The 71423-nt window shown below is 36.4% G+C and overlaps 3 protein-coding genes, 2 long non-coding RNA genes and 4 pseudogenes across 11 annotated transcripts in view; 3 read left to right on the top strand and 6 right to left on the bottom strand.

Moving 5' to 3' along the window:
- The first annotated feature begins 253 nt into the window (after nt 1-253).
- On the top strand, nt 254-3232 carry LOC149006430 (E3 ubiquitin-protein ligase AIRP2-like; annotated as a pseudogene). Its single transcript, XR_016174966.1, has 5 exons — nt 254-582; nt 1248-1407; nt 1557-1623; nt 1787-2021; nt 2117-3232. The product of XR_016174966.1 is annotated as an E3 ubiquitin-protein ligase AIRP2-like (transcript).
- Nucleotides 3233-6770: 3538 nt separating this feature from the next.
- LOC149006431 (Leucine-rich repeat protein kinase family protein) lies at nt 6771-13888 on the bottom strand. Of its 2 annotated transcripts, XM_089164770.1 has the most exons (15): nt 13804-13888; nt 13004-13541; nt 12051-12562; nt 11295-11427; nt 10754-10825; nt 10499-10567; nt 10328-10399; nt 10085-10153; nt 9321-9499; nt 8968-9227; nt 7924-8050; nt 7760-7825; nt 7488-7674; nt 7282-7414; nt 6771-7094 (listed from the first exon to the last, which is right to left on the bottom strand). In XM_089164770.1, the coding sequence occupies exons 1-15, from the start codon at nt 13871-13873 to the stop codon at nt 6771-6773; spliced, it is 2811 nt and encodes a 936-aa protein (XP_089020896.1). In that variant the 5' UTR covers nt 13874-13888. The 2 variants fall into 2 exon arrangements, with proteins under 2 accessions (XP_089020896.1, XP_089020895.1); XM_089164769.1 differs by having other exon boundaries at nt 8968-9499.
- Nucleotides 13889-15925: 2037 nt separating this feature from the next.
- LOC149006432 (ethylene-responsive transcription factor 4-like) lies at nt 15926-17201 on the bottom strand (annotated as a pseudogene).
- An 8304-nt stretch (nt 17202-25505) lies between these two features.
- Nucleotides 25506-29830, bottom strand: LOC149006433 (uncharacterized). Its single transcript, XR_016175309.1, has 3 exons — nt 29402-29830; nt 29281-29321; nt 25506-27435 (listed from the first exon to the last, which is right to left on the bottom strand). It is a non-coding gene; the product is annotated as an uncharacterized LOC149006433 (long non-coding RNA).
- A 10876-nt stretch (nt 29831-40706) lies between these two features.
- Nucleotides 40707-45386, top strand: LOC149006434 (E3 ubiquitin-protein ligase AIRP2-like). 2 transcript variants are annotated; one of them, XR_016175146.1, is made up of 6 exons: nt 40707-41321; nt 41911-42073; nt 42255-42321; nt 42429-42645; nt 42756-43060; nt 43908-45386. XR_016175146.1 is itself a non-coding variant. In XM_089166364.1 (5 exons), the coding sequence occupies exons 1-5, from the start codon at nt 41233-41235 to the stop codon at nt 42964-42966; spliced, it is 747 nt and encodes a 248-aa protein (XP_089022490.1). In that variant the 5' UTR covers nt 40707-41232; the 3' UTR covers nt 42967-45386. The 2 variants fall into 2 exon arrangements, 1 of the variants encoding a protein (XP_089022490.1); XM_089166364.1 differs by having other exon boundaries at nt 42756-45386.
- Nucleotides 45387-47254: 1868 nt separating this feature from the next.
- LOC149006435 (GDSL esterase/lipase At3g48460-like) lies at nt 47255-49378 on the bottom strand (annotated as a pseudogene).
- Nucleotides 49379-52640: 3262 nt separating this feature from the next.
- On the bottom strand, nt 52641-54753 carry LOC149006436 (GDSL esterase/lipase At3g48460 pseudogene; annotated as a pseudogene).
- A 1793-nt stretch (nt 54754-56546) lies between these two features.
- On the bottom strand, nt 56547-58687 carry LOC149006437 (GDSL esterase/lipase At3g48460-like). 2 transcript variants are annotated; one of them, XM_089166041.1, is made up of 2 exons: nt 58016-58687; nt 56547-57285 (listed from the first exon to the last, which is right to left on the bottom strand). In XM_089166041.1, the coding sequence occupies exons 1-2, from the start codon at nt 58667-58669 to the stop codon at nt 56779-56781; spliced, it is 1161 nt and encodes a 386-aa protein (XP_089022167.1). In that variant the 5' UTR covers nt 58670-58687; the 3' UTR covers nt 56547-56778. The 2 variants fall into 2 exon arrangements, with proteins under 2 accessions (XP_089022167.1, XP_089022166.1); XM_089166040.1 differs by having other exon boundaries at nt 56548-57288.
- Nucleotides 58688-68432: 9745 nt separating this feature from the next.
- Nucleotides 68433-71423, top strand: part of LOC149006438 (uncharacterized) — a 62780-nt gene continuing 59789 nt past the window's right edge. For 2 of the 3 annotated variants that reach the window (XR_016175042.1, XR_016175041.1), the window contains exons 1-2: nt 68433-68643; nt 69241-69306. This is a non-coding gene — a long non-coding RNA (uncharacterized LOC149006438). Of the gene's footprint in view, nt 68644-69240; nt 69307-70461; nt 70666-71423 lie in introns of those variants that run through there. The other variant, XR_016175043.1, reaches the window with a different exon arrangement.

Here is a 71423-nt window from a genome sequence, read left to right on the forward strand (position 1 = left end):
AAATGGAATACAGTATCATATACAGAATTTAAAGCTCAGAGATTCATGATTACTGTTCCTCAGAGAATTATCTAGTGCCTAATGAGTAGCAAGGGAGGAGCGATGAGAATTATATATTAATGGAACAAAAAAATCAAGGGAAGAACTCAAGAAAGGAAGGAATGGGATCCCTTTCTTTTTTTTTTTTTTTTTTTTTTTAAAATCCCTTTCTTTTCTAAAGTGCAGAAAAGTTTCAGTCCTAAATAAACTCCTCTCTCTCTCTCTCACTTCCAAATTTCCAATCTCCTTGTAAAAAAGGTCTCCTCAACCTGTTCTCACCTTCCCCAACCAAATTTCTCTCAGAAACAGAAAGCTCCCCAAAAAGCCATCTTTTTTCGCCCGCCATTTTCAGTTAAAATGTCTTTGCTTTTGATTCTTCTTCTTTTTCTTCTTGTTCTTCTACTAATACTATCTCTAGTCTCTAACTTGCTAAAAAACACAAGATAAAAATGCAGGAGGAAATGTGGCAGAAGCAGCCCAGTAGGTCTTCTTACAAAGAATCCATCAAAGCTTAGAAGCTGATATAGAACATGCCAATAGCCTGTAAGTACTTTTTACACTTTTCCCTTTTCTTCTTTTGGCTTCTGCCACCATTCTGTCGTTAAATATTTTGAAAAGTTTAGTATTTTCTATTGAGCCGTGAAAAGTGTGCGTTTATTATGTTGTGTGTATGTCGATTATGGTGGTTTTGAACGAAATGAAATTGGTGTTGGACTTGCATTTGGGTTTCTCATGTTTGGTTTGCAGAAGATTTCCTTCCCTCGGATGACGGTTGGAAGTGATTTTAGACAGGAAAGTCTTGCGAGGCTGTTATTAAGCATTTCGTCTTTGTCTCGTCGTTTCGTTTGAATTGCTCTATGAAGTTACACACAGGAAACCCTTCTCCAATAAAAACGTGAAAAGAGAATTGTCCGCCTGAAACTCTCTTCTCTTCCAAATCTAACAGAACCGTTAACCCAATATTGCTTCTTCAGAGAAAACCCAATTTTACTTCCCTAGGCTCTACTTCCCATCTTTCCTCTCCTCTTTAATTGGAATTTTCATCTGGGTTGTCAGGTTAGCAAAGCTAAACACCTCTCTAGCTCAACCCTTTTTTTTGGGTTGGAAGGAGGAGTTTTCATCTTATTGTACCTGGTCTACATATTGAGTTGGATTTTGGTTTAGTTGCTGAATAACTTATATTGTGGTTCTGGTTTTTGCATTTGTAGAGCTGTGGGTCTCCCTTGGGATTGTAGTGGGGAATATCTTCAGATGAGGTTTACTTATAGCCCATTTGCACCCTTCTTTGTCTTCCTAATTGAATGTATGGATTGCAGTTTTACAACCCTGCCAAGCTATTTAGGCCTTCTCCACATAATCATTTACAAGGTCAGTTGGTATCCACCTTGTCTTTTTGTGGTCTCAATTTTATTTGAAAGAATCAAGAGGGATTGCAAGTAATAATATGAGCTTCAATTATTTTGGATATTCTTTCCCTTTCAAGTGATGAAACAAAGTTGTCCTTTTAAAATGTATAGGTATATTTAGATGGAATCAAGAGCACATCTTCCCAGGAAAGTAAAGCCACTATCAAGGATTTCTATGGTCTGTATTGTTGCTTCTAGTTCCTTCCCCCCACCCCCCCACCCCATGGAAAACTCCAAAACGAAATTATCTATCCCAAGTTTCTCTGTTTCACATCCTTCATGCGATTCTCTATTTTCCTTCTCTAAAAGGGAAACAGTTTTTTCTTCAAACGATCTTGTAGCTGTCATGTACCCTGCTCTTCCACAACTTGAAGGTGAATTACCTGATCTGGCGGAAAAGAATGAGAAAGGTGAATGTCCTCAAAATTCAGGAAGGAAGAGTGTGGAAGAGTGTTGGAAGGTTTCCAACAAGGATCCAGAACAGGAGGGATGAATGTGGAACTTGTACGGAAGCTTGCAACAAGGTGGTCTGCCCAACTTTGGTCACTCCATGTGCATCAGCTGCTTTCTTGACTGGTAACTACTGAACCCATATTCAGTTACCCTCTTATGATATTTCTCATCAAGTAGTTCACACCATATCTATATATATACAATGCTAAAATTAACATGAACCTGCGATCTCAGTCCTGCACTTTTTGCCGAGGCAGCTTAAAAAGAGTTAACTCAAATGATATGTGGGTTCTTACTAGCAACAGTGATGTGGTAGACGCTGTGTTGCAAAAGAGAGCCTGAAATGTTTCTATCTCTGTGTTGACAACCTGCCACTTGTAATGCCTGAGTCCCTTTTCTTTGTAAGTTTGTATATGATTAAATGATCTGACCTATGAAAGGAGGATGACATATGGGTATATAAATCCAACCACCACTTGTACATATAATCGGGTGTGGAGATACATGAATTGTCTTCCATAGTCGTGCTGAAAGGAATAACAGAATGTGAGAACAGAGACTATCAGAGTTCTGTTCTGCTAGTTGTGTATAATTAACTGATGGCTAGGATACCTATTTCCTAAATCTGGAACTAGTTGATGCTTTACTCGCTACAGCATATCGAAGAACTACCTCAGGTGCCTCTTAAGGATGGGTGGCATCTTTACCCGCTGCAGTACATTGCATGCTACTCATTCACTGTACTTGTTTACTTTGCATTCATTCTTAGCTTTTGGGAACCTGAATTGCACTGATGATCCTAATAAGCTACACTTCTACTTGTATGAAAAGATTCTACAAACTATGATATCCCTATATGTTGTATGTTGATAAACTTTCATAATAAGATAGTTAATGGAAGCACCTAATATGTTCATCTACTTGATTTCTACTGTCATGAATTTGCTTCTTTATGCCTGCATTCCAAATGCCAAATACAATTGTTGTTCAGCATGCTGTCAGCAGCATAATATTGGATATACGCGAAATGATAAAGTGACAAACATCAGCCTGATGGTATGGAAACAATTGTTGACATGATATCAAGTAATGGTCTTTAGAGATGTGATTTTCTATTGATTGTTGAGATGGTATAAAAAACCTTTTGTTTTTCCCGGATGAATAAGATGATCTAAAACTTTTGTTTTGTTCATTGAGGAGGATCTGATTCGGTCCATTCGTAGTTTTTTCTTGAACCCGTCCCAACTCTCGTCCATCAATCAAACCTTCATTTGCCTCATTCCCAAAAAGACTGGAGCTTCCTCCCTTTTTGATTTTCGCCCCATCTTCCTTTGTAATCTCCTTTAAAAATTCATTTCCAAAATCCTCGCTAACCGGATCAAGCCGATCATGTCCTCGCTGGTTAGTGAAAAACAATCCGCTTTCATCTCTGGCTGTAGTATCTTGGATAACATTCTCCTCTGTGGGGAGATAGTTAGAGGCTTTGATCGTGCCCCCCACTCCCCTGCGGCCCTTCTTAAAGTTGACCTTTATAAAGCCTTTGATTCTATCCATTGGGACTTCATCAGGGAGGTCCTTCCAGCCATGGGTCCCCCCCCCCTTTTGTCCACTGGATTGAAATCTGCATCTCCACTCCTCTTTTCTCTATCATCACCAATGGCTCCCTTGTGGCCTTGCCAGCTACTTTCCCTCCAAGGTGGGGATTCGCCAAGGGTGCCCTCTCTCCCCCTACCTCTTCTCTCTGGCTCTGAAGTCCTCTCCCCTCTCCTCCAAGCCAAAACTGATCAGCTTCTTATTTCCCCCATCCTTAAATGCAAAGCCCTTAAGCTTACCCATCTTGCCTTTGCTGATGATCTCATGATTTCCTCCAAGACTAACCACTCTTCTTTCTCCTCTATCCTTGCCTCCCTCTCAACTTTTGAGTCCCTCTCTGGTCTTAGAGTCAACCTTGAGAAATCCACTATCTTTCTCACGGGAGTCTCTGAACCCATTCGCTCCTCTCTCCTTCATCTCTTTGGCTTCAAGCCTGGCTCCTTCCCTGTTTCCTATCTAGCTAGGGCACCCCCTCATCCATGGTAGGTTCACTCGCAACCACTGTTCTCCGATGCTAAACCACATCAGGAAAAAGCTCCAACTCTGGAAAGGAAAACTTCTCTCCTATGCCGGTAGATTAGTGCTTATTCGATCAGTCGTCCAATCCTCCTATCTCTATTGGTGTGGAATTTTCTCCCTCTCTAAATCTTCCATCCGATCCATGGAATCTCTCTTCTGTACCTTCCTCTATAAAAACCAAGAATCCTCCCGATTCCTCCATCCTATCAGCTGGTCCGACATCTGCCACATCCAGGATGTTAATATTGTCTGCCTCTTGAAACTCATTTGGAAAATTGCTTCTAAGCAACACTCCATTTGGGTATCTTGGGTCTACTCTTACCTTCTCAAATCGGACTCCTTTTGGATAACCTCCACCCCCTCCAACCCATCCTGGATCTGAAGAAAACTCCTTCTTCTCTGTCCTAGTTTGCTACCTTTGCCCAGATATCTTCTGGATCCTCCACTTCATTCTGGCTTAACCTGTGGCATCCGATGGGCATCTTATACTTTCTTCTTGGTCCCTGCTCGGTCTATGAAACCCACATTCCTCGAGACGCCCTTTTGTCCTCTTTCAACACCAATGGTTTTTGGTCCCCCGCTCCCCACCCAAACCTCATGCATTTCTGGGATTCCCTCCCTTCCCTTTCGCCCTCTACTTCAAATATCACCATATGGCTTCCTTCCCCCACCAAATCCTTCACCACCTCTTCTGCTTGGAACCTCATCCGTTCCCCCTCCCCTCATGTCCCTTGGCCCCTTTAGTTTGGTTCAAAGGCCATATCCCTCGCCATTCCCTTACCATTTGGAGAGCTCTTAATTTGGCTCTCCCCACCCACTCCTTCCTCATTAGCCGTCACATCTTCGTTAACCCTACTTGCATCTTCTGTGGGATTGATTTAGAGAATTTAAACCAACTTTTCTTTTCTTGCCCTTACCACCGTTCCCTTTAGTCCTTAGCCCTTTCTTCCATTTGGCCTTGGTCGAGGCGTCCTCGAGGGTTTGCTAATGATTGGAAATGGATCTTGAGAATATGTTCGGGTTCCTCTATATGCGACCAACTAGGTAAGCTTGTCTTTGGAGCTATCATCCACCACTTATGGTGGGAGCGCAACCTTAGGAGATGGACCTCCAAATCTCGCCCCTAGGCTTGATTTGGAAGGCCATCTACTTTGATGTTTCTTCCAGGCTCTCGTCTCTCCCCCATCCCCCTATGGCTGATTCCCCAAGGACTAGGCTTATTGTTAGATCATGGGGAATCTCCTCTTCTATCCGATCCTCTTCTTGATTGGTCCCCCCCCCCCCCCCTCATTCATCCCCCTTTGTATCTTCTCTTGTTTCGTTGGTTTTTCTCTTGTTGTTTAATATATTATTAATTCACCCAAAAAAAATGATCTAAAACTTGGTTTATGGAACTGGTCAAATGGTTACTGCACAGGCAGGGAAGAATGGTATTGGGTGCATTTGTAACAATGACAGACCACCTTAACTCTGTTAATATAGGTGTGTTTTTGTGACTTAAGTCAAACCTGGCATAATGTTTTCACTATAATGTTTGAATTTATGAAGATCTAGTAAATTTAGGCTGCTTCTGAAAGACTCTCTTTTCAAGCAAAAGAAAGTAATGGATTTGGCATATATATGTAGTATAGAAGCATGGTCTTCTGAACTGTCTTATGTTGACTCTAGGCCTTATCTAGTTTATGGTTGTTATCTTGGGCCAAAAGGAAAAAGGAAATTTCTACTTGGCCTAGATTGACTTTTTGAAAGCAGCGACAGAGAAGGTTAGTCCTCGAGGACTGAAATGTGATGCCCATGAGTTGGGTATTGTAGGTCCCCAGTATTTCTTCCTTGTGTGGTCAGGTTTTGCTTTTAGTTGTTTAATAATTATTTATAGTTTTCTTTCTTTCTTTAAAAAAAATAATAATTTGGTGGGTAGGAGTCAAAAGCAGGAGCCATCCTGTGTTCAGCAAAATTTCTGATGACCAGAAGAATGGATTTGTACTAAGATACAGTAAACCTCATTCTATCTAGGACTTGAGTGAGAAGTTACTGTGCAAATAAGATAGAATAGTGTGGCTTAGTTAGACTTAAGTAACGTGAGGGAAAAAGTAGCCGCCACCCTGCGGGCAAGTGATTGATTTTCTAATTCCATTCTCTGTTTTACAAAATCCTCCCTGCCTAGACCAGCGCTACACGCAATCCTTCCGCCATTTTTTATGGAAAATTTTCGTGGTGGCGCCTCCCTGAGTTACCCCTAAAAAATAATGCAGTCCTTGAGTTATTCAATTTATCAGTCAGACCCCCTTTTGGGATAAAATATATCAATGACACCCTGCCGTTAATAAAGCACAGTTAAGTGCGATCTTCTTCTCAACATTTAATCTGATGTTGAATCTCTGAATGAGATTATAATTGTAAGTTATAACAGATTCTATTCCTTTCATTTCGTTAAGTTTTATCAAATCAGCTTTCTTGGAAGAATTCAATGATGGTTTTTCATTTTGCACACCATCAAACTGTTTTGTGTAAGTTGGTATCTGTTGTTAAGGCTAAGAAACAGTGTTTCTATTACCTTTTACAGCATTATTCTAATTGTCAATGAAAACCTATGGTTTATATGAGATCAATGTCTGTGCCTCTTTCAACGTTAGACAAATTTCTCACATCACTGTATCCCTTTAGTCAATCCATAAACAACCCCCCTCCCCTCAACAAACAGAAAGCTACAATAATGCTGAATTTGGTATGAAATACATATCAAGGTATTCAACTATACAGTTATCTTGCAGATGGGACAATGCAACCACCTGAGAAGTCATAGCTATCAGTTTCTAGAGAGTCTGAGGGTAAACTTATTTGTGGAGATTGCCTTGTCCGAGAGCGTGAGCATCTTGTGTAATTTCTCTCTCTTCCTTTTTCAATTTTAATTGCATCTTGAATAGCCAAAACAATATCCTGCATCCTTGGCCTGCAACTTCCATGTGGCTCGACGCTGAGGATTGCAACTTCAGCTATTCTCCAAAGTGACTCTATTTTAATGTTGCTTGCCAAGGAAGGATCTAGGATACTCATCACATCCCCTTTACGAATCAATGACCTTGCCTGCAAAACAATGAATTTCAGTTGATTGTTTTTAATGATTTCAATCCCTTGCCAAGGGTGAACATTGTTTTTTATTTGGATGAATGTTGTTGGACTACATTTGTATCTCCTACTAAATATGCTGTTCTAGTAAAAATTTCAAAGAATCAGTGCCTGTGAGTTCCTCAAAGATTGGGAAGAAACGTACCCAGTGAATGATATGCCATTCAGCACCGTACTCTTCTACTGAGATAGGTTTTCTTCCTGAGACCAGTTCCAAAAGAACAACCCCAAAACTGTAAACATCACTCTTTTCAGTCAACTGTTGATTAGCATAGTACCTGCCAGAGGAATTACATGTTAAGCCAGATGATAATGACAATTTCTTATATAGCAAATGTTAGTTATGCTTACTCAGGATCAAGGTAGCCAACTGTGCCACACGCAACACTTGACACATGGGTGAGATTATCATCAGCTTGCCTTGAAAGCCCAAAATCTGACACCTTTGCTCTCATATTGAGGTCAAGAAGAATATTGCTTGTCTTGACATCACGGTGGATGATGCTTGGATTGCACCCAGTATGCAAGTATTCAAGGCCTAATTATAATTACACCATAAAATGCTGGACTGTCATAAATATCAAAACTAATTGTTGTATAAATGGTGAGGTATCGTAAGAAACCTTTAGCCGCATCTTCTGCAATAGAAAGACGTGAGAGCCAGTCCAAGCACTTCTGGTCAACAGAATCTGATCAGAAGATTATGTTATGGATTTTGATAGAATTTTGTATACAGTTGTGATAGCAAAAACAAGAGTTGTAGCTATTATAGTTTAGAAGGTCATACCATGTATATAGTCCTGTAGAGATCCATTGTGCATGTACTCATAAACTAGAATGCGTTGCTTGGCTTCCTCGCAGTATCCAACCAAAGGAACCAGGTTTTTATGATGAATTCTTGACAAGAGAGCAACCTAAAATTTTATTTCGACATTTGAATCAACAATGAGTTCCTTAACCTGTTAGTTGGACGGTAACTCAAAGTTTATAGAAATAATAATATCTATTCATCTATTAAAGTATTTCCATGTTGCATACAGACAATGACTCTTTGATTCTCTGTCCTTGTGCTCTATAATTTTGATAGCACTTGCCAAATTGCAGACTTATTACTATAGTAGAAGCATAGCTTCAAAATTAGATAATACAGTAATTTGTGGCACCTGCCATACAGCATATTATTATCAAATCTGACCAAAGTTTTAGCCATCTGAGGTACTGCACTTCATTTCTAGCAGGGTTGACTGCTTATGTTGAAATTATAATCACATAATTTACAAATCAATCAGCAGATTTCAAATTTTCTACGTTGTGTCACAAAAAGGATAAGTCACAAACTTCTTTTTTAGGAAGATTATATTATTATATGGTCTAAACAATATTTGTTACAGCACTAATCAATACTTGTCCAATTCAAAAGGACCACTTGGTTGACCATGTTAAAGAAAGCTTGCAGGGTTAACTGAATGTATTTCAATTGTTGTCACTTACTATCTATGGTGGAGACTGATTTTGCACTGTCCTGGGTTCTTCAGGTATGCTAGCCATATTATGGTTGTCTGCTTATATATCACTACTTAATTTTCAAACAGAGCTTGACCATGGGGTTTAAGATTTCCTACAGATTACCACTCTTAGAAGATGAACTGATGCTCAGTTTGTGAAGAAATTCCAATCATCTATGTGCAGGTTCAATGGGTTATTATTCAAATAACATGTTTTTGCAATGTGAGGGTATAAGCGTAGGATGGGTATTGTTCATTTTTGACATCCCTAGATTCCAAGAACAGTGCCATCTTCAAAAAAAGAAAAAAGCCTAATATGGGCCTACCTCATTGATAAATTGTTGGTCTCCATGGCTGGATGCATCAGCCAATATCTTGACTGCCACTTCTTTTCCATCTTTCATCTTTCCATAATAGACAGGTCCAAAGCTTCCTTTCCCAATTTTTCTGGAAAAGTTGTGAGTAGCTTCTTCCAGATCGGAAAGTGTGATGTAGCATGCCACATCTGGACCTTCAACCATCAATGACCCACCATGTACAAGAGAATAGGAAGTCGAAGGCTTGGATATTGTGCGTAAAGAATTACCTAAAATACACACAAAAAATGAAGGAGAAGAAGATGCAATTGCGGAGCACAACCTTAAAAGAAAGAAGTCAGGAAAGTGGTGAAGGTACTTACATTTATCATTACTTTTCTCCTGAGCTGGCATTTTCCAAAGATTACATAACAGTAGTAAGCTCCCTAAAATGAAAACTACAAGTACCACAAATACTCCAACCAAAATTCCAAGTATCAGCTTAAAATTCTTCTTGTGCTTTCCTTTTCCCCCTTGAATGAGTTCAGGATTCCCATCATATCTGCAGGTAGAAGTCCGTCCCGTATTTAAATATTGATAGACAACTATGATAACAGAAAGAATAGTGTTTGAGAAGTTCTTGTTTATACTATGATAGTTCCTCCATCTGATACTGATCTTTTTGTGTCTTGTGGGGTCCTAGTTTTGAAATTATATTTCATATTTATTGTTCAAGGATAACATTCTCCTTTTGTCTGCTAAATGTTGACAGATATTTTTCAGAATAGAAGCTTCATATGTTGGTTGGCATATCTGGAGTGATATTTGATTCAGTTTTTGTAAATATTTAAGAATTTTGCTTCCATTTCTTATTTTGTAAGATATTGAAGAGATATTCTATAAATTGGATAACTAGATGACCGGATAAATATTATTATTTGTTTTACATGCCAAAAAATTGGATTAATTTAGTATTATCCTTGTAAAATCAATTGCATGTGCCATTATAAACTATTTTCTTCGGAGTTACTACTTTAAAATCTGATCTTTTACAAATTGACTTGCTGCATGGTAAAGTAACTTCTGGTATATAACACTGGGAGGCTGAAACCAAATGTCCTTCTAAACCTGATGTATGCATACTTACTTGAATATTAAATTTCCAGTGAACAGTGCTGGAGGTATTTCCCCACTCAAAGAGTTATTCTGGACATATCTGCCACATAAGTATTTGATGGTTAGTGACTGTCTGGTATGAGGTGGACTATGAAAACTGTTGGATGGCTAGAAGAATATAAAACAAAGTTATTGAAAGCCAGACAAAGCAAAATTACTCCTTAACCTTGGTAGTTTTACTATGATGAAAATATTTTTCTGGTTTACCACATACAGTTCTCGTAAGCTTGGCATATCTCCAAGGTAAGAAGGTATTGAACCAGTCAGCCTGTTGTTCTCTAGATGCCTGCATGTTTACCAAGTAGAAGAGGGATGAAATAATGTCTAACAGGACCAACAGCAATGTTGCACTTCTGAAATGTCAAAAAGAAATTGGAAAACTTACACAATTGTCAGATTTAGAAGATTACTTATGTCAGGGATTGATCCAGTTAGGGAGTTGCCGTCCAGCCACCTAAGAATCAAAATAGAAGTCAGAGAACTAAAACTGGATATGAAGTCAGTTGATTCAGAATTAAGAAGGATAAAAAAGGGGGTGGGGGGAAGGGTAGGAGAGAGAGAGAGAGAGAGAGAGAGAGAGAGAGAGAGAGAGAGAGAAGGGGTGACCAAGAAAGATTCATGTAGGGAAAACTTCACTTACAACTCTGTTAAACCCTCCAAATGGTTAAGCTTATCTGGGATCTTACCCTTCAAATATTTCTTAGATAGTGCACTGTCAAATGTCAATTGAATCCAACAAGTTAGAAATCAACGACCAAAAACACTTTCCTCTTTCATATACAATGCAATGTCTCAATTAGAGGAAAATTTGACAATATGATGCAAATAAATAAAATGACAAATGCATTAAGTAAATCTGTAACTGTGCAAGCATGATGCCATGATTACAAAACATCCAATTGTGGCCACAGCCTAGCAATTTAATCTTCTGTTATGAGTTTCATAGAGGTAAGGAGAGAAGGAACCTCCATTTATTGGGTTCCATTTAGTAGATCTCGGGCATGAACAACCAAGGGCTGATTCTGTCTGCTTGTCTGCTAATCAAACTTTCAAAAGATGAGCCTATTGTCCGTAATTTGATTGTGTTCTACACTTGAACCTTGGGTTTCTACATGCAGTTATGAGGATGAACGACATTGATAAGAGTTTTCATAACTCAAATACAAGGTTAGGAGGTATACAGTTTTGTAATTCTTGGCGGAGTGCTGGAGCTGCAGGTTATCCATTTCCATTGAGTTGGAAGACAGGGATCACCTTCTTCATGAATCCATTCACTTCCAGGGGACAGAGAGCGGAAAGCATACAGAATCATCGCTTCAAAATTGACAACAATATCACTCATCAGCTTACAGAGAGAGTTCTGATTTCCTGGAGAAGCAACAAAAGAAATATTTTCCATAACAGTAAATGGGGAGCCTCCACTTCCTCCCCAATCTAATGGATCAAACTGTCCCTGTGAAAACAGATGGAGGTAAAGGGATCAATCTTGGGGATGGCCATCTGAAAAGAGATGGGGGTGAAATGATCAATGAGGATTCCTTTGGAGGCAGTGAAGCGTAAGAGATGGTGCTTGAATGTTTGGGTCACCCTTTCTGATATCAGTGAACAAATGGCAAATGGAGGTTCCAATATATTTGAGCTGGCATGGTTCCTCCAAATGGGTTGTTGTCATCAAACATGGTTTGAACTATGTATAGGGTTTTGCAAGTGATGTTTGAAGAGAATTTTGATTAATATCCTTGCAGGGTAGATATGCCTACAATTCTTGTCAAAAGGCTTAAAACAAGGCAAGAATGATAGGACATCAGAAGGTAGCAAGGCCAGTTGGTTTTTGGCCCTAGGATTGGGAAGGCTTTGTGGTGCACCCAGATCAAACCCCATTTAAAGCAATGTTGAATAACATTAGGGTTAATGTCAAGGAAATCAAATTGGCTTACCATCATTACCATCTGTCTTAGGGATAATCTGTACGTACTTGCTGATCTCAATCGCATTTAGAAGTGGTCCACGGATAGAATCCCTGGTCTTTACGAATGAGAATGATAGTACAAAATCCAGAGATACATTCATGTAACTGGGCTCATATAGAGTGTAGCTGCCATTGGCATTTTCAGCAATATTTACTATCACATTGTTGTAGCCAGGTACCTGAGGTTGTTGCATTGTGAACTTGCGAGTCTCATTTGTACCCAAATCTTCAATCTCAGCAAAGTATGCATAAGCTCGAGCATTAGCTGGGAAACCGTCCAGGTTTAACCTGTAGCTGAGCCTGCCTTGCATGCCAACAACTGCAGTTTGCATTACTCTAACAGGTGGGTATTCCCGTGATCCTGTATTTATGTTCTTGGAGGTGCTGATACTTTCTGTTCCAGGAGCTATTCCAACAAGAAAGTTTGGCCTTTTGTGTAGATCTGATTCCCATATCCGGTCATATGGGTCATCTGGGTACCTGTTAGAAAAGAAAACAATCTTGGTACCACTACCCTGGTAACTGTAAATCAAATAATGAAATATATATCTATCTTTTTTCTCTTATGAAATGCAATAACAAGGATGAACTGGATCCTCTGTTTATGTAGCTCATTGTTGGATGTCTCCTGTGAACCAGTGGTCTCTAGAATAACGGTTTTGGGGGATTGTTTTAGATTTCTGTGAGAAAATTGGAGCATAGCATGGTGTCACAGCTTTGAACTCGGATAAAAAAGCAGATCTGTATTCCCTGTTATGAAATGTGAAATTTGATCTTGTGATGATGAATAACATGATATCCTTGTTGTCTACAGCGTCCTTCAATAATGGTGCCATGAAATTCTTTTGCAGAGTCTTGTTTGCATAATGCATATAAGTTGTTCTCTAATTCATAGATAATTTTTTTGAATGCAGCACATACCTAATTGGGTCGCTACTCAGAGCACCAAAATTTACTCTGGCTGCAACTGCTAGGTAGAAACTATCCTCATAATCTGTGGCATACAGTGAAAGGTTCAAGGGGCGCAATTCAAGAGTAGATATGAAAGGAGACCCTGTTGAAGCACAGCACAGACATACAGCAATGGAAGTGGATGTTGCCCTGATGATCATTTCCTCAACATATACTCTTGAAGCATCTAATACTGTTATCGTGGACCACATAGTAGCATCCAAATAGAGCTGAAATTTAGGATATGGATCTCCAGATACAGAGTTTCCATACTGAAAAGTTGCTCGGACAAGATATCGCCTTCTCTCTGTGGTTCTCAAAGCGTAGCAGTACTTGTTTCCGTCGGCAGGAAAGTCTCTCCTCCTTTGATACTGTGGACTGTCTCCATTAGAATTCTTGATGTCAACTGCCTTACCATTAGTAATGAATCCAGAATCTGAAACCCATGCTAGTCCTGTACTTGGGTCAGTGTAATTACTTGTGCCTCCACAGTCTATGCTGACAAACTCTGCAAATAAGTTCATATACAAAGCTTAGATTCTCACAAATTCGGGAGCCTCTGTATCAGTTTCAGAAGGAAGATTTCCCATTCATGTTTTCATAAAAAGTGATAGCTGGTTGTGTTAATCATTCTGGAAAACAAAGTTTTTAATTAAACAAAAAATTTGATTCCTTTCTTCTCTAGGACACACTAAAATCAAGAAGTGTAATCCTCCAATTTGTGTGTATACCTGTTTGGTAATGTTTTGAGTTTCAGTGAGAGAACATACCTTTTACTTGGCAAATAACAGAAGGTATTAGGTGTAGGAATAAAATCAAAAAATGTAATGAGACAGCCATTGGAGATGAGAAATGGAAACCAGCCCTCTGATATTTTGTTAGTGTCTATCATCTAGACAGAATTTACAGGAATTTGTTGTGGTTCTAAAACGCTAGCCATCTTTTCTGCACTAGTCCCTTCACTTTCTGTGATGAATGAGTTGGGTGATTTGTAGTAATTGTATATCTTTTCATCTTGGATTATGCTGTCACAGGAAAAGTTTTTTTCAAGTATCTTTTTTCAAACTTACCTTTGCCAGGACTTGGAATGAGAATATATGTGAGACATGCCCCTTCACCAACAAGGGGCCAAGGCTAGTAAACTTGGAAAAGTTAGATTCGAATAAATTTGATTTGTTTTTTTATTGCTGGACACTTGGGAAAGAAAGCAAGAAATATGTAACAAGAAGAGGACCGCACTGGCATAAATTTGCAACAGTTGCAGAGCATCCATCCCTGGAGAAGGGGGAGGGAATTCATTAAGCTAATTTCACTTTATCTCCCTTTGCTTTTGATTATTATAAGGGATTCCTTGTCTGCTTTACGGCCTTTATCTTTATCTTCTTTTTTTAGTATTTATTTTCACACTCCAGATATTGAATACTAATGGTTTATGCTTTCAATACCATTAATTTGCTCTTGATCTGCTTAAGATAGTTCACTTGAATCAAAAAAAATTATGGGCTAATTTCTGATCGTTCAATCAATGTGATGGGGAGTAGAGATGATTCTTTTTGGTATTGGTGCTTGCAGGTGTGAACTTGTTATCATCACTATCATTGTTGTCATAATAATCTGCTTTCTCCACCTCTTCTTTTTCCAGAAGTGTGTGTATCTTTGCTCTCTGGAGGAGTTGGAACTGAATCCAAAATAGCATCTTCATATCTCTTAAAGCAAAAGACTGTCTGTTTACCACACACGAGAAAAAAAGAAGCAAAAGAGTGTGTGACACTTTAGGTTCGAATGCTACTTTATTGTAGGAGTTGAAATCCTAGTTCATGTGGTGGTCCTTCCTTCCAAGCTCTAATTTTTTTCCAAACATCATATCATAGGGCGATGCAATTGGGAAAGAGCTGTAACAGGAAAAGAAATGAATGATTGGTCCCTAGGAATATCTTTTAAAACATTGGAATCACAAAACCAGCAAAAGCAATAACTGATTTCATTTGTAAAGGAGAATACCAAAATCCATGCGTCCACACTGGCAGACTGTCCATATGTCATATTTTCATGTTTTCTACAGGAACATTTTTTGGTTTTTTTTTTTTATCATGCTGCCTAGTTAAAAATTACTTGCTGTCCACATCAATTCTTTTCGTTCCGCCCCTCACTGCTGTGATTGTAGATATCAAAATACCTCAGTTGAAAAATTAGTAAAATTTCCCCTCCTTTCATGTCCGTCCCATGGTCCCTCTCTTCAACCCTTCTTCCTCCGACTCCGGCGATAGGAAAAGCGAGTAGAAAAGCTTGTGTTTTGAGGAAAAAAATAATCTTGTTTTTCCCATACGCTGCAACAATCTTCTTTTCTCTGTATCAGATCTCTCAATCATGAGAACCAAAACCCATCTCTCATTTTTTTTTTCTTGTTCTGTTTCTCTTTCATCTGTAACTCGCTCTGTGCATCTCATGTTTCTGGGGTCAAATCGATCTTGTACATGCTCAATTGTGGAGTCTCTGAAGGTAATCAGATGGCCGTATATGCTCAATTGAAGCTTCTTGAAGCGTGGAAGGTAAAAATGGATCTTAAATTTGAGCCTTGGCAGGGATGGAAACGTCTGTGGATACAAGATACTTTTCATTAGAAGCATGTCCATGCATCATCATCTCGTCTTCATTACATTACACTATTACAGGTGAAATCAGCAGTGGGTGGGCATGAATCAGAAGAAACGAAATCTCGTCCTGGCAAAACGGAAGAGTGGAGTAAATTTTGTAATGAAAGCATTCGCTAAAGACGTCTGGATTTTTATTTGCAGCAGCAGCCAGCAGCTGCTGCTGAGGGTCAGGATCGTGCCATGTCATCACAATATAATTCAACAGTAGAGAATCAAACTTGTGGGGGTGTACGTGTAAATAAGACTTTTTATTTTTACATTCAAGATTTAACTTTTTATAAATTTACAAAACAAGTCCTTTGATCTACCGATCCAAACCCCCATTTCCTCTCGCGTGGATATGAGTGGTCTCGCCGTCGGTGCCGCTGTAGTTTACTAAAATTGATCACTAGTGGTCTAACAACTAAAATAATTTTTTTCGTACCTGCTCATCTACATATCGCCATGCTTCAAGAGCCACACCACTCAAACCGATCAACGTTTCCGGCGGACTAAGCTTCACCAACGACTAACGATCATTAACAAGAAATAAAAGTAACCCTAGAAAACACCAAACATTTCAGGAGAAATTATCAAAATAATACATGGCAGCAAAAAAAAATTTAAGGATTAACAGTGACCATGGCCATACTAGACAACAACGTGGAGCAACTTATGATTTCTCGGTTGAAAAAAACAGCTTGGTATTCCGGGGAAAGAAAAACATTTACAAACGCTTCCGCTCTTTGTTTTCATAGGAGCGAGAACTAAAAATATTTTTGGCACATCTAAAACATCGACGCCCAAATTTATCAAGCAATTTCCGGCGTAGGGGGAAGGTTGAGGTCAAAATGGAATCTCCCACGTGGAGTCTCTGAATGGTGGCTGAGATCGACGATCGAGGGCAAGTCGGAATCACTTTGGACCCACCACCAGCACCACCGCAAGCAAAAAAAGCACCCTGGAAACTAGCAGCAGCAGCTGGGTCAAACCTCAAACGATGATGGTTCATGCCCATATCAGAAAAGAAAAGCTGATGAGCGGGTGGCGACACTCCAGCGGGGGCGGCAACACTCTGCTGCAACTGCGGATGAGAAAGGACATGAATCGGAAATCTCATAGGGTACCCAGCAGCAACGCCAGCGCCATCTCGGTATAGTAGATCGAGGTCCAAGGGAGATGGAGGAACGATAGGTGCCGGAGAAAATCCTTCCCGACAGGAAGACTTTACGGTGCTGCTCTGGCAGGGACTTTGGTTGTTGTTGTCATTGTTACTCTCGGAAGGTAAAGGAAAGTTAGTATTTGCCTTAGATCCCCGAAACTATCTCTGGTGGCAGTGTCGTAAGTTCTTGCGGCTTCTTTCGCCGTATCGAAGGTTCCCAGCCAAACATGATTCTTCTTGCCAAGATCCCTGATCTCTGATGCATAAAAACCCCATGGTCTCTTCCTCACACTCCTAAAATGCACCCCTTTCCGCTACCTGCAACACCACCGGCAGCGCCTTTAATCCCGTTAGACTTATCAGAAGGAGCCATCTTTTTCGGTTCGACTCTGGGAAATTGGGATTGGATAGATTCAAGGACTTGTTTTGTAAATTTATAAAATGTTAAATCTTAAATGTAAAAATAAAAAGTTTCATTTACACGTACACCCCAAAAGTTTGAATCTCAACCGTTGAATTGTATTGTGATCACATGGCAAGATCCTGACCCTCAGCCGCTGCAAATAAAAATCCGAATCAAACTGCGGGGGTGTATTTTTAAATAAAATATTTTTATCACCCAGATGGCTGGTTCAATTGGCAAATACCAATGCTTCTATATACGAATCCTTGAAGGACTAGGAGCAAAGTCCCGCCTATATTAATTATATAAAAAAAACGCCTTGAGGATGTAGTCATGGTGCGAGCAAGTTGGCCTGGATGAATCTCATTCAAAAAAAAAAAATAATAATAATAAATAAATAAATAAAATTTAAATATAAATTTATAAATAAATATTAATTACTCAGCACCAAAGTTGAACTCGGTAGACTATCCATATATAGCATGCCTTCTACGGGAACATCTTTATTATTTTTTTTCCTTCTCTAATATCTGTTGTTTCAAATGGATTTATTTATACAGTATTCTTGGCCGATGGATCAGCATCAGCAGCTGCAGAGATTTGATTTTGGACTAATCCACCACTTAATCACAGCCCAGTGTCTATGGGCAGAGGCCCATTACATAGTGAGCTTGAAAGCCTGTGAAAGCGATAAAAGCCCAATGTCTGCTGACCAAAATGGGCTAGGGGTGGAGGCCCATTACATGGTGGCCCTCTTTTTTTTCTTTTTCTTTTTTGGGGGTGAAAAAAAATGATTAGTTTAATCACGGGATGGAACCGAAAAGCTTCATTCTTATGCCAAGTGCATGAAGTGCAACTGACAAGAATGATTAAAACCAATAATAATTTGAATTAGTTTAAGTAATTTTTAAGAATCTAATTGGTTATTATGGTGTGCTTTTACTTAATAATTCATGTATTAATTTCTTATATCAAAGTTTTGACTGTTTCCCAGCTTTTAGGTGGGGAAAAGAGGCTATCAATCCTCCAGACACGGTCACGGTCTTAAGAATGTAAAAAGATCTGTGATAATAAAAAGATAATGGGCCCGTGTCACCGAGTCCGGCCCATTTACCGACATTATCAAATGTTTTTAATCTGTCTTATCGTGTTTGGATTTGGGTAGAGTTAACTAGGAAATATCAAAAGATACATTAGTATTTGGATGAGCGAAAATTCAAAACTTGCACTCAGAGCGACACGAAGGGCCCACACGACGAGGACCTGTAGTCGATTAAGATCGTGTGTGAGCAGTAATAATTTGGAGGAAAAAGTCAAAACGATTCTTGTTACTGGACCCACTCACCAACTCTTGCGGTCGCCATCGGAAGGAAGAGATGATGATGGAGTAGATAGAGTCAGTATACTGCCCTTTCAGCGAGGCACACAGATTCCAAGAAAAAGTGGATCAAATCAAACTCTAAAATGAGTATACTGTCCTTTCCGTTAATTTACTAATGATGTACCATCTTTATAATTTCTGAAAAATTCTGAAATACCCTTATACTTATGTCTTTATTTATTTATCCTTTTATCAAGTTACAGTAATATTCTTAATTAACTATAGAGAAAAAAATAACTATAATCCCAATTCAAACTTAACGATGAGGAAGGGGGGCAACAGTAATTTTGTAAAAAATAGAGTTTTATTAGTAATAAAATCAAACTACAGGGAACAACACTAATTATCCCAATTAATAATTAAAGCTTATAAGTTTACCAAAAATAATGATGAAAGCTTATAAAACAGAATTTCTGTCCATTTACTAAGATGGAATACAGTATTATATGAATAATTTCAATCTATCCATTCACTAAGATGGAATACAGTATCATATAAATAATTTCAAGTTCAGAGTGTCAAGATTACGGTTCCACACAGAATATCTAAGTACCTAATGAGTAGCAAGAGAGGAAGATGAGAATTATATAAATTAATGGAACAAATAATCAAAGGAAGAACTCAAGAAAGAAAGAAAAGAAAGGGATCCCTTTCTTTCCTTAAGTGGGGAGAAAGTTTCAATCCTAAGCAACCCTTCTCTCTCTCTCTCCTTTTAAGAAGTCTCTTCAAACTTTCCCTAAACCTTCCCCAACCAAGAATTCTCTCAGAAACAGAAAGCTCCCCAAAAAGCAATCTTTTTCACCCGCCATTTTCAGTTTTGTCTTTGCTTTTGATTCTTCTTCTTTTTCTTCTACCTCTAGTCTCTAGCTTCCCAGAAAACACAAGATAGACTTGCAGGAGGAAATGCGGCAGAAGCAGCCCAGTAGGTCTTCTTACAGAGAATCCATCAAAACTTTAGAAGAGATCAAATTTGCCAACTCCGGAATATTGAAGAGATAAGAAGGCAAATTTGATCTACGGCTGAGATTTTAAATCAAATCTACAGAGATATTATTGAGAGAGTCCAAATGGAAAAGAGTCCTTGCATACCTCAATATCTTATTTACTATCTTGAATTTAATTAAAGAAAGAAAAAGAGGAAAAAGAATTATATTCAGAAAGAAAAAAGAGGAAAAATTCCGTTTTTGAATGCCTTTGTCTAGTTTCGATCAAACCCTTCACCGAACGGTCATCTGATGTCCGATCGTGCTGATTTTTGGAGGAGAGCTTCATGACTACTTAAACTTCAAATCCAACGGTTGAATTATGCATCTGATCTCTCTAAGTCGGCACAATTAGTACGTCTTGGCTGAGTCAGATAGAAACCCTGAGTTTTATTCAAATTCAGCCGTGCTTCATATCTCATGTAAACTCTATAAAAGGAGAGCATACTCCATCAAAGGAGAACGTGTTCTAGAGCTTAGTAGAAACATTCTTTCTTCTCTCTTTAGTTTATTTAGGCTTTATTTAGTTTTCTTTGCTTGCATTTGTGAGATTTTAATTTCTAGATTGAATGTTTAGGTATAATTTTTTTATGTAATGCAATTCAAGTTCAAGTTTCAAGTTTTTAGATTCGTTTTTCTCTGGGTCTAGCAATTGCAGATTTAGATCATTCTAGATCTAGATTTGGTTGTTAGGGTTGGTTGAGATTCGAATCGTTTGTTCAATTCGCAAGTAAGTAACCTTCTTTATTAATCTTCTCTCCTCCTTCCATTCCCGCTTCTATCTACCCCTCCATATTCTTAATTTAGGATTTACTTTCAGCATTCTTTTATTGTTCTCCCATCCCCTGGATCCTTAATCAGAGATGCCTACAGTCGTGCCTCTCTTTGGTTAAGGTTTCCATTTTACTTTATGCAATTTACTTTCAGCATTTATTTATTGTTCTCCAATCCCCTAGATCCTTAATCAGAGATGCATATAGTCGTGCTTCTCTTTGGTTAAGGTTTCCATTTTACTTTCTGCACTATTTTTTTTTCTTTTAATATCCATTCCCCCGATCGGTGGACAATAAGCTACGGCAAAGGGTCCACGGTCAAAGTCATTATTATTATACTCCCCTTCCCTCAATCCAGAGCTGACACTCGGAACACTTCCCTTTTTCTTTTATTTTTATTCATCGCATTTTTTTCTTGTCTTTTATTTATGCTTTGATTGTGTTTAATTTATTTTTCGTTTCAATTTGATTGCATTAGATGTATAGATTAGGATAGTTTAGTTAATTAGTTAACAAAAAATTGAATAATTTCACTCTCGCATTATTATTAAGAAGTTGAATTCTAAGTGGCATATCTCCTTGAGATCAACCCGTTAGCTACACGATACCGTGCGCTTGCGATTACTTTTAAATTTCACAAACACCATGTTACTTCATGATTCCATTAAAAAGTATACTAAAACTAAACAAACACAACAGTTCATATCTTCAAGCAAAGCAGAAAACTAGGCTCATAATTCAAACAACAAATCTCCTTCCCAAAACCCATAATCCAAAATTCCATCAACTGTTATTAATGGAAAAGATTATCCAGCCAATTAACTCGTACAAACTGCAATTTAAAGCTCAAATTCAAAAGTTAGGAGACTCCACCAAAACAAATGATCCCTTTATACCACAGATTCCTGAAGTGATCACCAGCGGAGAAAAAGTTTCTAGGTGGGGAATAACTTACTTGTCAGAGAATTAGATAGGTGCACCACACCGTAAAATGCTAAACCATAAATATCAAAAATTGGAAAACACAACCTTCCCAAAATCAAAACAAGAACTTTGCGATTTTACTCTATAGGGATGGTAACATCAACTACAAGCTCTGTAGTCAAACAAATCTTTTCAAAAGTGGAACAACAAAAAAGAATACATCAAGTAGAAAACATGCCTCTGTAATTGCACGCAAATCTGAATGAAGAATTGGAATTAAGGGAAAGAAACTTATAGTCACAAAAAAGTCTTATGTTCCTCACTTTCAGCACTTTAGCCATGGGGAGAGAAAAGATTAGCCGAGAATCCGAAAGAACATTATACGTTTAGGACAAGAACCGTCTCGACGGAAGAAAAAAAAAATCCGTTTTCTTGAACCCATAAACACCCACAAGAGGATCTCAACATTCAAATTATAAAATTTTAAGAAAGATCCAATAAACATATAATTAAAAACAAAATTAAATAAATTAAAAAAACTTCCATGGATTAACAAATCTCCTCCCATGTACATTCCAATAATAAATCAAATCAATAGTTGATTTAGGGTTTCAATTAAATTCGGATCCTCCAATAATAAATCAACTCAATAGACTTCCCATTGGATCCAATGATCCAATAATAAATCGATCTAGATTTCAATTAAACCTTAGATCCTCCAATTGGTTAGGATATCTGGCTTTCACTCAGCTAATTACACAGTAAAAATCAATAATTCATAACATTAAATTATTATAGAAAAATGGTTTTGATACCAATTGTTGGATCCCCCAGGATTTATATAGTTCCTATAATAATTAAATCACAGTTATGAATATAATCACGAAAGCGTAGAAATAAATACCTGTGCGTTCTTGTTGTAGATCCCCTTTTTCTTTCCTAGAATCTTCCGTAGCCTTTCACTTTTTGGAATCCTTCATCTGATACCAATTGTTGGATCCTCCAGGATTTATATAGTTCCTATAATAATTAAATCACAGTTATGAATATAATCACGGAAGCGTAGAAATAAATACCTGTGCGTTCTTGTTGTAGATCCCCTTTTTCTTTCCTATAATCTTCCGTAGCCTTTCACTTTTTAGAATCCTTCGTTTGAGTGTTTGTGGAAATAATCTCAAACCCAAATATTGCGTATGACAATTACGGGGAACCAAGAGGTTATTTATAATATAAAACCCTAACCTTTAACCATTCCCACAATAGTAAAGGTCAGTAATACCCCTGAATGAATATGGACCCAGATAAAGAGACCAGTGTTAGTTAAGCCCACAAAACCCAACAATAGCCACAGTGGCTACTGTGTTTCATCCTTCCAAATGCAAGAAACCACCTGCACGCCCGGCTCTAGCCTCTAAAAACGCCCGGAGTTTGGGGATTTTGGCGCAATCTCCCACTATTACAAGTTTTCCCTCATAATCTCTAGGGAGGCATCCCGTGAGTGCATCTTTACATCTTGTAATCAACTCTTCGCTCAAATGTTCAAATTGTGCCCTCGTAACCTCTATTTCTTGCTTGAAAAAGTGTATCGTTGTGACCTCATCCTCAAACAACTTCAGCTTTGCTCTCTCACAGCGCACTCGGGGATTCCTCATCCCCTTGGCATCATTTGTGATATTCCGCGGCGTCTGGAGAACTCTCTAATCATGTGTCGGACGAGAACGTCGGTGAAGTCGTCACCACCGAGTTTCAAGGCAGCAACCGACTCTCTTCCAAAAAATCTCCGTGTATTCGTACCCTGGAAATATCCAAATATGTACGCCCAATGCTGAATAAGGTTACTTCTCTCTTTGCACCAACTGTTCTAAATTTGTAAGCTACAGCTACGGAAAGCCAATCGCTAACCACCCAAATATCCTCAAATCCAGCGTCCGTCATTGCTTTGCGGATGATCTTTCTGTAACTGTCTCCATGTAAACTAGAAACGCTCAAAACAACCCTTTTAATATTTTCGTCACCTTTGCACCAACTGTTCTAAATTTGTAAGCTACAGCTATGGAAAGCCAATCGCTAACCACCCAATTATCCTCAAATCCAGCGTCCATCATTGCTTTGTGGATGATCTTTCTATAATTGTCTCCATGTAAACTAGAAACGCTCAAAACAGCCCTTTTAATATTTTCGTCCAAATGGGATTTTACAATTTTCTTGAGCTCTTTCAGTAGATAGCTGAGGATTTCTTCAGGCTTGAAGACCTTCTACTCTTCTAAATGCTTTACTTTTATCATCACCCCGCCCCCTGTTGTAATATTAGTCCCACATCGACTGATGTGGGAATATGTGGAGAGGAGGAGGCTATAAAAGAATGCATCTTCCTTCTTCTTTAATCATCCCAAATATCTTCTCTCTTGGATATTTCTTTATTTATAGTAGAGTTTCTCTCTTGCCAATACATTATTGTGTCTTTCTTTTATTTTATTTGTTGATTGTTCTATTCGGTGGGTTTTTCATAACCTGACAGTGGTATCAGAGCGAGGTTTTTCCGAAGTATGCTTTGTGGTTGCAGCATAGTCTGATCTTCCACGTCAGAAAAGGAAAATTCCTTAGGGGTTTGTTTGTTTGGTTTAAGGTGTGAGTATCTACTTATAGTATGATCTGTAATTATCACTTCGATGGATCCTTCACATCAAGAAAAATAAGTAAGATATTGTTTTTCACCCTACGGAGGTGCTGCAGAAATCGCAATTTCACTTGGTTTCTTTTCAGGTATTCTAGAAAGGTGCATTGGGTGATTAAATGCATGTCTAGGAAGCGGACCGCTTGTGTCCCTCCAGTCTTTCCTGTAAATTTTCCTGGTGCATTTTGGTTCAACCATATACCAGTTGGAGATAACCTGAGAAGACAAGTTTCATAAGTGATAGAAGCAATGGTAGCAAAAATCGACATCAGCAAGTTTGACGGCACGAAATTCAAAAATCGACATCGGCAAGTTTGACGGCACGAAATTCAAAAATCGACATCGGCAAGTTTGACGGCACGAAATTCAAAAATCGACATCGGCAAGTTTGACGGCACGAAATTCAAAAATCGACATCGGCAAGTTTGACGGCACGAAATTCTCATTATGGAAAATGAAGATGAAGGCATTATTGATAAAAGATAACTACCTGGAAGCCATCAGTGTTCGGCCGGCGGAGTTCACAGACAACGAAAAGTGGAACAGAATAGATGCTATCGCTCTTTCTGATTTGCATCTAGCATTATCAGATGATATTTTAGCGGCCATAAAAGAGAAGAAAACTGTTAAGGAGGTTTGGGATCATCTCATCAAATTGTATGAAACTAAATCACTTCACAACAAAATCTTCTTGAAGAGAAAGTTGTAAACCGACGGATATCAGAATCTACATCAGTTACAAAGCACTTACATACTCTGATTTCGTTATGTTCTCAACTTTCAACGTTAGGACATAATGTTTCACCACAGGAACGTGCTGAAATTCTACTCCAAAGTCTTCCAGATTCATATGACTCAGTCATCATCAATTTAACCAGTAATATCATCTCTGATTATCTGGTATTTGATGATGTCGCTGCTTCAATTCTTGAAGAAGAAAGTAAACGAAAAGATAGGGAAGATAGACAAGCATAAAACATGACATCACATTGTAACATACTATTTTATCATTGATTTAATACAAATTGAGTTTTATCCCAAACATTGACATCACACTTATAAAATTGTGTGACCTAGGGACTAATACAAGGTCAGGGACTAATACAAGGTCACACAATTAGGAGAACAATCGACCAGGCGATCTTGCTTGAGGAAGCTGTAACAAAGTCAGCAGATCTTGAAATCCAATAAACCAAACAAGACTCAGATGACAACATGAGTTTACACACATGGAAGATAATAGGACCCAACACAATAGTTGTGATGTTCTTACTGTTGATGTCCACCAATTAGCTTGTGAAATTTATGCTTTCAACTACTTGAATAAGACCAAACCTAATTCCTAATGCTTCTCGAATATAAAGTAGAGATAATAGAACCCTTAAGGTCTTACAAACAACACCAACTCCAATAATAGAACCCTTAAGGTCTTACAAACAACACCAACTCCTCTAGACTTAGAATGTAAACTACTTTTTCTTCTGGGTTCCAAGTAAATAATAAACAAATGAAGCCTTTTTTTTTTTCTTTTAGTACTGGCTTTTGAACTGCACAAGGAAGACCAATTTGCATTACCCAAAAAAACAGAAAGAAAGAATGAGAAGCAAGTTTTTATTTCTTTATCATTTCTACTAATTCAAATTTGCGACTATGGTCCAACTTGATTTAATATCTCTAAATTATATTCGTGAAGATACAAATCACTTGATATAACGATGATTGAATTTTTTTGTTAATATATTTGTAACTATTTTTTTTTTTTCAATCAAATCACCTGACTAAAAATTTCAAGGATTTCAAGTGGTATTAGAAAGTATTCTTACCAAAAGGGAAGTATCATGCAACGGTGTAAGTTATTATCAATCAATGATCTTTTTCACATAAACTTACATAAGTACCTTGACCTTATAGCCGTCTAAATGGAATTTGCCTTTCAAATTAAAAGAGAAAAAAAAAGAAAAGAAATACATGAATTGACTTGGGTAGCTTCTTCTACCATGAATTCAAGTAGCAAATCTCATACAAGTGGAACAGTTCTTGATTAAATTTGTCCAAAAATCTAACTTCTTATAAAGACAAAACCATCTGATATGGGCCTGACATAATCTGGCCTATCTAATTTTTTGGTGGGCATGGGTCAATTATATCTATATGATACAGCCTGAGAGAAACGAGCACCAAATCGTGAGCTATGATACCAGATGTAGAAAGAAACCCCCGCTCTTCCCTCTTGATTGATCACACAACTCAGATCCGTGGGATAGAACATAGAAATAAATCGCACATAATGAAAACAAAGATTTTACTTGGTTTAGATCTTGCGATCCTACATCTAAGGCAGATGTAACACCTCTAGTCTTCCACTATAAAGAATGAACAAGTACACCCTCAAACTTGCACAAGACAACATTCTTTTATAAGGATTACAAACCCTAAGCTTTCAGGAACCTTCACAACTCAAAAGCCCCAACAAAAGAGAGCAAAACCTACAAGATATCACAAGCTCTAGCATAAGAAAAGAGAGTTGCAGCACACGAGAGAGAGAGAGAGAGAGAGAGAGAGAGAGAGAGAGAGAGAGAGAGAGGAAGAACAATTGTGAATACACCTAATGACAACAACCACAAACCAAAAAAGATAGAACCTCCACAAAAACAGGTAAAAAGACATAAATGCCCTCACTTAAATGCATATAAGTTACTAATATGCCCCTAAACTAATTCACAGTTTTAAAACACAATAGAACAGAAACTTTCTCTTGTTTACAGTACACCAGCAGTCACATTAGAATCTAAAATATGAATGATCATATAAAGAACTCCAAAAACTTCTAAAACCTCTGGTCTCTCTGTTCATTAATTTGTTGTGCTTCCCCAATGTTGTGCTTCTTCAAGCAACTATTTATCGAATGCCACTCTTCATGATATCAAGAAGAAAAAGGGAAAGAACCCTTAAAAGTAGCAGAGACAGACAGAACTGAATACTGGATGTAATGGCTTACTCTTCCTTCAGTAGGTCATGTCAGAGAGATTGTTTTAGTTCTTTTAGAAGATCTAACATGAGACACCATAATAGGACTAAAGCTACCTATTACTGATGATCATCTACGTACATAGTAAACTTCTTTGCTACTTTGGGTCTGGGGACTATTTTCATATCTATCCATGTTGCTTCTTTTCCCTTCTTGCCTGCCGCTGCCATCACCTCATCTATGGAGCCATTATGAAGGCTATGTGAAGCCCCTGGGAAAGCTCAAAAGTCTCTCAAAGTAGTCTTTTCCTCACAGACATTGCTAATGGTGGCTACAGATCCCATAAGGGTTTAAAATACATAAAGAAAATTCTACATAAATCAATAGATTCTGGAGGGACTCTGAACACATTAATTGAATAAGAATCAGAATCAGAAGCAGAAGCAGAAAACAATTCCAGTCACTCAATCCAGCAAGCATAAGATCTCAGAAGTCTGAACCCTGTGGCAACACAAAAAGCGAAGGACTCAAAACTGATTTTTGTTTGCTTCTTGCAAGCTCCATGCATGGAAATAGTGCAGATTTCTAATGACCAAAGAGCTGAAGGATTGAATAAGTTAATGAGAGCAGAGAACACGAAGAATAAAATGATCAGACGCTCTTCCAAACCAGAGGAGCTATTAGGTAAACACGTAGCACCTAAAATCTCTTTCAGATCCTTTCCATAAAACATGCATGAAGATGATGGTTCTTCAAATGATCATAAGGGAAAGGAAGCCTGCTCGACACATTAATAACAGCAAGGGGACTGTATAATAATAGATGCAAGCAGAATTAAACATATAAGCAAAAGATGAGCATATATATATGAAAATCATAAGGTCATATTACCTGCAGAAAATGGCCTGTCAAGAAAATGTAAAGAATATATATACCTAGTATAAACATAGGCAAGATTGTTGGCAAATTGAAGATTTTCAATTGGCACCAGGAAATTAAAACAAGCACAGACTAAATGTTTTAAATCTTTGAGAGATAGAACATTGAAGCTTCCATCGATATCTAAGTAATTAAGTAAGTTTTGGATTGCTGACTGCCAATGTCATATTGTTTTCCAGTTCAGGACACGAAGAAATAAAACATTTCAATGTTTCATCAGCAGTGATTAACTCTTCATAATCACAGGCCTTTTAGGTGACTAAAGAAACCTTTGAACACCAAAGTAGGAGGCTAGGTCTGATTTTGCAATGTGTTGCGTGAAACCAGTTCCTCTGCAGTTTCATTGATCGAAACCCATTTTGGTTTTATCATCCGAAATCTTTACATCCATTCTTTATTTTACACTTGTACCTACTCAAATTTATAAATTAAATCAAAACCGGCCTCTTTTTTGAAATTTCCATCTCAATGATGTTCATTAACCATCTGTTGCGTTCCCTTTTAACACTTCGAATTCCCATCATCACAAAAATAAAAAAATAATAATAATAATATTGGTCTTTCATTATGGTTTTTTTCTAAATGAATATAGCCTCCTAACACCCTTAGAACTTAGAACTAAAGGGGACAATAGTAATTTTATAAAGAATAAAGAATAGGACCCTTTTATTAATTAAACTATAGTAAAGAGGCAAATTATCACTTAAGATAATTATCCCCCACCCCAATATAAAAGCTACTAATTTCAAAAATAAACAAGTAGTTCAAAACTTCAAATATCAGAGAGATAAAATCCATGTCTCCAACTACAACATAGATTAATTCACCAATGGGGCAAAAAACAAATCTACGACATAGGGTTTGTGTTGTAATATTTCCTACTTTGTATCATTTTCTCTACCCGTCTCAAAATGATAATTCCATTCCACTCTCAATATGGACTAAAGGGACCCAAGAATTGAAAGCTGGTAGCTTCACTGGACGTACAGTTATAACCAATGTAACAGTAATGACATGGTTTGCCAGATTGCTTTGGAGAAACATCTGGAGATTCTACTTCGATCATCGAATTTAGAGAGGGCACCACCACATCCACCATTCCCTAACAGCATATATCAACAAAATATGATTCAAGTTTCTCAATCTAACATGTATGAGGTCTCCAAGTCTCCTAGGCCTCTGTGAACTAGGAGAACAGTACTATTGACATTAACATTCACAAGGAAATTAAAGATCCATGAACCCGTCCCAGTATCCACAGTCATCGAATATGATGCTTGGAACCGAAATCCATTAATTTCCATCTCCAATTAGTTGATAGAACAGTACTAGTCCTCACCAGGTATCCCTAATTGATAAACTTGAAAGAATATTTTAATTCAGAATAACATCTGGAAGAGTACGTACTCAACATGTCTGGAGTTGAATCCGGATCCATTTTCTTCCTCCTGTAAGTAATTCAAACAAATGAAAGCTAATGCTTCAGATATGAAATCGCAGGAAAACTGATGACGTTGAACGTGCTTACCTTTTAATTAACGCGCTTCATTTCTGCAAGCGAAAGCGAAGTAATTAAATTCTCCTCCTCCAGATTCCAGAGCGAATTTTCTTGGCTAGTGATTAAATAATCGTGACCTGCTTCTACCAGAAAAGGATTATAAAATCGTTACCAACCCGTTAACCTTATTGAGATCCCTAATTTAATCCAGTGGGGAATTCAACAAAAAGCACGAGACTCAATGAAATTTGAAGAGGTTCATCTATTCTGCAAAAAAGCGAATTGAATTCTCCTGGTAACTGATTCGGGTTCAACCAAACAGGTCTTGGCCTAGCTTTATTTTTCCTTTATCGCTTCCAAAAAGAAAAGTTCGAAATAAGATCGGCAGATATTCTTCCCCTTTTCGTTCCTTCCTCTCAATTGTTAGCCTATATTGAGGTTTCCACTACCTTTAATCTTCTTTAATCCTTTACAGGGTTAAAATGGCGTTTCTGTTCGATTTTCCGTATTGGCTGACCGATGAGTTAAGATTTTAGGGCTCTTTTTTAATCAATTCTCATTCTTATGAGAATTTTTTATTATTTTAAATTGTTTGACATTTATTATAGTTTTATTTTTATTTAAAATAATAAAAAATTTAAATTGTGAGAACTTCATTCTCTTTATTTATGCAAATGTTTACTTAAAATTTTATAATTAAGATGAAAGTAAAATAGTCAATATACATTTTTTTATAAAATTCTTTTTTTTTTCTTTTCTTTTTTCACTTGTTCACTATCATTTTCTAATAATTTTTTATTTTGATATTCCAAACTTATTTTTCATCCCATAATTTATTTTTGACAAAATTCACCAAACCATTCTTCATCATTGGCCAATAATAGATTCTTGTACTTATTTCTTTTAAATAAGCATAATAGAGAATGATAATTGATACCAAAAATAGCCTAAAGGGAGTCAATTTGCCGAGTCATTTTCAGATCGCTAAGAGAATACGACATCAAAATAGCTATGCTAGGGTTTTTTTGGTACAAAGGCGCCTGTAGAAATAAATTGGGGATTAGATTACGAGTATATACGTAATTATGATAAATTTCAAAATGACATAATTATGATAAATTTACAAAATGACGAGTATATACGTAATTATGATAAATTTACAAAATGAGTCCCCAATTGAGAAATTTACAATCCCAACTGATGGAGAAAAAATTGGGAATTGAGTCCGGCAGAGAGGGAGCTTTGTCGTCCGTAATGGTCAAACCCATACCCTCTCCAATGAGAAATTGAGTCCGGCAGAGAGGGAGCTTTGTCGTCCGTAATGGTTAAACCCATACCCTCTCCACTTAGAAATATGGATGTTACCACTCAACCAACCTTGCATTGACAAGAAAAAAAATCTCATATTTACTTATATTTTCCTACACTCTCTCACAAGTGTTAGATTTCTTTTTGTATGTGTAGCAAAATACTAACAGCATGCAACACGTTTTAGTCGCACTTGCAAAAAAAAATAGGAATTTGAATCGTTTTTTATTTTTCCCATACTTTATCCTTCTTTTGTAAATTTACTAAGTTAAAGATGTATAATTTTAAATTAGAAAATTTTATTAAATTTTAAAAAATAAACTTAATTTGCTGAAAGATTTTTATTTGCTTCAGCGGCTGGAACCAGCTACATTAGATTTTTCCACGTCTACAAAAAAAATTGTAGTTGCAAAAGAAAATAAAAATATATACATAATTATGAGATTTTGTTTTTACACGTCTTTTGAATTTACAAAATGGAGTCTCCATCCCAAATTTCTCAAATTCTCATCAAACCCTTGTAACTCTATAATACTAAACCTTTGAATGCAAAAATAAAATTTCATAATTATATATATACTCTTACCCTTGCACTGCCTCTCACAACTATTTGATTTATTTATGTATACATGGTGAAATTCTAATGGCTCACTGTAGGCTCCAACTGGTGTGGCAAATAAAAATCCGAATCTGAATCGCTTTTGTTTTTTCCCAAAATAAACCAAATTTGCTAGAACCAACAAGACATGTGTCAGTATTGGACATGCACGCACGTTATCCCCGCTAGCGCAAACGAAAATCCAATGTAGAGCATTTGGCCAAAATTGTTTGCCCAACATAAAAACAACACTACTCAGTTTCTCAAGTCTTTATTTCTTTTTCAACTTCCCTTTTATTTTTACCATTAGTTACAAAGCACTAATATCATTCATTATACATACTTACCATCAACAGTGAGAGAACCACTTCATTCTTCACCTTTTAACTCATAGACTCACTAGGTACTGATTTTAGTCTGAGTGTGTGAAGAGATAGGGAGAGAGAGGACCTGGAACCCATCAAAGAATAATTTCGGATCAATTGTTATAATTAATTAATCGTTAATATTTTGATTAATAGGATTTTTTTAATCAATTATTATTATTATTTTCTAGTAATTTTTCATTTTGACATGCCAAACTTATTTTTCGTTTCATAATTTATTCTCAACAAAAGTCATCAAACCATGAATTCGTGTATTCAATTCTTTTAAATAGGCATAATAGAAAATAAGAATTGATACAAAAAAGAGTCTAAGCATTACTTGTATATCCTATCATAGAAACAGGACTTGTAGGAGTTATGGGAAGAGAGAAGGGGGGGAGGGGGAGAGGAGAAGGTGGGCTTTGATTATCTTACTTCCTATCAATATTAACCCAGAGCAGGCCATCTGATTGATTTTCAACTCCAAAGATGCACAAATCTCCTGGTTGAATGTTATTTGCCTTGGCTAAAGCACTCCAACCCCTGGTTAAGCCTCTGAACCCATCTTTTTCTTCATAGCGGACTAACCACACTCTCCTGGCTGGGTCACGAAGACGAACTATTTTCTTTTCCCTTTTCAACTTTCTGTCCGATAAAACTGAGACTGTTGGCAACTCCTGCATGAATGTTTAGTGTAGCAAAAATGATCACATTGTATAGTATTTGGTAACATGCATGCAAATGGTTAGAACCCACCAATCAATATATCCAAAATAAGAGATCTTATGAATGCAAAGTCAGTTTAATCAAATAGCTTTGAACATCTAATCTCAATTCTCCCTGGACTAGTCACCATTTGTTGTGAAACATGCAAGACTAAGAATTATCATCTAAGAGTAGAATCCCCACCCCCAAGAAGACAGATACTAAAATAGGGGCTTAAAAGTCCCTCTGTTTCCTTCAATTACAGCTCCTAAAATAGGGGCTTTATATCTCCTTTCAATCCCCGGTCCCTCTCCCACCTTACCTTCGTTCAAAAATAATCATTTCCCCCATCTTTCTTCTCCAGATTCTCTCCACTCTACCCCATTCTTTTCAGGAGATTGCAGAGATAGACCCTAAAACAAGTGCTCTGCCATCTCCAAGCTCCAACTGACTACTGAAGTCCCAACCCTGTCCCCACCCACTTCCAACTCTATTTTGTCAGCCACCACCATCTAGTTGATCAAGGACATGCCTGTATAAAAATGGTATGATAGGGAAGAGAAGCAATCTGAAACAGAAGGACAAGAAAATGAAAAGAAAAAAAATGAAGACTTCATCACACAAGGTTGTGGTTGGTTTGACCAAGGGCAAAGAGAAGAGGTTTCAAGAGTCTGATGAAAACAATTTGGTTTAAAACAGATACACACAAACTCAAGCAGTTGAAATGAAATACATACAAGAAAATACTGTGTAACTGCTTCCACCGAGTAGCAAGAATTGATCAAATTGGGTGCAGATACATCATCTGAATCCATTGGTTCTATTTTCACTGGTTTGTAAGCTTTATTTTTTTCTTTCAAACTAAGATTAGCCTTCTGCTCAAACTTTTCTTCAATCATCTTAGGCGGCAACATTGCATTAGATAAATTCATTTTAATTGTTTGGACACGAATTATTATAAAATGAAAACCCCAAACCTGACTTTGTCCAGGGGATTCTTCTTCTTTGGGTACAAGTCAAGGATGGGGTAAAATGTTAATACTCTTTAACACCTTTTTTCCTTTTCTCCTTGTTTTCTTTTACATTTTTTCTTGACCCACTTTTCCTTTATTTTTTTCCCAACCTTTTCTCTTGCCTGATTCTTGCTTTTTATTTAATAGGTAGGAAGAGTGTCGGTGACTTCTCCCCTGTCATACACACACCAATATATCATGAAGTTACAATTGAAACCAAAACTGCACAGGTTACCTAAATCAAATCAAACAAAAATGATAGGGCAAAATAAATCTGCACACAAGTAGCAATTTATTTGGAAGATGAAATTTAGAAAAGAATTAACAGCAAAAACAACAAATAAAAAAATCGCCTCTGATTTTGATCCAAATCCGACAAGAATACCAATATTTTGAAAGTAATTTGGGGTGGGGGATGGTGGGAGGAAGAAGGTCCTAAGCTAGGCTGTGCACAACTTCAATCATTTTTGTTTTTTTTTTTTATTCTTGTAAACTTTTATATGACAACATTCAAGTTTTTACTGAAAAATAAGATACAGATATAAATCTTCTATGCAATTCTCATTGGATTACAGTTGTCTCACAAGCATTGGCCATTGAGTTATTGGAACAAAAATCAGATATGGAAGCTCTCTTAAAGTTTCAACTTAGATCAGGTCCAAACCAGGTTGAGTCTGACCCATTGACAACCCTAACTTCTTTATTACCTTTCTTACACCCTTCATCCATTTCTCTGATCATCAATGGCGAGTATTCCCAAATGAGATGGGAGGAATCCTTTTATTTTGGGTGAATTATGAGTGGAAACCTTGTTTAGGGTAATCAATTTCCACAAAATCTAAACATGAACACATTGAAATGACAGCATCTCTATTAAAAAGCCTAAGATAAAATATTCAATAAAGAAATTCACCTTTTTGCCCTTCCAAGACAACTGGAGCATCAGATAACCCAGACATTTTAGTCATAATCTTCAGAACACTTCCCCTGCTTCCAACAAGGGAAGTTTCTTCCTTTTTGGGTTTTAGTGCTGATTTGTCTCCTACAAGTCCAACAACTCCCCACATAGGAATCAGTCAAGGCAATCATCATGAAGATACAACAGCAGCCACAAAAATGGTGATAGAAGTAGAAAAGGTGAAGAACAGACTGCTGATGCATATACTAACCTGCGTCAATGAAGTTTTGTCTTGCGTGAAGTGCAAAGACAGTATCATACCTATCAGGCTTCTTCTCCTTCTCCCTTTCAGCAAGCTTCAGAGATGGAATTTGGGGTTGCAAAGAGCTATGATGGCAACAGGACTGCTCTTTGATATTCAGTGGCACTTTGTGTACATTTTTGGCATTAATGTTTATCTTGGTCATTGCCAAGTCAGATACATCAAAAGAAGCTCGTCCCAGTGCTTGCTCAACAGCAACAAGATCCTCACATAAAGTGCCTTCTCCAACTGAGGCTTGAGGTCCTTTTGGGAACCTGTCATAATGGTGAGAATCTTCTTCCTTAATGGCTACTGATACTTCCTCTATTTGACCAGCCCCAGATTGGACTCTAAACAATTCACAATTTGAAAGGTCAAAAAGGGAGGTCCTTGTTTCTCCTTGTTCAGTTTTGTTATTTCTATCAATCATGTAGTATGGAATTTCTGTAGAGTCTGCTGCCGGCTGAAATTTAGGCCTTTCTTGGATGCTATCACGAAGAGAAACATTTTTTGAAGTCAACTCTGTCTTTTGAGCATCTTTGACAGCACTATCAATTGTTCGATTATTATATGCAAAAGGAAATGTTGAGTTTGGATCCTGCTTAGAATCTCTATAAATCGTCATAGAAGGTTCCTCTATGGAAACAGAGTTTCTACAATCTGAAGGCAAATGAGTTGAGTAAAGCTTAGGATCAGCTTTTTTTCTGCCACCTCCACAATTCATCTTCTGAGAAAAATTTAATTTCTCACAGCCACTTTCGTCGTATATTTGAACCATGAAATGTGATTCAATAACGTATCTGAATACTAAAAACTGTCCAAGTCTCAGAAAATGATCTGAAGCAAATTGATCCCACCCTCGTTGAAAAGCCAAAGACCCATTGACAGTAGATAATCTGACCCTCCAGCACTGTCCAGTTGAGTCTTCCAGATGAGTTGTTTTACCAAGCGTAGAGCATGCATTGTGGGCAAATTTAGGGGGTATGAACTGTGAAGATTGTGTTAAGAATGAGTCTGGCATCAAGAAAAGGAACACTTCTAATGTTGTAATACAATCTTAATTGAGAGGGGTATTTTCTTATCAACAACAATGTTCTTGTGCAACAATTTGCAATGCTAAAATACCGCAATTTGCATGATTACAAGTGAAACATAGGCAATCTATTGCAAACACATTATCATACAAGAGAGGTTGAAAGAAATCATGAGCGGAGACAATTATCCAGAAACTCCTTGAGTTCCTTAATCATTTCAACAGGAACATAACCATCTTCATTGTATAAAACCACTAGGACTCAATCTAGCATAGCAGAGCTACGATTGGGCAATGGTACTCCCTAGTCTATGGGCATTGTGCTTCATTAAAACCCTGCACCAGATGAGTTGTTTTTTATTAATAGCTCAAGCGCCTGATATTAGACATCAGACCCAGTGCCTATAATACTTTTAGGGTTTCAAAGCAGTCGAGTGAAATGAAAAGGAACAATGAAAAATGAAACAATGTAGAGCATGCACACAAAACAAGGGGGAGACACTCTAAAAGTAAAGCCATCCCACTTCTAGAATAAAATCTTGAAAAACAGAGAAGCCAACACTAGTTCTGCAAAATGGTTAGAGAAAGAGAGAGAGAGAGTACCAGCACTTCTGAGAAGCGATCATCGATCAACACTTTGAAGAAAGAACAGGCGATGGAAGAAGGGTCCCTTTTGCCATGAATTGATGAGCATCTCTGAATACATTCTGTACAGCATTTCTTTGGTTCCATCTCCACCCATCTCTGCAACTCCAAACCTTGTTCAAAATCTTCTCAATACCCAAATGGTTTCCTCTTTAGTTTAGTAACTTCCACAGTATTTGATCCCTCAAAACAACATCACGGACTTCAAGTGGGCACAAGCACAACAGTTCAACACTACTTCGGTTTACAGAAAAACAGAAAGAGGAACAGAGAATCAATATTAATAACTGAGCCTGTTCATCTCCACCAGTAGGAAAGCTTGGCGAACTGTGACACTGTCACTGACTCTGACATTTTTCTTAGTTTGAAATTTTCTGCAGTTACTTTTACTCCCTACTCTCTGGTTTTCTGGTTCTTCAATTTTCATGCTGAAAGTAGCAATCAGTAACCCAAAATGGGATTTACGTTCCCGCCAGATATTCATCCAACGGCTAATGAATGTAGCTTCGCAAAGTTTAGAAACTTCTCAAAATTACCAAAACTAATCTTGAAATGTCACTTTCACAACTTCCTCAGTGAGGGTTCACAACCCTAAACCCTGTTCCTTATTTTCCTCATCTCCTCCGTCGCCTTCTCTGTCGTCGCATCTTTACCGATTCTAATCTTCTCCAGTGAGATAGTCAGCAAGAAGATGATGAGATTGTCGGACAAACCCAATTTCTCACCGACAAGCCAAATGAAAGCTTATGTTTTCTGATGTGATTTATTTAATTCAGAATTAGTTTTCGACGAAGAAGAATTTTCTTTATGGTGTGCTTCTATATCTCATTACTCTCTTCTTAAACACTCTTTCCATTGTAATCAAATCATCAGATCAAATATATTCATGACAGGGATACTTGAGGAAAGGGTTAGTTAGAATGAAGCAAGCCTGCCACAGTGAGTACCCATCAAGAAAAAAGACTCAAAAGTTTGAAAATAAAAAACATTTATTCAATAACATCGATTTAAGAGTTAATGGTTACAAAATTTTAAGAGATTTAAGAAAGATAGAAGCTGAACAGTTACAAGTTTAAGACCAAGTGAAGCAAAAGTTTGAAATCCATTTCTTCATCCGTTTTTTATTTTTTATTTTTTTTATAGCATTTTTATCCATCTTATTTTATTCCCACAAACAAACGGTCTGTAATTCTTAATTCCTAAAAATCAAGAAACTTAATTCAAATAATAATAATAATAATATGACACATCATACAGTAATTTCAAAAGATTTGCAAGACTTGCATAAGCTCGCTATATTAGCTTTCTCTCATGTTTCCCTATCTCCCTTGCTTTTCTTTAAAATGATCTTTACTTTATTGGAATATTTCCTTCTCAAAGGAAGACTTGCTAAATTGAAAATACTCATGATAGTTATTTGAATTCAACATGATAAATCTTCTAGATTAGTCATATTTTTTTTGCCCTAATTTAATTTTCGATACAATTCCATTCTACTATTAATTAGCTGGTAGACACAGTCTAATCTTGCATAAAATAATAAGCACAAACCCAATAAAGAGTTGAGTTAACAATATATTTTAGCCTGGCAATGACAATAATTATGATTATACTAAGGTTGTATTTGGTGTGCATTATTGGAGTGATAATGGAATGCATACCATAACACAACCTATATAAACAACTATTTTACATGTTAGTTTTTTGGCCAAGACCATTTCCATTTCATTTATATGAAGTTAGCTAGCTAAATTTGAATGTTCTTTGTTAGTTGCTTCTCATAATGGGTTTTATTTTCTTATTTTTGTAGTGGAAAGATTTTTTTTTCTCTTTGATCATATGTGTTTTTTTTTTTCTTTTTCTTCTTTCTTGGAGATTTTTTGTCAATGCAGGATTAGTTAGAGTGGTAGGGATCTATATTTCTTAATGAAGAGGTTGTGGGTTCGATCCTTGCAAACAATGTCTCCCCCTGATGATGTAATCAAGGTGCGCGCACAAAAAAAAATTACGATTAACGTAATACTTAGGTTTCCTAGACATCTTGGGAAAAAAATGAGATAGAAATCACGTGAACATAAATTTCAACTATAAAAATGAGTCTTCAATAAATGATAAAGACTTGTGACTTAAGAAAAGTCTCGCAACACCCATCCTATAGGCTTGGTCAGACTTTTTATTCTAATCAAAATTTTCGGTGTCTTACAAATTACAACTCCTAATGGATCAGTTGGTAATTTTTAATTTCCTTCAATATATTTTTTATAACAAATGATTTTTCACCTCAAAATATTGTATTTAGGATTCTAGAGTTTTCTAGAAAGATAATGTATCAAAAACCCTACTAGTATATATATGTAATGGACCCAAAATCCAGCTCAAATATGTATCCACTAAAAATTTATTGCATAAACTATTTCGAAATATAAGAAATAACATCTCACAAAATCATCATAAAATTCCAAATTATATATTAAAAGCAGAGATAGAACTTGCCTTTTCTTTTAATATATTAAAACAGAAATTTGTGTTATTTGTTTTGAAAGGGGTATCGTTATGATGATATAAAGCTTTGATGGGATAAACTATAATATTGAAACATGGAATGCTTGAGATGATTTTATTAAATTATTTATCAAAACAATGCTTTATTTTATTATATATTATAGGATTTGATCTTAAGTTTTTGTTGTTCAACTGTCTATTCTTAATACCAAAGGTTTTGAATATCAAATAATATAAATAAAAACGTTGGCCAGATATTGTTTTTTGAGTGGGGGTTTAGTTTTCAAGTCACCCAGAAGTGTATTATATAAGATAGCTGTCATTATTGAATGCATAATATGATTTTGTAATGTCAAAGAAATGGAATGACTTTTAAAAGAATTAAACAAACTGCTTTTTTAGTTGAACCACTCCAAAATCATTATCAAATCAAATAAATTAATTAGGGAATTTTATTAGATTCCTTTTTATCTGTTTCTTTTGTTTGCTGTGTTAAGGAAAGGTGGGGGAGAAGGGTAGTTAAGTGTTGGCTGAGTTGGTTTAAGTCATATAATGATTAGGTAGGGGTGGAATTTATAGTTATCTATTTGACCTAACATTATTTATAAAAATAAAAATAAGAAGAGGAGAAAATAATTTGAAATCATATGAGCTCAAGAGTTTGAATCTTCTTAAGACTAACGTCTAATTCGGTGTTTTTGAACCCTATTATTAGGAACAAGGTTTGAAGAATTAAAATCAGACTGGAGACTGGTCATTCTGATTAAGTCTAATTTAGAAGAACATTTCCATAATTCTTTACTTATTTCAATTCAATTCAGTTGGGGGACTGACCAAGACCGACAAATTAAAAAATCATTGATTTGAGCTGGAAAGACAGATTCTAGTTGTGTTAGAATGGCTAGTTCTACATATTATTAGCTTAATGCGTTTGACGTGGTGGTGCCTTGTGATCTCAATGTTGGATAGACCTACAACATTTCATTAAATTTCAACTTAAATGAAATAAATTGGTTTTTCCTTCATGCAAACGGAAACATTATCTTATGCGACTAGGATTTAATAGAATATACACGACGTCCATCCAACTCTAGCCCCACCATATTAGATACTCCAGCCTAAATGTGTCAATTGTATACCAAAATTGTTTAACCGTATCGAACCGTGCTGTTTAAATCCGCACCATTCAAAATTTGGTACGGTATGTATTGAAACCAAATTTCTTATGTACAATTTCGGTTTTAGGTACTCATACCATCTGTATGTATCGAAAACGTCTTGAATTGATACTGTACCAAATTAAGGAATATAAATGTAATTTTATAATTAAAACATTTTACCTTTATCCCTATCATTAATTCCTAGTTTTAGTTTTTCGTTTTGTCATTCACTCATTTTCTTAGATTTACTTGTTTTGTCTCTGTTAATATTATATTCTATTGATTGTTTGATTGCAACTTCATTAGGATCTTAATGAACTAATAACAAAAGTGACATGGGTTCGTTCGTACTAAAATTGTATCGCCTAATATATCTTGTTTAAACCATTTTCTCGAACGATTTAATATCGAAACTGTACCGAACTGTTTTTACAAATACCAATATCGTACCATACTGTGTAAATTAGGTACAATAAATTATGGTTTTTGGTATTCAAAGTTGGTACCGTATCGAATTACTGAAACTGTACCGATTGACACCCTTACTCCACCCTAGCAAGGACGAACCGATTCTAGAGTTTTTAAGATCAATGTCTGAGTCAATGTATGGAAGGGGAAACCGATTTAACCCTATCCGAGTTTGTGACCTACAATTCCATTATCCGTAGTATCATTTTTTAAAAAATTATTATTATTATTATTATTAGTATTTATGTTTTAATTTTTTTCTGGTTAGAAGAAAAAAATTAGTTAAATAAAATAGTGATGAACAAACTTGACTAAATAGTCTAAATTATTATATTGAATGATGCCTTCGCATTCCCAGAAACAGAGTAGACGACACCTCATTAAATAAGATAACGAACAGATAACGAAGAGATTGAGGAAGCGATAGAGATCAAAGCTAGAAATAGGAATGAAATCATTGAAATCTTTGCCGAGCAAAACGATTTACAGAAAGGAAGCAAGCAAAGCAACAACAACCCAGTGGTATTTGCAGGCGCAACGATAATAATAGCCGAAAACGGAGAAGAGAAATCAAAGACGAGAGAAAGCAGAAGCTCAACTTCAAACCAAGCTGCAAAAATAAAATAAAAAAACCCATAACCCTACTCCTTTCTTTCTTCCTTTCTTCCTTTCTTCCTTTCTTATCTGTCCTGTATTTTGAAGAGATTAGGTTCTCAAAAACCAAACCCACTACCTTTTCCTGCACATAAACTAACCCATATTGAAAAGCTTTAATTTTCACCAGTGGTTCTTCTTTGTACATAGTGTTTTCGTGTTCTTCCCGAAGAAGAAGAAAAGGAAAAAGAAGATCTTGTAGGGGAAAAAGATGGAGCCTCTGTATAGTCAACTTGCTAAGTCATCTTACAAGGATTCCCTTAAATCACTGGAAGCTGATATCCAATATGCCAATACCTTGTAAGTTGACTCTGCTTTCCGCGTTTTGAGGGATTTACTTTCAAATATCTATGTTCTGCGTATAGGCCTGTTTGTCGAGTACAATTGGTACCAATTAGGCAATTCATCTTGTCAGTATGATGGGTTCATCCTTCACAAGGAAAAAAAAAAAAGGGTTCATCATGAAAGTATAATTCGCCAGTTATTCTTTTTTTTTCTTCTAATTTATGGGTTTTAAACTCTCGTTATTAGTGGTTGTTATCTGATAGAAACATAATTTCAGCTTTGAAGTTTATAATATCCCTTTCGTTGTTAGTGGTGTTGTTTAGTTGTTTGGGAGTTTAGATTATTTTCAGATTAATTGGAAGATTTGGGCTTGCCATGTCCTTGTGTATGTCTTCTGTGGGCGGAATTTATATCTGTTAATGCAGCATATAATTCCATTAACAATTAGAAACGAAAATGCCCATTTTGATTACACCAGGAAAAGAAGGAAGAGCGGTAGCCGTTTTCTCTGGCCAAATCTTTTCATTCATAACTGTTTAACTTAGATTTCCATGGTACTCGATGGTATTTGGAGAAAAGCTTAAGTGTTCTTCTGTGAATGCAGGGCAGCATCAATTCCAAGAGCCAAAGGTGGCGGACGCCTTCAAATGAAATTAGTTTATAGCAACTTGACTCCTTTAGTTCTGTTTCTGCTCCAGTGGATGGATTTCTCTTGTGCCTGCCTACTACAGAGATATTTAAGCCTCTTCCACATAATGGTGTACAAGGTTAGCTGCCATTCCATCCTTTAAAACTCTTAACAGGTCCAGGCAAATTTGAAGAAATCGGGAAGGTTGTTAGTGGAGTTTAAGCAGACCTGATTGTGTTTGGGAAAAGAAAAAATTTCTTGAAATTTTTTAATATGTAATGCTGAATTGATGTTGACATGGCCCCTTCTTGGACTCACAGGTTTATCAAGATGGGAGGCCTAGCATTTCTTCGCATGGTAGAAAAGCAACAATTGGGCAATTCTATGGTATGCAAACTTTGTACTTTCACTTCTTTGGCTGATATTTTAATGGCACTGTTCTTGACTGATCACTTTTTGGGAATGCCTAACAAAGCCGATAAAATTTATTGCAGCTATCATATTGCCCTCTCTACAACAGCTAAATGGTGAATCTTATGAGGCAGATTGCACCATGGAGAAGTTTGGAAGAAAGAGAATGGATGAAAAGAGGAAGTTCTCTGATATGGATTTGGAGAGAGAAGATGAGTGTGGCATTTGCATGGAGCCATGCACCAAGATGCTCTTGCCAACTTGTTGTCATACCATGTGCATTAACTGCTACCATGACTGGTAATTATAAAGCCAATTCCTTTATTTTTAAATTGTTTCTTGTCAAAGGCTCACAAATAAAGAAGTAGTAGTTCCTCCTAGTGACATTACTTTTGCTATGTTATTTACAGGAATACAAGGTCAGAGTCCTGCCCCTTTTGCCGGGGTAACATAAAGAGAGTTAAGTCAGGAGACCTCTGGGTTCTTACAAATAATGGTGATATGGTTGACAAAGAAACAGTGGCAAAAGAGGACATATTGAGGTTCTACCTGTATATTGATAAGCTGCCAAAAGATATTCCAGATACCCTGTTCTTAATGTATTATGAGTATCTAATGTGATCTAAGGGAGTTCCGGAGAATAATGTACAGAAAGGGCATCCAATCTGATGTGCAGAAAGAACAAAGCCGACCGTACCTTGTAAAACAGAGTCTGGTGAGAAAAAAGTTTCTCATAGTTAAGACATTAATAATCTCATCCTCTCTTACACTTGTGTAGAACTCTGTAAACCTCAAAAACAGAGGCTCGGAAAAATGATGATGAATTTTTATTTTAAAAAAAAGAGGAGATCCTACATTCCTCTTGGCTTATTTGGTCTGTTTTTTTTCCCCCTCTCCCTTTTCCCTTTTCATGTGATGAAGTTGCATGATAGAACAAAAGTTTAGTAGGATGTAAAATTTTTCATGTATTATATTTTTGTGAAGCTCATCCCTTCCAGAGTTGCATGATGATTTGCTTTAAAAAAATGAGGGAAGATGACACTGGTGCAATTGATTCAAGAATTCTATTCATGAGGCCTGTGATATATTCTATCTCTGGATTGTTCCACCGTGTTCGATTGATAACTAAACCCAATTAGAATCCAATCCACTTGACAAATAATTATAACAACTTTATTTTTCATCTCCTTAGATCATCCAGTTCCTTCTTTTAGCAACTACCAGCATGATTCCTCAAAATAGGATGTCTCATTATTTGTTTGCATCTTCAAAACCTTTGATACTCTGTTCGTCCAATAGGATGCATACATGTTATATTAAAACACTTAGATTTTACATTGGTTGTAGGTTGTAGTTTTGTTATGAACCTTCCAGGATTTTGAATATTAGAGGTTCCGTTTGCAATATATATATCTCACCTAAGGCCAAGGGGGTAGCCAAGCTGGTGCCAAGCTGGCATAGGCATCTTTCTAAATTGGCAGGCAACCTGTATTTGACTTCTCTTCCATGCTTGCGGCCGCTCACCATGGATTGAATTGGTTCTCCATGGTCCTGTGTGACAGGGGCTCGGGGACTTGGTGAATAGTTAGGGCGGAAGCTCAATACCCTTGTCTAAAGAAAAGAAAAGGAGAAGTTTCTTACCCTGTATCACTATTGGTAATACTGAAGTTGTAACTAGTAACAAGTGGCCAGGGTTCTGAATGGTAGCAGGTATGGTTAGAAGAGAAGTATTGTATTGAGTACCTCTTGGAATGATTTAGCTTCCCAGATGGAATTCTCTCTTGAATTAAGGAGGATTGTGGAATCGAAACATGTAAAAGCAAGCTCTTATATGTATTATCTTTTGAAGAACTGTTTGGTCACCTGTATTGTAAACTTTAACTTCTCCAAATGGTTTAAATTTGCCTAGATGGAGCTTATTCACTGTAAATTGTATCATAACGAAGTAATGTCTTCTGTACTATTCAAACAGGGGATGAACTCATGTATTTCTTATTTTCATTGATCTATGAAATAGCAGATTGGTTCAAAATTCTACCTGAAAATCCTGATACATTGATGTGTAGGCTATCAGCTTTTATTTTGCTATTTCTTTCAGTCAGTATATGTAATTCTCCTTTTTGAGATTGTGGCTGGCAGGCTTGTTAGTCTCTTTTAGCCTTTATATATTTCTTTCGTGGATGGCAGAAGGCTTTGGGGAACTCTGGCTAACCTATAAATGGACCCTAAGCAGGCTTAGTTTTGAGAAATTGTATGATCAACTCCTTGCTCTGGCATGCAAAACACTATTTGATGAAAAAAACAAGCAAAGATGGATTATAATAAATAGGAGATGGACCATAACAGATCTAGAATGTGGTTCTATTTAGAAACAGGAATGCAATTTTTATTGCATTAATTAGGGCAACATATGATATTGTTTTGTCAGCTGCAATAATAATGACGATTATTACTAATTACAAGGATAAATATATCGTTTAAATTTTAGTTTTTATTGTGGTTGCTTGAATATCATGTTCTCTTAGATTAAAAATGCTACTTTTGTTGTTATGCTTCTCTTTGTGGAACTCATGTTGTTAGAAAGGAAACAAAAGGGTTTGGCTGTGCTGAAGACAATAAGGGTTGGACACATGACTTGTAAAATCTATTACAAAATGTTAAAGTTAAATCTTCATAATTTGCATACAACTGAATAAAAATAGATGAGTCTGGTTATGACAATTCAGAAGTTGTTATGTCATTAATTTGATAATGTCTTGGACCTAGTAAATAAATTCAGCTTAATAGAATAATTTTTTATGTTTATGCGCATTCTATTGTCTATCTATGGACTAAGCAATGTTGAATTATTTCAATGTCAATGTTGGTCATAATGAAATGAAGGGTAGGTATGTGAAATGGATAACATTCCTTACTTTACTCAGTTCTTTCTAAATATACAGGACAGGTTTCATATACCTTCTGTGGGGTCTCCATGCTTGAAAATATATTGAAAAGAGCTAGTGCTTCAATTTACTGATTTTTCTTGGCCATATGTGGTTGCTGCCTTCTTCTTTTTTTTTTTTGGTCCCCCCCCCCCCCTCTTCAGTGAACTGTTACTCTGTTTGTTCCAACTGTTTGCTTTGCCTTTTCTGTTGAGTATAAATACGTTGGTTCTCTAAATTCACATAAGACTGGGATTGATTATGTTCTACTGTGAATGCTATCTTCGATGAGTTTGAGTTGACCTGCTTGATTTGTCTTAGAGCCTACTGCCCCCCTTTCCCACAGATAAAGAAGCTTAGTGCATTATTTCTTGAACTCTTATTTTGTTTGGACTGGTTTCACCAGGCATGAGAAAATTTTCCTTATAGGTGGCTATTTCTTGCAGTTTAACATACTCAGCTAGTGAATGAGCACAATTCTTATGGGTTTCATATGATGTCTGAATGTCTGATGTTCATCTTCTTGCAAAAAGGCCTGGCCTCAATGTTTGTGAAAACTGTTTGCCATTGTTTTTTTTTTAACTCAAGTTTCATTTGATGTCAACTTGGTTTTTTCCTATGAGTGCCAACTAGGGAGTCCTAGTCTCCTAGACTCTTTGGCTTCTCTAAGTAAATGGTTATTTTCATAGTCTCAAACCATCTAATGTAAAACCCAAGTTTAATTGATTCGTCTAATCTCCCTGTATTTTAGGGAGCTGGGAGAAATCAGAGTTGTAAACTTCTGACTTTAACTCTCAGTATTCAATTCTCAGATCTTCATTACTGACTTCCCTCTACTACAATTACATCGAGGATTATAAAAACATCTTTCATTAAACCAAGTAGAAGCTACTCTTTATTGGGCAAATATTCTGTGAAAACAATCTGTTGCAGATGACTGTAAAGCCACTCACTCTGTCAAAAAAAAACCCATCCTTACATGGGATGTGAAAGAATGATCTTGTGGTTCTGCACTTACTGATTCTACCATCGTAAGATTCTGTATCATTGAAATAGCCATGCATTGATCAGTGGCGAGGTCCATTCAACCTTTCTGTTTCATTTTTGGTTGCATCAATGCTCTGTTGTTAGTCACATAATGTTCTTTCTAGCTGTGGGAATGCATATGCTAAACACTATACTGATTATTGTCGAATTTAACTAATAACAATTGTGCGATCATAGATTATTGTGCATTAAATGGTTGTTTTGGAAGGTCATGCTTGGCTCATTGTCAAGTTGTCTCTTGTTGATTGCTTGGTCATGGGTTCCAGTTCTGGAAACAGCCTCTCTAAAAACAAGGGGTTAGGCTGCCTACATATCACCCTCCTTAAACCCTGCTTGATGCAGGAATGCAGGAGATTTCTGCATTGGGTAAAGCATTTTTGTAATGGTGGTTTTGCTCAGATGGAAGTTAGATTTCTGTTGCATTCAAATCCTAACTAGCTCTGTTCTCCAAATCCTCTGCAGTTCATTCAAATTGCTAGCCTTCTGAGTACCACAAGGGAAAGAAGTAAGAAAAAAGAAAAACGGGGGCGGGGGGGAGGGGATATGGCTTTCATGGTGACATGAATATGAAGGACCTGTTCCTAAAAATTTAAAATGTCTTCCCATATTCTCATAGGGAACCCTCCATATCTGGGGTTGCTAAACCCAAGTGGAGTTTCAACCTGATTGAACCACCTGTGTGGAGTAGGCCGTTAGTTCTCTCCTCATTCACCTGGTGACCGATAAAAAATTTCATATAATGTGATTTTGGGCTTTCTTTTTGGGCTGAATGGGAAAACGATAAGGTTAACAACTCCATCTCGAACTCAACCAGAGAGAAAATTCCTGTCCAGATGCGTTATTAATTGATGATTCAGTCTTTTATTGTATTGCTTGTTAGTAGAAACAGGTACAAATAGACAATGGCGTGCAAGTAAGAGATATAACAAGATGATCTCTCAGCTCCCTTGTGATTTTCTACTGAGCAAGTCAGTGAATGAAGGATGACAATATCCACCACGAAGTAAAAAATCAGCAACATACTTGTACATGGCCTCTGTGAGGTGAACTCCATCCCAGTTGATGAACTGGCTAGGGTTTGAACAAGCTCTCGAAGCAGCTGGTGACCCACATGTGGCGAAGTGGGTTGAAGTTGTATAGTCCACCTCCTCCAGAGCCACAACAACACTTGAAGGGCTCTTGGAACCCATACTTGCGAGTGTTCTTCATTACTTCCTGATAAGCTTTTGAGTAATCTGCATAAGAAATGATAGCCTGAGGGAATTGATTCCTAATATCTTGAAGCTTGTTTTGAAGCTGCGAGTTGTGTGCGTAAATCCCCAGGTTTGCAGTCCTCGCACAGCCCATGTCGTCTCTATCATAAAATTGAGAGTATGTCATGGATAGCGCCAGGCATCCAGTTGGTGGTAAACCTTGAACCACCACATATTTGGCCCCTTTCTTCAACACCTCCTGTCATACAATAGAAGCATGGAATTTGGCATATACTTTTATCAAGATCTAATTGTAATTACTAGAGGAAGCGAATTGCATATGAGATTTTTTTCATCTCCACAGAATAAGAGATTGCTATAACCTTCAAGAAGTCTATGTTTCTCTCACATTTTTTCACCGCAAATTAGGAGGAGAGTCCACAAGAGGCTTATTGGGGTTTCATCTTTGATTCATTTTGTCAGTACTTAGAGTTGGGGTCATCCCTTAATGTGTGGTAGAGAAATGTGAGGTAAGTACATACCCCTATCATAACAAGTAGAGGATCGAGACTCCCTTTTCTTAAGTGCATTAGTCTGACGGCAATTTGAAATCGAATCTTTACAATGTAGCTAGATTCAATGTTTGGTGGAGTCCATTTCTTTGGGATTGGGATCCAATAGGGGTATGATCAACCTCTCATAGAATGAAATCTGGATCAATATAGTATTTGCCCCTATTCTATGATTGGTGAACTCCTTTTTATCCCCCATTTCCGTATGAACGCCATCAAACACATAGGGATAAGGGTCCACCTGCAAGTGCCTTGATAGTGGGAGTAGGACAACACGATCCTCGTACAACTTCTCAAAAAAAGTAAGATTTTGTGGGTCTCGATGAATGGCCTCCCTTTTATATTTCTCCATCATACAATATGGGTGAGGTTCATACAAACCTATGACGAAATTAATCAAAATTGGATCTCTTGAGAACATATCCTTATTGTGTCGTGGAGAAGTGAGAGGAATACAAACCTCTACCCATCTAGTAGAGGATATCAAAATGCTAAATGTCTTCTCCCATGAAGGATTCAAGACTAATCTTTAATGCCTATTGTAGCACCCATTAGGGGTGAACTAATCTAAGGGGTGAAAGTCTAATGATGATCAACCATGCACATCTGTCACTTTTGCCATTAATAAGAAGGAACAAAGCTATATTACCTCTAAAAATCTGGAGACTCTATCAATGATAAGCTGCTGCACAGTGAGAGGAGATACATGTCCAAGGGTATATGCATAGTCGTTTGCTCCAATCTCTCCAACCCAAAACAGGGTATCATCAAAGAATTTTGTGCAATCGCTGTTTGTATTTGCTCCTCCTCCACAACCATTTTGCTCCAAGAAAGTATTAAACCATTGTAGCTGAGTCATGAGTGATTCAGGAGTTATATCTAGAGTAATACCGTTCATCACAAAGTATTCATGTTCAATGGCCGTCCCACCAGCCACCGCAAAGTTGACACCATGAGAAGTATCCATCTTTGCTCGTTCAAGGTAAGCTGGCAAGTATGGTAAGTTGAGGGCTTCAGCAACAAAATCGATCACTAGACGACCATCAGAGAAGCGACCAGTGGGTTTGTTGAAGAAGGTCATGCCATAAGGAAGTTTTGATGCTCCAAACCCAGCTGGACCAGAGAATAAATTGGTGTTACCCGTGTCTGTGAAGGAGTCACCAAAGGCAAGGATCCTAGAAAAGTTTGCGCTTGCACTACTGCTACTTGGGAAGCAAAAGAAGAAGGTGAAAATGGTGGCTACAAGTATAAGTTTGGAAGGAAACCAATTGTAGCTAAAGCTCTCCATTGTTTTGCTGTGGATGCTTAGGTGTCAAGGAGATTTGTATAACACTATGATTTAATGGTCTCCATGGAAGAAGAGGTAGTTTACTTATATAATGGGTCTTAAATTCACCTGAATGACTATTATGTCCTTAGCTTTTTTTGGCAAATTTAAAGTTGAAAGTTTTTTTTGGGTAGGAATTTGGAGTCGGAAGTTAAAAAAGGAAAGTTGTGGTTGTTTGAACAGCTTTTGACCTCAACCGAAGACACCGTTTCAATGTTATGTTGTTTCTAAACTACTGCATATCTCAAGACATTTCCTACCACAGATTGTAAAACTCCCTCTATGATGTATGTTTTCTTTATTGTTGTGTTGGTTCTATAATAGGGTGTTCCAATCTTCTGCTAACCATTGAAGTGTTGTCGATCTTCCTAGGCTAGTGCCAGTGATGTCGTGGTGCCCAACGTTAGATGAACATCACTTAAATTCCATGAAATCTCAACTACTCAAAACACCATGTGCACATTTAACCAACTTAAGTGAGAGATGAAATAAGAAAAAACTCAATATTTTTTTGAAATGCCGAACTATATTTTAACGTGTGGGATTTAATGAAATACACGTAGTCTCCATCCAACGCTAAGCACCACCACCATGTTAGTAGTAGTAGCCTAGCAAAATTTGATGTCGATCCTATTTTCATCCTCTACAATTAAATCTCAACCGCTCAAAACAACACGTGCACATATAACCAACTTAAGTGAGAGAAGAAAAAGAAAAAATATCTCAAATTTTTTTCTTCAAATAACCTGAACAATATTTTAAGCATGTGAGATTTCATGAAATACACATAGTCTCCATCCAACGCTAGGCACCACAAACACCACTATATGAATGGCAGTAGCCTAGCAAAATCTGATGTTGATCCTATTTTCACCCTTTACAATTAGGTTTCCTATAATTATCTATTAACATTGTGACATTTGGTTGTATAATATTTGATGTTCGGTATTAAAACCCGGATTATAAAATAAGAAGTGTTGACTTCATGAAATGACATTTGGAATTTTTGGGATTAGTCCTCGATTGGAATTGTTTGGAAAACCCTAAATTGGCAAGTAGGTGATGTGAATGTGAATTAGGGTCGTGCTTCAATGCTGCACAATTAATCCACAACATTGAGCTGCCTACAGTTCCGATCAATTCTGGTGTTCGAGCACCGTTTTGGTTTTTTTTTTTTTTTTTTTAACTACACCACTGAAACTCAAAAATAAATAAATAAGACGGATGGTCGAGATTCGCCACTTTAGATGTAGACCGTAGGAATGCGTAGCACTGAAGCCAAATGACGTGAATTATGATTCAACCGGATTGATTAAACCCAAACCGGGGGAAGAAGAGAAAAAGAAACAGTTGGATTGATCTTGGTAGACCAAAATTAGGATTCGCTCAAAGCAACAGCTTTGGAACTACCTAGAAATGTAAAATGCATGGATCCTATACCTAGCTATAAGAATGTAATTTACATACTAACTCGGCGCTAAGGAATTAAGAAATTCATACATGTGGACACTCTTGCATATGCTTTTATTGGCGTCACTAATTGTAATATTAAATAATTTTTACTTTATTTTTACAAATAGTTATATTCTAATTCAGGGAAAATTTGAGAGACCCCAAGATATCGTAAATTACAATACTACTATTAAATTCTTACAAAAAAAATACTGTATTTCTATTATTATAAAATCATGAACATATGGAGGATGGCTATATTTTCATTCTTTAGTTACCCTTATTCATCTAATCTATTAAACCTTAAACTCATTAATTAAAAATATAAGTATAATAATATAATAATTACCAACACATATTTCTTAGTGAAATGGTCATGGGTTCAACTCTTGCTGATAGCATATGTAATAATCTCCATATCCTATATAAAAAAGCTTCATTGTACTAAAAGAAAAAATAATATATATATATATATATATATATATGTCTGCCTGATGTCTACTAATTAAATAACTACATTCTTTCCTATTAAGTTCTTTTATCTCCCAAGAAAATGAGTTGTTTATCCTTTAACTCTAATTTTTTGTGATTTTACATGGTTGCCCTTGGCAAAATAAAATTTTATTTTTCATCAAACCTAAGATAAAATTGGAAAGAACCATTTGGTAAGACGGTATATTGGGCTTTTTTTTTTGGTGGTAAAAGGGTATACTCGTCTTTGTAATTTATAATATTATAGAAAAGGGTATAACCATAATTTTCATTTTTAGTGCGTAAATATTGCTAAGAGTATATTTGTCTTTTCACTAATCAATTTTCCATTCTAATTGAAAAGGGGGCGATTGCCAATTTGGCATACTCATGGAGTGTTTGTGCCTTTACCTATTCATTTTGATGTCTCTGAAATTTTCATATTTTTTTAATACATTTCTAATAATTTATATTTTTTAATTCTTAAAAGAATTGAATCTAGACTATGTGCAACGTCTCTCGCTCTCAAATATTACGGGCGACAAAATCCAGTAAGATTAACGTAAATCGGCGCTCGGGGAACTTGAGCCTTTTTTTCGAACCCCATCATTATGTTTCTCACGGCAGAATGCCGCCAGGAGGATCCCCACTGTACAGTAGGAGACATTCTCGGTCTAATGACCCGGAAGACAAACCAAGAGGATTACCAGGTCATAGAAACTGGGCTAATCTATTTAAAGGAGGCAAAGTCATGGAGGGCTCAAAGGAACTATAGATTCTTGAACCAACACTCAAAAGAAGAAAAAGTAATCGTTCAATGTGTTGATGATGAAGTCTTGGTAGAAGAAGACAGGTGGGAGACAACATCTATTTAAAGGAGGCAAAATCATGGCCGTTTTTTCTCTTTTGTGGATTCTTTCAATAAACCAATTAAGTAGAAGCTAATGTGTATTGAGCAAATATTCAAGCCATGCATTGATCACCCATATATATACTCCATTCAAGCTTTGTGCTAAACATTTTCGTGATTATTGTTTTGAGTAGGTCTTTAGTTCTCTCCTCCCATTCACCTGTAAATTAATTCATATAATGTGATTTTGGGCCTTCTTCTTTGGCTGAATCTGGTAGAATAGGAAAACGATAAGGTCAACTACTGAAGCTCAAACTCAACCGGAGAGAAAATTCCTGTTCAAATAGCTAGGTTATTGCTTGATTATTCATACTTCTAATGTAATAATTGTCTTATTAGAAGCAGGTACACACAGACAATGGGCATGCAACTACAATTAGGTGGTAACAAGATGATCTCTCAGCTCCCTTTGAGCAAGTCAGTGAATGGAGGATGACAATATCCACCATTCAGTAAAAAATCAGCAACGACCTTGTACATGGCTTCTGTGAGGTGAACTCCGTCCCAGTTGATAAACTGGCTAGGGTTTGGACAAGCTATCAAAGCAGCTGGTGACCCACATGTGCCAACTGGGTTGAAGTTGTATAGCCCACCTCCAGAGCCACAGCAAACCCTGAAGGGCTCCTGGAACCCATAATTGCCAGTGTTCATCATTACTTCCCGATAAGCATTATAGTAATCTGCATAAGAAATGACAGCCTGAGGGAATTGACTCCTGATATCTTCAAGCTTATTTTGAAGCTCAGAGTTGTGCTGGTTAATCCCCAGGTTTGCGCTCCCCACACAACCCATGTCGTCTTTATCAAAAATTGGAGAGTATGTCATGGATAGCGCTAGGCATCCTACTGGTGGTAGACCTTGAACCACTATGTACTTGGCCCCTTTCTTCAACACCTCCTGCATCACAATAGAAGCATGGAATTTGACACATATTCTTAAGAGGATCCAATTGTAATAATGAAGCTATTACTACTAGAATTGCATATGAGATTTCTTGCCCGTCCATTGAATAAGAGATCGCTCTTGTCAAGTCTGGATCATAAGGTTTGTACTTCCTTTACATCTTTTCACTTAGGAGAGGGTCCACTTGGGGTCTACTGAGGTTCCACCTCTGACTCATTCTTGTTGACATTCGAAGTGGGCCTTACTCCTAATGTGTGATGAAGAAGTGTGAAAGAAACACAAATCTCTACCCTGAAGGGTGGAGGATCCAGATTTGCTCTTCTCATGTGCATTAGTTAGGATGCAAGCTTAAACCAAGTCTCTACAATACATCTGGTTGACCAATACATTTAGATGGAGTCCATAGGGCTTAGAGATTAGGGAACCGATAGGGGCATCGTCGACCATTCATAAATAGATGTATAGATGGATATGAGTGTTTTTCCCCTACTTACAATGGTCAATACTACCCTCAATTGTTTCTCGTATTTCCTCATAAACACCATCAAACTTATAGGTCAAGGGTCACTTGACAGGTCCCTTGATAGTGGGAGTAGGAAAACCTGGAATATGTGTTTCCTTCACACTTCTTCACTACATATTAGAGGGAGGGTCTACCTCTGAGGGTGTTGACAAAATGAACTAGAGGTGAGACCTCCACATGGACCTCACCCCTAATGTTTAGTGGAGAGGTGTGAAGGGAGCACAGACCTCTACCCTAACAGATAAAGGATTTGGGCTCAAAAACAAACACATTTTTTTATAGGAAAATCTATGTTCTCAAAAATAATAACTCATAAAGCCATCAGTGTACTCCTTTTCGTTGGAGATTCAAAATATCTGTTAACCCTATTATGCAACTTGCACATCCCTTCAATACTTTTGCCATTATTCAGAAGGAACAAAACTATATTACCTCTAAAAAGCTGGAAAGTCTTTCAATGACAAGTTGTTGCACAATGATGGGAGATACGAGAGATCCACGGGTATATCCATAGTCGTTTGCTCCAATCTCTCCAACCCAAAATAGGGTTTCATCAAAGAATTTTGTGCAATCACCGTTTGTATTTGCTCCTCCTCCACAACCTTTTTCCTCCAAGAAAGAATTAAACCACTGTAGCTCAGTCTGGAGTGATTCAAGAGTTAAATCTATAGTAATACCATTCATCACAAAGAACTCATGTTCAATGGCTGTCCCACCAGCCACTGCAAAGTTGACACCATGAGATGTATCCATATTTGCTTGATTCCGATAAGGTGGCAAGTATGGTAAATTAAGGGCTTCAGATACAAAATCGACCATTAGACGACCATCAGAGAAGCGACCAGTGGGTTTTTTGAAGAACGTCATGCCATAAGGAAATCTTGATGCACCGAATCCAACTGGACCAGAGAATGAATTGGTGTTTCCTGTGTCTGTGAAAGAGTCACCAAAGGCAAAGATCCTAGAAAAGTTTGCTGCATCACTACTACTAGGGAAGCAAAAGAAGAAGGTGAAAATGGTGGTTACAAGAATAACTTTGGAAGGAAACAAAATGTAGTAGCAGCTCTCCATTTTTTCACTTCGCATGCTTTTGTGTGTTAGTGGAGACACTACCACATATATGGACTCCACAGAAAAGGGCTTTTATACTTCTATATGGTTCTGATTTTCATCATATGGACCATTATGCCCTCAGCCTTTTCTGGTAACTTCGAAGTTAAAAGTTAAAAAAAGCAAAAGCTATTGCTTGTTTGAACGGCTTTTGACCCCAACCGAAGACCGGCGACCTTAAAATTTATTTGATTTTCATCATTCATAATTAATTTTTATTGTTTAGGGTAAATTAATTTCAAATTTAATCTCCATTAATTTGAATTCCTAATTCGTAGATTCAATTTTTAATATCATATAATATTACTATAATAAATGCATGAAAACATGGAGAATGGCTACATTTCAATCCCTTAGTGACCCTTATTCATTCAATCTATTAAATCTTAAAGTCATCAATTAAGGATGTACAAAACTATAATTAGTATTAATTGATAAGATTATTTAATCCTTATTTTCCGTGCGTACTTAAGTTCATTCAATAATTATTTCTCTCTCTCTTTTCATTAATGGTTCGCTTTTTTTTTCTTCTAAATTGTAAAGAATTCAATAGTTTTGAATTTGATATCCATTAATTTGGGTTCTTAATTCCAAGGTTCAATATTTGATATAAATAATCCAAAATTCTTCCTAATATGCTTCTTATATTTTTATGTATTTCTTATATATCTATATCTTTTTAATTCTTAAATTAAACCTCACTCTTCGTTTTTCTAAAAGAATTGAATGTAGTCTATTTGCAAAAACAGGATTCTAGGTTTCTTTGATTTCTTCTACTGAAACTTTCTCTACAAAATTAGCTTATATGACTTTAATCAGTAGAAAATATGCAAAAAATATCAGAAGGCGACTTGGTGGGAATTTCATGGGATTTTTTTTGGAATATTAATATCCACCATAAATTTAAGATATTTTTTTAGCGTTTGTTACATGCAGGAATTTCAGCTAAGGAGACTCTTTCTTGATGGACACCAATTCATCCTTGTTGTGTGTTTTGCAGAAATAGCATGAATCAAATAAATTTGGCAACAGGGCCATTAGGAATCAGAGTCACAACATTTTGCTGAATTTATGGGATTCTTTCTTTGACAATTCCCATTTTGATAAATCCATGCTATGGTGATGTTTTCAATTATGATGATAACTTGCTATGCTATCTGGTTTTTTTTTTTCTTTCAATAAAGAGCATAATCTAGAATTATGGATTATGTTAAGCTATGGTCCGAAAAGAAAAAAAAAACAACTATGAGCAATTAATCTCTCTAGACCAGGTATTAAGGCTGCGTTTGTTTGCAAAGGTGGGGTGGGAAAAAAGGGGTGGAAAAAAAAAACATATGGGTCCCATGTGTAGTGGGGTGAGGGAGAAGAAAAGGAAAGGAAAGGAAAGGGTTTTGTGGAAAAGTGATAGGGGTGGGTCCCACTTTTTACTTTTCCCAACTTTTCCATAAAGTCCCACCAAATATGTGGGGTTTTAAAATAGCATGGGGTGGGAAAGTTGGGCAGCCACATCAGCAGACAAGTCCCATTTTCCCACCCCAAGCAACCAAACAATCTACCATTTTGGGATTTAAAGGAAAAGTAAAAAATCTACACTTTTTTCAAGAATTTTCTCACCCCACCTTTATTCCAGCAAACAAACACAGCCTAACTGAAGAGTCTTGGGCTTCCAAGGAAGAATCAAGAATAAATGATGAGTTCAACTGCAGTTCAAACTCAACCTGAGAGAAAATTCCTGTTCAAATGGGTTATTAGTTGATGATTTAGACTAGCTTCCTGTATGATTTGATTTGTGGTGCCCAAGTTTTGGCGTGCCCTGTTGAGCAGGAACTTAGATATACATAATATAAATACTATAAATGATGCACAGTGGATTTACATTCTTAAGATCTTCTAGGATAACGGGATACTACACTGGGATATACTGGTGCAATTGTCTTAAGTAGAAGCAGATACACACCAGACAATGGCATGCAAGTTGGTGATTACAAGATCATCTCTAGCTCAGCTCCCTAGAGTTTTTTTACTCAGCAAGTCAGCGAATGGAGGATGACAATATCCACCACGAAGTAAAAAATCAGCAACAACCTTGTACATGGCTTCTGTGAGATGAACTCCATCCCAGTTGATGAATTGGCTAGGGTTTGAACAAGCTCTCGAAGCAGCTGTTGAACCACATGTGGCAAGTATGTTGAAGTTGTAAGGTCCACCTCCAGAGCCACAGCAAGCCTTGAAGGGCTCTTGGAAACCATACCTGCGAGTGTTTTTCATCACCTCCTGGTATGCATTTGAGTAATCTGCATAAGCAATGACAGCCTGAGGGAATTGTTTCCTAAGATCCTGAAGCTTATTTTGAAGCTGGGAGTTGTGCATGTAAGTCACGTAGTTTACACTCTGCACACATCCCATTTCGTCTCTGTCATCAAAGAGAGAGTATGACATGGATAGTGCTAGGCATCCTGTTGATGGTAGACCTTGAAGCACCACGTACTTGGCCCCTTTCTTCAGCACCTCCTGCCACCCAATTGAAGCATGGAATTTTGCATATACTCTTAAGAAAATGAAATGTAATTGAGTATCAGTTCTCTACCCAGTAGAGGTACGTGCTTTTCTCAACACTTTTCCACCACCACATAACAGGGCCAATGTGGAGTCTATCCCACCTCTAAATGGTCCTTACTGTTATCATGTAGTAAAGAAGTGTCAGGACAATATGTACCTCTATCTTGATGGGTATACGTGCCGTTCATTGTTTCGTCTATAACATTGTGAACACCATGAATCCTATATCTCAAGGGCCCCTTGATAGTGATACCTGAATATACTTGCTTTTCTAACAGTTAGAAGTTGAAAAGTCCCTTCCACATTTTTATTTCTTTTTTGGGGTGGGGGGTTGTAAGATCACTTCCCTAATGATGTCATCTCACCTCAGTTAGTGTTGTAAGTGAGGGGGCCGCGATAAATTTTCCTAAAGCAAGGTGTTGCAGGAATTCCTAGGGGTGAGATGGGTATCAAACCCAGAACTCAGGAACAATGAAATCTAGCCTGAACCTTTCAGGTAAACCTAAAAAAGTGAATGGGTTTGATACCCATCTCTCTCTCTCTGCCTGTGTGTTTGAGATATAGAGACACAGACACACAGAGAGAGAGATGTGCATCGAGGAGATTTGCTGTTCATCATCCATGTGCATCCCTTCACTTGTGCAATTATTAAGAAGGAAACGAACAAAAATGATATTACCTCTAAAAATCTGGAAATACTATCAATGGCAAGCTGTTGCACAGTGTCAGCAGGTGTGAGAGATCCAATGAGATATGCATAATCGTTTACTCCAATCTCTCCAACCCAAAACAGGGTATCATCAAACAATTCCCTGCAATAGGTGTTTGTATTTGCTCCTCCTCCACATCCTTGTTCTTCCAAGAAAGTATTAAACCACTGAAGCTCAGTCTGGAGTGATTCAGGAGTGTTATCCACAGTAAGATTGTTCCTCACAAAGAACTCATGATCAATGGCCGTCGAACCAGCCACTGCAAAGTTGACACCATGAGATGTATCCATATTTGCTCGGTCAAGGAAAGGTGGCAAGTATGGTAAGTTAAGGGTTTCAGCTACAAAATCGATCACAAGACGACCATCAGAGTAGCGGTTGGTGGGTTTGTTGAAGAAAGTGGTGCCATAGGGAAGGTTTGATACATGTTGGAACATGGTTGGACCAGTTGACGATTTGGTGTTTCCTGTGTCTGTATAAGAGTCACCGAAGGCGAAGATCCTAGAGAAGGTTGGACTTGCAGTAGAGAAGCAAAAGAAGAAGGTGACAATGGTGGTTACAAGAGTAACTTTGAAAGCAAACCAAGTGCAGCTGTAGTAGCTCTCCATTGTTTTACTAAGCATGCTTGTCTGTGTTAAGATCTGTATGGCACCGTAACATGGACTCCCTGGAAGGAGTTGTACACTTATATGGTTCTGATTTTCATTAGATGGACAGTTTTGCCCTTACTTTTTCTGATGATTTGAAGTTTGAAGGTTTGAAGTTAAAAAAGGAAAAGGCTTAAAACTAACCATCAGATTACTATCTAATGGCTATTTTACAAACAAAAAAGAAATATCATATGACTATTGACTGTAGGGTATCTTGTCAGTGGTGTTTTGTACTGAGCTGCACTCGCTGAAGCGTGCTGTCTGAGGAGATGGCATTTAAGTGGGGTTTAAAAACTCAGGAATGGGGTCAGTCCTGAATCGGAACTTGTTTGAAGAACCCTAGAAGTAGTGGTAAGGAGGTCATAAGAATTGTTGATTCTTTAAAAAAAAAAAAGAATTGTTGATTCAGTTAGATTGATTCTAATAAAAAAAATCAATTGGGTTGATCTGATTTAGATAGACCAAAACAAAGATCCGCTCAAACCAACCGGTCTCGAACCTTGGATTACCCCTTAAAATTAATGTCACCCTCTTAATTATTCAGTTTATCAACTAAACCTCCCATGTGAGGTGAAAATATATCAAAGAGACCCATGCTATTAGAAAAACATAGTTAAGTGTTGATGCAAGCAAGTTAAATATTTTAAAATGACAAAAATAACCTTAATGAAAAAGCCTACACTCCATCCATTTCTTTCTCTCTCTTTAGTCTGCGACTTTTTGCTCTCCCAAACATAAATCCTCAAAAAGTTTAGAAGATGTGGCTTTTAAATTTAGGTTATGGAGGTAATATTAGAAATGGATAAATAAAAACTAAAGTTCTTTATATGTGAGTCTCTTAAGTTGATCATAAGCTAATATTGGGTTCTCTTAATGCAATATATTACATGTGGGTTCCAAATAGACTAACAGTGTTAATTACCATTAAGTATATTTAAATTTTAAACGTGAAAGAATAAAAATGTTCCTCAAATTATTTAAAACATTGTGTTAATATATGATTTAAAAAAAAGAGATAATTGATCATTAAGCTTTAATTTATATGATTAAATACATATCAAAAAAAGGGGGGTAAATTTAATAACACAATGTATTAAATAACTTATGGAGTATTTTGATCCCTCCACGTTTAAAATTTGAATACGTTTAATGGTGACTAACGGTGTTAGTCTAGCTAAGGGTGTTAGTAATTAAGGAGTCTAACTAAACAAAATTATCAAATAAATTTTTTACATAAAAGCCCTTAAAACAAATACATAAAGACATCTATGACCTAATATAACCTAATCTAACCAAATGACCATAATACCTCTGTCGAAAGCATCATATCAAACCACCAGGTATCAACCCATTGCTGACCCGAACCATGATGAAATTGCCCAACCCAAAACCGAAGAGCACCAGCAAATCAGTTGGGCTGGCAGGGAAGAATCAAGAAAAGATCTTCTTCTCCATTAATGATTTGGTGAGAAGACGAGCGGTGGGATAAGACACTAATTGGGAAGCTTAAGGACAGACAGAAAGTTGGTGGAACAAATAAATTTCGAAGTAAATGCATTCACCTGTGGACAGTGGAGGTAGTATGTGTTGGATATGGGTAGGGTAGTAATAAGAGACTTTTAAATGTGAACTGCGCGTGTTCCGTACACGCACACATCAAAACAATAGATCGTTTCATTTATCGGCATTTCGGTCCATTAAATGGAAGGGTACACAAAATTCATCGTTTCGCTTAGGGTTAGGTGGACAGTATATTAAGGTCTAAAGATGGGCCAATCACATTTAAGTAAGAATTGTACGGAATAGCTTGAAACACAAGTACAAGCATGGAGTTAGGGTATAGTGGGACCCATGGAATTAAATATTACACAGCAACATAAGGAGTTAGGGTTGTGGGTTCGTATCTACTACTGGTTTCTGAGGCTATCAAATCTTTTTAAATGGATCTTTTTCAACAATTAATGTTGATAAACTCACTGGGAAAACAATTCTTGGTGTTTTTTATTACCAAAAAATTGGCTTAAATATTTTTTGATAAATTTGTTTTGTTTTTGATGATTTTTTTGACCTAAATTAAAATTTATGAAAATTATTAATTTAAAATTTTTTGAAGTAAAAGTTGGGCGTGATATATTTAAATTAAACAATTCTAAAAAAAGATATTTACGCAATTTGATACGTTTTTTTTATAGATATCCTAAACATAATAAGCTTGTTAAAACATTTTCATTTTTTTTTGGTAATGCAAATTGTTTAATTAAAAGAAAAGCCCCTATTACAACCTACTCCTTTTAATTCTAATGATGGAAACTATTGAATTTTTCATTTTTTTATTTCTGAGAAAATTTTAGCCCCTGTCTTTGTAAAAAGGATTACTAATTCTTCTTTTCTATCTTCTTTCTCTTAGGTTACTATGACAAAATATCTTTTAATAATATTTTTTCTATCAAAAATAAATTTTACTAAATGGCTACAAAATAACTTCTTACTTTGAGAAACACCCAAAACGGTATTGCAGGATCGGGGTTTATTCATAGAAATTCCAGTGTAGCTTCCCTATTTGCAGCGTTCATTTCAAGCTTGGCCATCTCTGTTTTCACTGGGGAAGCTATTGTTCTTCGAGAAGCGTTCCTGTGGGCTTTGGATGAAGGGTTGGAAAATGTGACTTTTGAGAGCGATTCTTTTAATTTTATCCACTACTTTGAAGTCCCATTTCTTCTTATTGATTCGGGTGCTTTGCGTGTGGTGGAATATATTCGGCATTTGCTCGATCGTGAACTGTCGTGGTCTGTTCGATATGTCTCTAGGTGGGCTAATTGTGTAGCCGATTCCTTAGCTAGGAAGGCTCAGTCGTGTCAAATCGGACTGTATGGTCTAATTCCACTCCTTGGCTTCTTGAATTATGTAATTATGATGTCTTGGACTTTTCTTGCCCGACTTCTAATTAAATATCTATTTACCCAAAAAAAAAAACCTGAAAACTGGTAAAACCGTCATTGAGTAAAATTTATTAAACTGGAACGCATATATAACAGTCCGGTAAAACAGATACAAATTGGTAGAAGAATGTGAAACCCTTTCTGGTCTGGGAAATTGTGCACGATATTATTATTTTTTGATAATTATTTTTAGCACCCAAGTGGAAATGATGTTCACTTGACTATTTGTTTGGTTGACAACAAGAGAAAGGAAAGGAAATATGGTTTGATAATATAAAAAGAAATTGCAGCAAAGTTAAAATGTCTTTAAACATTCACGTAAGTCATGGTACGATGTTACAGTTTCTAACAAAAAAAAAAATAGATAATTTATTTTCCTTTGGATAAATAATATATGTACATCATTCACATTCAAAGGCTTAGGTAAATATTAGAAGATATAAAATTTATATTTAATTTAATTTTAACCTTTTGATGTGACAGGTAGACATGTATTCTCCATCCAAAGAAAAATTGATAGTGGACCCAATAGAATTCTATGATGCTACTGGATAAGTCCTTTTCAGAATCTTTGAATTGGTCATGATACAAACGGACCATTTATAAAGTAAGAATCATATCACATAATATCCTAGTTACTTGTAATTGTTCATGTGGATCCCATATTATTTATATCCAGTCTTTACTATCTTCTGCCAAACTCAACAACACCAGTATTATTTGACTACTACAAGACAATGTTTGTAAGGAAGTAAACATTATAAATGAACACTATTTTTTCTATTCAAATGTCTGTATTGTTTATAGATATTTTTTCTCAGTGTTGCCACTCATTTGAGATAAGTGGAATCAAAATCTTGACCCCGGGTGGGTAGATTCTATGCTCAAATCCAAAATACAATATTGTTTTTGTGTTTTTTTTTTTGGTTGCCAACCTCGGTTTTCAAGGTTTTGCCCTTATTAATCCGGTGTTCAACTCAGGTTGCACACCTGACTGTGGTGGGTGAGTCTTCCAACAGGAATTTTTTACATTCACAAGGTTTCAATACCGGAATCTTGTTTAAGCGGACCAAGCTGCTTATCACTTGGACCAACCCCCGTTGGTCGATATTATTCTTTGATACGATTAAACATCTCTAAATGTCACAAAATTGTATTAATGAAAGTAGTTTATCATGCTGAGTGACTTCTATCCGATTTTTTTTAACTGGTTGCTTTAAATTTCTATATCTGTAAAAATGTAAAGAAATTGGAAATCAATAGATTAGAAGAAAGTACCAATTTTTTAAAAAAAAATAATAAAAATTAGTGCATTAAGAAATCTAAATACTAAACAGAGAAAATAAGAAATTAATCCATTAGTGTATTATAAATTGAAACAAAAGGGATCAAAACACAGTTTCACAAACCTCAATTATTTCAAATATTGCAACTGCTTCCTCATTAAATTTCTTAAATAGAGTTCTCCCCCAGCGTGTCTCTATCATGTAAAGTTTTAGAGCTGATGCATCTCCATGGAATCTTTTTCCCTTTAATTGATATTCCAGACAATGAAGGGTTGCGTACCTCTTACAACTATTAATCAATATTCATGTTGTTATATATATATATATATATATATATATATATATATATATATATATATATATATATATATATATATATATGATATCCACTGTCTTTATTTATTTTTTCTTTTTTGAAGATATATGTGTTACTAAAATTCAGTCACAGACACAACAGGTAATGATTTAATATTCATTCGAATTCATTAAAATCTACAAAAAGACTCTATCATGACTTAAAAGGAGATAAGAATGCTTTTAACCAGTAAAACCCATGGTTTGTAGATAGCAATACTGTTTAATCCGTCGTTACTCTTTTTTTTTTTTTTTTTTTTTTTTTTTGGTTCTTCCCCCCCCTTCTTGGTGGAAAGGGGAGGAGGGGGCCCATTTTCGTGTGTGTTTAATATCTTTGCCTGAATTAATTTCTTTATTAAAGAAAAAGGAAAACAACTCAACTAATTTCAAACTAAATCAATAAATCAAAATTTTTCATCCAAAAGATCTTTAATTCAAACATTTATGTTATTATGGATTCTGCTTGGGAGTAGTGCCTATGTGGTTTTTTTCAATTCCTTGTCTAACAAGATGTTGGCTGAGTTACTGCTACTGTTAGCGTTTAAGATCTCTTCACACTCTCTGCCAGTTGCTAATGTGTTTCTTAGATCGCCCCCCCCCCCCCGATCCGAGATCAGACTAGCCGCCGCTGTTGCCGTCACCGCCGCCACAAGAAGCATTGCTCTTAATCCTCCCGCTAAACCTGTAACCCCATTATCAATCAAATTAAACTGCATATTTCAGTTGTTTAACACTAAAAACATATATCCCCATTACATACCTGCAATTAATGGGTTCTGTTGGTAGAACCACAATCTCCTTAAGTTTAAAAGGAAATTTGGGTTTTTCATTTTCAGTAATAGTGTCAAATAAAAATAGGGTTCATCGTTTACGCAAGATCCATGATGGGGTTCACTCCAAAAGTTGATGGATCTGCTTTTCAAAATCCATGGTTTACTCCCATGTCTCAATGATTTCCTACAAAACCCTGTCTTCATAACCATTAAACTATTTATCTGTTCTTTTCTATAAACACCAAAATGCAATATCCATTCCACGTTTTACCAATTGAACACGCCATGCAAATCTTAGAATTGTTCTCCTAGAACTTTGATTGTCTTCTTAAGAAATCGAGCAAAATAGTTTGGGTTTTACAAGGATAAGAATTAACATTGAATAATGGTGGCCCTAAATGCGAACATGATTAAAACACCATTTATGCCTATGTTTGCGTAAATATTTCATGAGAACGACATACCTATATCATTGAACTGCATTTATCTTGCATGCTATATCGGAGAGATAATGCATTACAATGGAAGAGGGTTAAAAAATAAAAAAATCAACAAAAATTATAAATACCAATAAATAATATAAGATCCCCAATAAATTATAACTATAATTTTCTAAGTAATTATAATATAATAATACTTTAAAATTATAATTTATTATAAAAATATCATTTAAAAACCACCAAATATGTATATTATATAATGATTCAACTTATGAAAGATAAATAATATAATTTAGTTCATATTGTTATGAAATTAGAAGGAAAAAAAATTATCTTAAATTTTATCCTTTTAGATTAGTATTATTTCAATTGACTATGCTATATCAATCTTAGTTTATAGAAAAAGATAGATGATAAACTATAAAATAACACAGAACTATAAACTCGGGACTGACCTCTTCATCTGTAGCTCTACTGCTATCATAAGACAAATATGAGTTATTAGATAAAGAGGAGACACATCAAGATGCCAAATCCCTAAGCTTTGATGGGCTTTTGCCTTCTCTTGATCCCTAGGGTGCTTTTGTTTGCAAAGGTGGGGTGGAAAAAAAAAAACATGTGGGTCCCATGTGTAGTGGGGTGAGGGAGAAGAAAAGGGTTTTGTGGAAAAGTAATAGTGGTGGGTCCCATTTTTTATTTTTCTCAACTTTCCCACAAAATCCAACCAAATATGTGGGGTTTTAAAATGGCTTGGGGTGGGAAAGTTGGTCTGCCACATCAGCAGACAAGTTTCCTTGATTCAAGAAAACTTGTCTCTCACTTTCTCACCCCAAGCAATTATTTTGGGATTTAAGGGAAAAGTAAGAAATATGCATTCTTTTCAAGAATTTTCCCACCTCACCTTTATTCCAGCAAACAAGCGCAGCCTTAAGCTATTTTGTCTTCTCTTTAGCAGTTTAAAGAAACTGACAGAGTTTCTATCCATCTAAAATAATGGTACAAGTTTGGTCTTGGTATCCTAAATTTATTTATACTTCAAATTGGGTTTGGTATCAAAATTTTTGCCCTCGGGCGAGTTAAGTAAAGATCAGGGTTTTATAAAAACATAATCCAAACCAAACCTATTGCTGCCATTACAAATTACTACTAGTTTTTATATTGATGATGAAGTATCAACTTAGTGAAGTAAAAAATAGGTAAACATGTGTAACTAGATAAAAATACACAAGTACAAAAGACCATGACAAGCTTTAGTGAGGATTCATAGAGCAATCGCACTTCTTGGGATTTATTGACAAATGGTTTAACCTTGTATCCATGTGAATCTCCTCTACTATTTTCAAGGTTAAACTGAATGACCTAGCTTTTGTAATGAAATCAACTTCATAATTATAAAAATGTGTTTTTTTTTTGGTAATCAAATTGTGGACTTTATACATCGGGATGTGAGTATTGCATAATATCAGGCGGAACTTTGCCCTTGGTCCAGAAAACATTCTAATTCTGATTTTCTACTTTGAGATGTTGGTTCTTTACCAACTGAGCCACTACTCTGGGTTAAATGTGAAGGTTATTAGGAGGGTAGAGTTTGCAGAAGCACTTGATGGTTCACCATCTTTTGTTTATCAACGACATTGTATTATTTGTTAAAACTCCTTCCTAGATTGGATTGTGGCTAAACTTGAATGGTTTGGAAGTATATTTTACTAGTGTATTGATGCCCAAGAAAGAGAAAATATCATACAATGAGAATGCTTTGCACCTAATTAAATGTGCCAATCTTGAATGATAATAAAGTACCTTATTTATCATATATATATATATATATATAAAAGAACAAATGGGTTTTAGCTTATAACTCATGGAAATAATCCTTTTAGTCAGATTCAACATTGGGGGTGGGGGAGGCGAATAATAAAAGTCTGGATCACCTCCCCATTAGAGGAGCACTAATATTTTTTCACCACACATATTATATGGATTCATGTATGACCTATTGAGGGTCCCACATCTAAATTATTTTATCATATCCCACATATATTTTTTAAGGCTCACACATATTAAAAAAAAAATTATTAATACTAATAGTTTTTTTCCTAACAAAGTGTAGGTAAAATAAAGCAAAAAAAAAAAACATAAAAATGGCATATGATTTAAACCATACAAAGTTAGATGCAAACCAAAATTTTTTAGTAGGAGATGCAAACCAATGGTAGTTAGTTAACTTACTAACTATAGATATTTCATTCACACAATAAAATCAAATAAAAAATAACAGGAAAAAAACTATAAAATGAAATAAAAATAAATAAAAAAATTTGAGAAAGAGATAAAATACTTCATTGTTGAGAATTTCTTTTCTTCCAAATTTTCCTAATGTTTGTAGAAAAGAAAAAAAGAAGAGAGAGAATAAATAGAAAGAAAAGAGTAAAAATTATTAAAAAAAAGTGTAGAAATGAGAAAACCTTTCATTGTTAAGTTTTCATATGTTAAGGCATAAATACCCCTCACTTATGTAAATAACCAAAATGTCCCTCTCAGTCACTATGTATCCAATCCTTAGTCGGTAAAGGGTCTTACACTTTGCTGAAAATCCCACCACACAACCACCACCCCTTCCTCTGCAGGCAACCACTATCCCACCTCCCCCTCACCGTTCATTGGCCCTCCCAAATGCCTTATCCACCATTTATAATCCCCTCTATGAAGAGAATTAATTCCTTATTGTGAGGAACTGAGCTCATCATCAATGTTTGTTTATGGAAAAGGTGTTAGAAGCCATGGAAGAAGTGAGCTAATAGGAAGATGAGGCGTAGCGGTGAGGGGGAGGTGGTGTCATTTGTGATGCTCCCAAAATCACTCTCGCTATTCTCCACCTACTACCTTTTTAATTCAATGCAATTCCACTTCAGGTTTGAATCTACTTTACCCTTGAGCATTGGATAAATATATCTTTGCATCTCTCAACTACTTCTTTTTGTATTTATAGCATATTTCTTGACTCAATAATGCCACCAAGAAACTAGAGAATGGAAGAATCGTCTACATCGTAGGAGATTACAACCTTCACACCTTACAAGATGGGTTGGTTTAATCTCTTACATAGGTTAGACAATTGCTCAAACCTCTCTTTCCTTTGCTAGATCGGTTTACTCTATGATTTCTTCATATCGAGAGCTTAGTAGTTTATTCCCCCCAAAAATAATTTATGAGGGTTTTATGATTTTCAGTAAATTCAGCCCATCTGGTTTGATAATTTGTATATTAGAGGAATTATGCATTCAAACAGTAGGTTTTATTTTGTAGGATTGTGAAGTTTTGATTTTGTAGGACAATGCCCGCACCGATGACACAATGTGGGCCTTTGATGGGATACCACAACCCGCCAATGTTGAATATTACAAGCAAAGATCAACTCCTAGAGGATTCCTCATCACCAAGGCATCGCCAACAGGAAGATGAGGACCAATGGTGAGGGGGAGGTGGTTGTCAGTACGAGAAGGTATGGTGATCGCTGGTAGTGGTGGGATTTTTAACAAGGTGCAAGAAGAAGATGAGTAACATAGGGGTTGGGTACACAGTGAATGAGAGGGGCATTTTGGTCAGGCATATTGGTGAGAGGTACTTATGTTTTAACAGTCAAGGTTAAAAACATTAATGTTAGATTTTTTGTGATATTAAGTTCACCTGATTGAGCAAAATAAAAAATTGGGGCTTAGTGGGCAAACAAGATTTTAGGCCCAAATACATGGGAAAAATGAAAGTGTTCATAAAAACAAAAAAGTCGGAAAAAATGAAAAAAACTAAAAAAAAGAAAAAAAAAAAAAAGCTCGCCGACTTATATCCCGCGCAAAAATTCAAAAAAGTGAAACCGACATATTTATTATCGAAAAATCGACTTATTCTCTCTCGTTTTCTCTCTATAAAACATTTACGACCATGGTTGTCGATTCATTTCCTCGTCGTATTTCTTCTCTCGACGACGTTCGACGGTTCGACCTCGACTCTGGATTCCCGAATCCAACCCCATCTCTTTTTTCTGCTAGACTGCTATTCGTTGCAATTTGCGAACAAGAATTTATACTTCTCCGTTCGATCGCCGCTGTTAAGCACTGTTCTAAGTTCTTGGGCGTTCGGTTTCTTCGGCTGTCCATGGTTCGTAATCTCCTCCCTCTTTTCTAGGGTTTTCTAATTTTCCATTCAAATGAAACTTAGGGTTATTTTTGTACCTTCTATCGTCTCATCATTTTCATTTTTCTTTAACTTCATTCCAGTCCATATTGACCTAAGTTTACCTCTCTCCGGCAAAAGACCGATGTTCCATTGTCTCCTTTCTAGTACTTATTTGACTTCTTTGTTCCTACCTCGTACCTGATTGATTGATTTATAGTTGTCCTGTCTTCTACCATTTACCCATATCAACTTCAGCTGTATATTTTCCCTTCAATTTATGGCATTTGTATCCGTTTGTCTCATCCACCACCTAATCCGGTGGTGACGATCTTGTTCAACCTTGGGTGACTAATGTAGTTTCCTCGGGTTGTTAGATTTAATGGCTTAAATTCTTAAGCAACTAGAGTTGCATAAACATATATTTTAAAAGGCAAGTCAGGGTTCTATGCTTTAACTTTTTTGCGAACATTATCTCAAAATACAGTTATTTTTGGTTACTAAGTGTGATGTTTGGATTGTCGTCTACTTAAAACCGTCTATTGAGACTCTTTTTGGTTTTCTTTTTCTACCCTCTCACAGTCTAGGATGCTTCTCCAACCAGAGCTTGTACTGAAAGAAGTCAATCAAGACCATGCACATAAAACGGTGAGTTATTTCTGCTATTTTTATGTATTTATCAAGCAACACCATTGAAAGCTTCTAAATTTGTCTTGTTTTACCATTTCATTCGACCCCCCTTTTGAATGCCTTGTGATGGGCATTAATTTTGTGTGGGTGGCGGGCATTTGCTGAATATTTCACTCCTTAAATATTGTGGGATGATTGCTGATAATCATGATTCTGTTCAGTAGTTCAATATAAATTTAATAGACCTTACTGACAAACTTGATGCCATCAAATTCTTATGGTTAAACCCATATGTTTGTTAATAGGAACTTCTTTTATATATATGCTTTGCTCTTTAATAACCTGTTTGGTAAGTAAGCAGGAGATTCTATGTAGAGAATATAATTATGAATATGGAAGAAAATAGAAGGCTACCCAAGATGGAGAAAATTTGGATGGACAAACTGTCTTGTATTTTATAAGAAAGGGTAATCTGCATAATAGCCATCATGATGCCTGAGCTCGTTGTTTACCTATGTTATGTAATGGAGTCATGTTGAGGCAAATAAGCTTACAGAGTGAAAGTCATCCACTCAGCTTGAATCTGTTGGAGGAATTGTGGCCCACAATTTTACTTTTAAAATTCATGGTTTCATTTTATGGCGTCTGCCAAAAAGAAAAGCTATGTCTTCAAGATGGATGGTTTCCTCCTTTTCTTTATTACTGTGGGGCATAGAATTTTAGGTTTGGAGTTTAATTTAAAAACTTCCTGGGAAGTTTTCTTTCAATTATTTTTTGTAGTTATGATGATACACTTTTTTATACAACTTCAATATTCTTCTATATACTGAGTTTCCTCTTTTATAAGGTGATACTGTGCATTTAAAGGATTTAGTTAACTCTGGCAATTAATATTTGTAATTGAATGTTTGATTTTTACTGGTTTCCTAGCCAAGTCAAGTATCTAATAGGAGTATTCTTTTGATCTAGTTTGGTACCATCAGACTATGGGGGAACACCTATGAGGATGAAAAGGACGATTCTCTTAAACAGGTTTAACTAAAACAGGGTCAGTTTCATAGAGATGGTTTTTGGCTGTCGAAAAGAAGATAGTTGTTTGTTTATCAATTTAGTGTAGTTGAACTAATGTAGGTTTCTATTTATTCTTTTTGTATTTTTTTGAATATTCTTTACTTATTATTTTGCTATTGTTATCCAGAATTTGTGCTCATGTGATTTTGTTAAATTTAGGTTGACAATTGAGAACCATCCTCATTTGCCTAGGAAGCATGCATCAATGTACAACTATGTTAGCTTCAATGTATCAGATTCTTTATAGGATGGAGTTCTCATATTTCGATTGTTCCTTCAGTTCCCTAATTCCTATGTGGGCCTCAGGCAAGTTTCCATATTCAAGGCCTTCTACTTAATAAATTGTTCTCTTCTTTTTTTCTTCTAAGCTTTAACTTTAGTTTGTATTTGTTGGTTATTACTCTTCTATGTAGTTTAACCATAAAAACATAAAAGTGGACTAGTCTTTCTTTGACAATGGCATCTATAAATTTTAATGATCAATTCTGATTCTGATGTATAATGTAATAATAGCACTTCAAGGTTTAAAATGAGAGGTGAAAAGTTTTTTGTTTGGGAGTGTGGCCCCTATTAAGACTGTAGGAGGAAGCGCCCATAGGGGTGGGTGGTTGTTTCTCTTCATCGTGTGTTTGGGTGTAGTAACCATGCTTATCATCTCATAAAGGAAAAAAAAAATCATCCTTTCTATTGTTACACACCATTCCTTTCCTAAGAAGCCAATAGGAATACTAATGAAGTTGGTGAATAAAGATACAAATGCTAAACACATAAGGGATCGTAGGGGCTGCAAGCAAGGATTAAAATCAGCATTTTATTCCTTGTATATTGAAGATGATGAATGGTGATGCAAGTAGGAAGTAAAGCAAGCAGCCAAGAGAAGCATTTGTAACAAATCGTTCTCAATGAAGTGACTTTTTGTTGAATGTGAGGGTCATGAATGCTAGGAAAAACAAATACATTTAAAAATTGTGTTGCAGAGCAAGAAAGTGAGATTGGTATGTCTCTTAGAAACAAAAAAAAAGGAAGATAATGTAGATGCCTTTTTAGGAAAATGAAATGTGGTT

Source organism: Hakea prostrata, chromosome 8 (genome assembly GCF_041222555.1).
Source record: "Hakea prostrata isolate BN-2017 chromosome 8, UWA_Hpros_2, whole genome shotgun sequence".
Lineage (NCBI taxonomy): Eukaryota > Viridiplantae > Streptophyta > Magnoliopsida > Proteales > Proteaceae > Hakea > Hakea prostrata.

Bases quoted from the DNA above. Each gene is read 5' to 3' on its own strand.
- LOC149006434 (XM_089166364.1), top strand. From the start codon at position 41,233: ATGGAGCCTCTGTATAGTCAACTTGCTAAGTCATCTTACAAGGATTCC. The intron at 41,322-41,910 runs GTAAGTTGACTC...CTGTGAATGCAG, and splicing joins ATCCAATATGCCAATACCTT to GGCAGCATCAATTCCAAGAG. The intron at 42,074-42,254 runs GTTAGCTGCCAT...TTGGACTCACAG, and splicing joins TCCACATAATGGTGTACAAG to GTTTATCAAGATGGGAGGCC.
- LOC149006431 (XM_089164769.1), bottom strand. From the start codon at position 13,873: ATGGCTGTCTCATTACATTTTTTGATTTTATTCCTACACCTAATACCT. The intron at 10,826-11,294 runs GTATACCTCCTA...GACATTTGACAG, and splicing joins CCGCCAAGAATTACAAAACT to TGCACTATCTAAGAAATATT. The intron at 10,154-10,327 runs GTATGTGGTAAA...CTTATGTGGCAG, and splicing joins ATGCCAAGCTTACGAGAACT to ATATGTCCAGAATAACTCTT.
- LOC149006437 (XM_089166040.1), bottom strand. From the start codon at position 58,669: ATGCTTAGTAAAACAATGGAGAGCTACTACAGCTGCACTTGGTTTGCT. The intron at 57,289-58,015 runs GTAATATCATTT...ATTGGGTGGCAG, and splicing joins GTATTTCCAGATTTTTAGAG to GAGGTGCTGAAGAAAGGGGC.